The sequence below is a fragment of the Rosa rugosa genome, chromosome 6 (assembly GCF_958449725.1).
Source record: "Rosa rugosa chromosome 6, drRosRugo1.1, whole genome shotgun sequence".
Taxonomy (NCBI): Eukaryota; Viridiplantae; Streptophyta; class Magnoliopsida; order Rosales; family Rosaceae; genus Rosa; species Rosa rugosa.
Genome location: NC_084825.1, coordinates 22,119,510 through 22,191,598, shown reverse-complemented (window position 1 = coordinate 22,191,598; position 72,089 = coordinate 22,119,510). Strand labels below are relative to the sequence as shown.

Genomic DNA, 72,089 nt, shown 5'->3' with positions numbered 1-72,089 from the left:
TGATATTGTTCTTTGGTATTGGTTTTTCCGATTCATTCTTGAAGTAGTGGTACTGTGGTTGCTTGCCTTCTTAATGAGTTGTTTGTATGTAACTATTTGCTGTTCAACTGTTGCAGGTATGTATTTGGAACAACTCACATTCCTGTGTGTGTGTGTCTTGTTGGGAGTGCACTAGGTGGATTCTTAACTTGCTAAAGTTTAATGATGCGCATGTATACAAATGCAGCCTAGCTCATGGATTTTTGAACTGCTGTCACAATATCCCCCACCCTAGTGCAAGTCAATTGGATTCGAAAGACAATTAAGTAACACGAGTTGGTAATTACAAAGATTTGAAGAATAGATGTTAATCACTTCCAAAGGAGTGTTCCAGAAACAAGAGTAGTCAATGCTTCAAGGATAAAGAATGTACAAAAACACGTAGAATTGGTTTTTTAGTTTTGGTTTGGCAATAAACAACAACTGAATATATGTGAGTAGATTTACAATTTATGTGAGTACATCATAAAGTCAATTGCACAATGCTAACTAGATGATAAATCCAATGCGTGCTGGATTGCTTTACGGACAGGTCCATGTAGACAGTGAGTCAGACACATATCCAGCCGCACTAACCCACTAAAAGTACGACTGTCGTACTTATTGGTCTTGCGTAGCCGCCACTTGTTACCAACCCCGGTGCTCCTCCTCCGAACCACCTCCAACCCCTTCTCCATCTCCGCTCTGAAAGAGGAGGTGAGGAGCTTAGGATTGTTGTGCATCAAAAATGGCTGCAACGCGTATATTTTGCTGAGTATATTCGAAACCAGGAACCTAAACGACTGGTGCTCCTCCGCCTCTATCGACGCCGCAAACAGCCTCCGGAACACAGCCTCTTCCTCTTCACCACTTCCCCGCTCCGCCGTCAACCGCACCGCTCCGCCCTCCACGGCCTTCTTATAAGCGTCATATAACGGCCCATACAGAGTCGTATGCAGCAGATGAAATAAGTACCCATCCAATTGAAGAAGCCTCCAGATGTAGCCGTCCTCGTCGAGCCAGAAATAGTTCCATGATCGGAGCTTGGAGACTTTCGCAATTAGCTTCGCTCCCTCGTGCAATTGGACGACGATGGACTCGATCTTGTCGTTTTGATCGTCGAAAATCTGGTGGCCTTGATGAATGGGCTGGATGATTTCATCTTTCAAGGAATTGAGCGTGTCCTCTAACAAACCCAGGACGGATTTCAGCTTTTTATTTGTGTTTTTCTCCATCGCTTGGGTGACTTGATCGCAGATCTCTTGGAACGCCGCTCCCAGTGTCGCCAGTACTGCCATGATGATGATGATGATTCAGAAACTCTAGTCTTCTTTTCTCTTTTTGAGAATGAGAAACTCTAGTGATGATTCAGATTTCAGAGTCTAGTCTTCTTCTGTTTCTATCTCTCTGAATTCTTCTTATCAAAATCCAACTTTCCCCGATGTATATTTATAGGCTTAGTGTTCCTGTTACCTCAATCTAATAGGAATAGGAAATCCAAATACATTATTACCTTAATTTATTAGGAATAGGACTTTACTTAATCTATTAGGGAATCAAATACATTATTACCTTAATCTATTAGGAATAGGACTTTACTTAATCTATTAGGATTTTAGGAATAGGACTTTACTTCATCTATTAGGAATAGAAAATCCAAATAAATTATTACCTTAATCTAAAGATGGTTTTTTATACGATGTATGTACTGAAGAAATTTTTAACTCAAGGTTATATACCCACCCAGCAACCAAAATGGGTAATACCCATGATACCCATACCCGGTTTTAGTTTTCACGGGTATTTTCATATCCACCCATCGGCTAAATGGGTACCCAACTACCCATCGAAAAGAAAGAATAAAACAAAAAGAATCAGGTATAAGATTCATCAAAAATCTTACACGAACTACAGCCAATGTGATACTAGTCGCTCATACTAGTGATATTCATCTGTAAAATAAGGGTCAAAAATCTTGAATAGAGATTACCACTTTGCTTTAGAAGGGTGGAAGAATCAAAACGCAATCCAATGCCACAAAGTAATGCTGAATTCCGAAAGGGTTTTGATTACAACAAAATACTTTTTTGAGAGAGAATCCCTAAACTGCAGAGCCTTCTTAGGTCAATAAAAACGTCTTTCCTTTTTCTTTTCGACCAAGAAAAAGTATTTACCTTCAAGATTTTAATTTTACGAAAGTCTATTGAATTTGAATTAGGAAAGTCTTCTAATTTTGAATTAGGAAACTGTTCCCTTTTCCTTATAGGAAACACAAACAGAACCGATTACTGAAATGAAAATAGAAACACTGGTATATCTAGCCTCTCACACAATCCAATCCTAATAAGCTAGAAGAAACCAAATCAAATTTGTACTCCCTCTCAGCGATGTCATCGAGTTTCACCAGTTCAAGAAGCGGCAGCGGCGTGGTGGTACCCATGGAAGAGGTCAAGAAGGTCTTCAACAAGTTCGACAAGAACGGTAACGGACTCATCTCCAGCGAGTAGCTCAAGAATGTTTTTCGTGAGATGGGAGGAAGTGCAGACTGTGATGTCCTAGTTCGACAAGGACGGGGATGACCACATCGACCTGGAGGAGTTCACAGAAATCATGAATGGATCGGGGTCGAGCAAGGATCTCCGTGATGCCTTCGATGTCTACGATCTCGACAAGAACGGCCTGATCTCGGCGAGCGAACTTCATGAGGTGCTCAACCGCTTAGGACAGAAGTGCTCGGTCGGGGAATGTGCCACCATGATCACCAAATTTGACGTCGATGGTGATGGCTGCGTTAACTTTCACGAGTTCAAGAAGATGATGAACTGCTCTTGATCTATCAATTTCATCAAAAGCCGTTTGGATTAGGATTTCGAATTCTTTATTGGGATTTAGGGTTAGGTTTTGAGTTTGTAATTCAACCCCATCGTAGGGGAAGTTACGTTTCATCAAGATTTCAAGATTTTTCTTCTATTATTATTATAAACATCTTCAGCAACATTATTCAAGTTATCTTATCTTGTTTACACACACATACCGGATTAGCTTATCGTTTTTACTTGATTGCTAGCTCGATGATCCAGCTGTATAATTAGCCTTTTCTTGTGCTCTAGCTTTATTGATAATGCCCCAGAGCTCTATTCCAAAGAGGGTTTCTACATCGGAAGAAAAGGAACTAGTAATTCGGAGGAGAGACCAGAAGTTCTCCTGGAGCCACTGGGAGTCCTTAGCTTGCTGTCAAATGAGAGTTCCCCGGGTTTGCCTACCAAAGCTAGAAATACCTTCCATGCAAATGTATTAGACTTAAATGACAACATCCCAGGCAGAGCTGCACGTTGGGATAATTCTTGCAATTCTTGCATATAAATATCGAGTGTTGCTTGAAAGTGTTATTCATATTCCGTGGTTCTGCCCTCTAAAAATGGAAGACATGAATTACTTCTGGGCTGAAGATAAAGGACCATACTAAAAGAAATAAGCCCTAGCAGAGCATGCTTAATGTCACTTTTTGCTCCAGTAAATAAAATTATAAAACCTCATTTTGCCTTTACTCGACGTTTGCAGATGAATCATACGTGATTGAAATATTGAATATAGGTTCTGATATCAATAGCAGATTTAGAATACTCACCAGTGAAAATAAAGCACATGCTTGCTTAGATCCTTCCTACAAATTTACTGAAAGGACCATGAGATTAAGTGAGGAACCCACATGAACTTGTGACCGCTTTTTGCTCAGCGTAGAGAAGATTAAAAGTTCAAGACGGTGCATGGACGATTTGGAAAGGATTGCCCGATATTCATTATCGGGAATGCATTCGCCATTTCTTAATCATCTATATCTCTACATTCTCTAAAAGACTAGAGCCACTGTGTTTAGTGAAGCATAATACTACACCATCTTACTACTAGAGCTAAGATTATGGCATCTGTTGAAAACACTGTTAGGCTCCCATTTCACCAAAAAAACAAGCAAAACCCTACGAGGCACAGCTTGACCACAGCCTCGATAACGGAGTTGCTTGAAGAGTCCTACCTAACCAAACAGACCCGATTTCTTTTTCTTTGTATGACCACTTTTTAAGAACAGCATAGAGGCTTCGACCACACTAACCAAAAAAAAATACAACATACAGACGAGAAAGAGCTCTCTCCAATTACACAGAAGACTGAGAAGGGACATCAACTTTTTTCCATTTCTACAAAACCATTCCAAGTTATCTCTTACAAGGATTGCCTTAATCAACAACAGGTAATTTCACAAGAAAGGAAAAAAGTTACAAGTTCATAACTAAGAACAACAAAAACACACAGCTCGGTATTTCAATCACATTTCCTGTACAAGCACCGACACAATACAAGGTGTTGGGATAGTTTTAGACACCATGATTCATGAACATGGCACTGCTTCTGTGTCACCCTGTCTATTTTCTGGGAGTACAAGTCCTTCTGAGAAAATGAATTTAGAGCTCGCTCCGAAGATATCCGCTATCTGCAAAATAACAGTCTGGCATGCAGCTGTTGTTGGCAGGAAAGACGCTGGGAGGCATGGTACACACTTGGGAATAAATTCCTTCTTATTGAAGGTTGGAGCATAGAGTGATAGCACCGCCCGACAAAATATGAACCTAGAGAGGAAAAATGTAAGTGCATATGTATCACAAACAGAATGTAGGAAATAAAGTTCACTACTTTAGCAGGACTGAAGTACCGTGAGACGAGAGTATACAAGGAACAGCAATCAGCAAAATTTTGAAAAGATCAATCCATTTGAGAGCATCCAGTATAACATGGCCAATAAAAGTTCATTTTAACTATTTAATTGAAGTGGTCATGCCATCAAGGAAAGTAATATCATGAACAAGAGTATGCACATGAGCATGTGAGTGTTTAACTACTAATAAAACAAAGAGTCAAAAATGTCCAGTTGCAAAACTCCAACCACCTACCAGGACACCTTGCAGGCTCGCACAGTTTGTAATAAAGAGTCCCATAGATCAAAGAGTATTTAGATGTCTAATGCAGTAGCCAGAGCTTACCCAGAAAAGATGTACCATCTTTCGAACATCAACACTAGGCCCCTTTCCCCAATTCTAAAATTTGGTCTTTCTTGTCTAAATAGAAGTCGCCATGGTAACTAAAAAGTTTTAAGTCAAAAGGATAATAAAAAATGGATCACAGGTCAATCCAAGAGTTGATGTTAACTTATATCAGCAGTAATCTTACGGGCAAGTATATTTAAAGCAACTTAAGTTTCATTTGGGTCGAGTGGTAATAAGACTCTCCCTAGTGCTAATATTGCTCTTAATTTTACTTTTTATTGATGGAGTTCAGGGCTAAGGGCTGGAGCTTTATTCCCACTCCTGGTAGTCTGTCTACAGTAGTTCGCTTAGAAGCAGGAGTGTAGCGCTTCGCAGGTGAAGGTGCAGGATGTGCTTCTTCCCTTTTTGGGTTAAATTCCATTAATTGTTTTATCATGTTTAGGTGTACCTAACAATTAAAGCAACAAACTAATCCAACTTTCTATGTATGCAGCTGTAAGCATGCAGGTTCAAAATAGGACTTGCTTCAGAGTTCATCATTCCAGTACCAACTGATGGCCAAGTCAGATTATAAACATTAAATCCTCAACCTTGTACATATAGGTATAGCTAGCAAAACACTTGCAGGGATAAACAACAACAGTATCAAATCTTGAGAGAATTGCAGGCATGAAAAGCAAAAACATGTCATTATTCTCTCAGTACTACAAAACCAAAGAAGAAAAAATGTTCCTGTAATAGTCTCCATTAAGCTTTATAGGATAGTACCTCAATAGGAGTCGCCTCAGGAATGTATCAGTCAAAACCTGTGCCCAAACAGGGTCAATAGTATCTGATGTTGCCAAAGTAGACCCCCAGTCACTTAATGAACTAGAAAGCAGCTTCTCAGCCTTGTTATATATATCCTGATGCATTTGCCTTCCGTAAATGCTCTGGAAAAGTAAATAACTCATATAATTCAAATAAGAACAGAGAAAGTGTCAATCTTCTACTCACCATGTCAATGTCAGTGCCTGAAACACCAAGCAATAAACAGAAAGCCTGCATTGGAGCTGTAAGGAAAATAGTGAATAGGCTTCCACTTGGCTGACGAGAGGAACCAACATCAGAAGCTTGATATGAAGAGCTCGAAGATAGGAGCATTGCAGCTGTCTCTCCTTTTTGTACTCCATTTATAGCCTGAGCAAATTTTAGAATCAGTCACCTTCATAGGTTAGGGTAATAATTTCTACTCAGATTAAAACGAAATCAAGAAAACGAGAAGGGGGGATCTTGCTCATTCAGCTACCATAAATAATTCTGCTGAGAGAGAGAGAGAGAGAGAGAGAGAGAGCCTTCGTATTTCAGTTTTGATGAAAAGAAAAATAAGTCAAAATTGATTTCAAGCAATAGGAGCCATTAGATGTGGTTTGATACACATGACATCTTGTGATGAATAGGAAGTTTTTAGGGAGAGAGAGAGAGGGTAAATGTTATTTTAGAAGAAACAACAATCTTATCAGAATAGAATAACTATACACAAGGTGGGGCCATTTAATTTTTAGGGAGTATTCAGAACTGATTATGCAAGTCACTGAACTACTGTGTTCATTAATATTTTGATAGAGAAGCTATTGTGGGGTTCTACAGCTCTAATAACTGCCAACAAAAAGAAAACACTGCAATGTTCAAAATCATACTTATAGGCATAAAACAGTTCCAGCTAGTTTATAGACCATGGACTCTGTAAGATGTAACATTGCCAAGTACATTAATCGAAAAAAAAAATGCATAATAGAGTTGATAGACTTGCCTCAAAAGCTTCACTGCTGTCACAGTCAATAACTAGAAAGAGCGGCCTTCTTGTAAATGGAACCAAGTCACTGGGATAGATGCTATTTATTCCTGAAAAATGGATGATTTTGTTTGATATCAGAACAGTTTATCCTGAGGGACTCATGCAAAAACAAGGAAATGATATCAAAAGATAAGACGACATGTCGACATCAAACTTTGGATATTAATCTCATTGTCCAACATCATAAATTATCAATCAAGAACTCCATTAATGAATTATCCATTTTCTAACCACATGTGAATAAGTAAATGGCATGAAATATATCCCTTCCTCAAACCAAAAACTACAGATTCTAACAAAGGCACACTTTAGAAGTTGAATTTTCTTTCTTTTGTTAGGTCAACCTTTGAGGAACATGGATGGATTCTTACAGCATTTTTCCCCTTTAGAAGTTGAATTTTCTTTCTTTTGTTAGGGCAAAAAATTAGACAATTGGGGCATAAACCGGCAAGCTAAACCTTATGCGTGAAACTGAATTTAATTGTCTCAAGTAGCATGGAATCTATATATATATATATATATATATATATTATTTGAGTAGGTCTACGTCATTAACTATTCCTAATTTGTTTCGAAGAGTACCTCCATTTCCATGGCTACCAAAGTTTAAACAACTAGCATGTAAGCTTGAGTCATCTCCTTTACTTTGTCCACAAGAAGGATTTAGTCTATCAGATGTCGCATCAGCATAAATTCCAGAACCTGCTTGCAATTAAATGTCATGTCCTTTAACTGAGCCAATATAATGAGCAAAAGAAATGATGATCCTACATAACCTATAAAGAAAACAAAATCCTTGTATAACAAAATTATTCAAACCTGAAGCGGACAGATATATCAAGATAACTCCATCAGATGGAAGCTCCTCACAAACTGTTGCCAGAACCTGCCAGTCAAGTAAATATATTGATTCTTATCAATTGTGTAGTTCTCAACAAAAAAGAAAACACTAGATTGTTTGAGGGCAGATAAAGGATAACATTCTTGATATATGAGTAGCATTAACTATTCCAAAAGGGGAAAAATGCTGTAAGAATCCATCCAAACTAATCAATGTGTTTACTGAAACTTATAATAACATGCTTACTCAAAGGCACAATAAATAAAAGTCAGGAATGGTTCTAGACATTTGGTATCTGGTGGTTTAGGTTTTAGGGCCATGATCCCCATGTTCATAATCCAAACTCATCCAGGTGCTATACAAAGTCATGGTCCATATACCAAAAATTCATACTTAAAAATGTGCCTTTTAAGAGCATTCAAGAATTGATATCATTTGCAAAGCAACAAACTTTAGGTTAGGTGGGTGCATGAAACTTTAGTTTCAAGCATAATTACTACAAAAAGGGACACCAAACCAAACACAACATAAGCTAATCCACAAGGGGGGTCAGGGGTAGAGATGTAACAGAACCAAGAAAGACCAACCTTTTGGTTTCACTTATAAGTTCTGCTTCTACAAGGTTTTGGTCAAGCAGTAATAGCATAAGAGAAAGGAAAATGTAATTGGCATAGGCCCCTTAAATCCCGCATCAAAAACTTGCAAGAGGAAGGGACCTCCACATGCCTCTACAAGGAGGCCCTCACCTCACTAAAAGGGGGTTCCTACTCAACTCTCACTCCAAGCTATGAGCTTCGGCCTAGCAAATGCAATCTGTCACCGAAATTAGGCTTAGCAGATTAGCGAAAAACACCAAATTTCCCCTATGTACCCCAATTTTGGGTTGGGTTAACACTAAATCTCGTCTTCTTTTTTGGCAAAGTATACATCTCTCATCTACATGTGTGTTTTTTATCGATGGGGACAAAAAATCAGTATCAACAGGTTCCTTACTACAAAGATGCAGTTCAAATATTATCATATGCAAAGAAACCAATTTTAGTGTTCGGTTGAATCATGAAACTTTAGTTTGAAGCTTAAATCCTCCAAGAGACACCAAGTCATGACCGAAACTAAATCAGGTGAGTGGGTGATGGGGGAATAAATAAATATATAAAAGAATAAAAAATAAATAAAATAAAAAAGAGATGTTTTATTGTCATCACCATACAGGTGAATAGCAGGAAGATAGTTGATCAAATCAGCAAAAAATAAACATATGTTTTTCTGCAACTTGACTTCAACTCAAGGCGTATGTAGTATTTGACATTGAACATAAGTAGTTAAGTTCAAAATGTTATTTTTCGGGAATTCACGAAACCGATAACCCTTGACATGGAACTATGTAAGGAAGATTTTTAATATCATTGATTTACAACCTGACATGCCAAATGAAACATAGTAATTATAAGGGAAACAGGCAACCATTAATTCCTATCAGACTTACTGCCAGAAAATGTGTAACAGATGGACGATATAAGACAGCTTTCCGTGGGTTATGTGGCAGAGTAGGATCAGCAATATCTTGGGAGTAGTTAATGCGGCCGGACCCTGGCGCCCCGTTCTGACCGTTTCTAGCAACATTTGACTGGTAAAATGAGCCACTAGGTTCCCACTCCAGACATTGAAGCATCCTAAAAGTGTCTAGAGTGAGCTCTGAAAACTTTACCTGGTCGAGTTTTAACCAATGGAAAAACAGAAAATGTTAGTGTACAATTCAAGTTTATGTATTTGGAAGGCATAAATTACAACAGTATCAAAAACAAAAAACTGAAAACCCTCTAAATCAGTATTAAGCACATGCAGATTATACACAGAGGAGTGAAGGAGGAGGTGAGAGAGGAGGTGAACGTCTATGACATAAACTAAGGCTTTAAGCATCACTTTGGCTTCAATTTCTCAGAGTTCCGGGAAACTATTTCTGTCTATATTCTATGTTTTTGTCATATCCTAGCTATAGTTTTGCACATAGGCTGGTATTAGTTCCATACACAAGGATTACATGATCGGACTTCAGTAATTATTTTTTCTTGAAAATTAATTAAAAAAAATTTAAAAACCACAAAGAGGTGAAGGAAAAACCTCAATACCTAACCTCATTATGATGGTAGCTGCTTAGTATCGCATCTCGCAGTCTCAAAGACCTCCTTACAACCAATGTGGAAACAGGTGGTAAGGAATCGGGATGACATTCCAGGACAATACTATATCTCAATGGCCTGATATTCATAAAAGCTGTGTCAGCTTTCAAAAATCTAACTATTTCCTGAATCACCAGCTTCCATTCTTTAAAATCAGTTTCCTGGAAACAAGATAATTCAAATGTCACTATTAAAATTAGCTGCAAGAACACAAGACTTGGCGTATATAAGCACACAACTTTTTAAATGGAAACAAAACAGCATGACTTACAATATTACATTCAAATCTTTAGCACCTATTTGATAATACATAAAATCTCATCTTATTCTGAACTACTTCCTAGCCTTTTAATACTACTCTCTGTCCATGATAAACTCACCGCACTAGATTACATTGCAATGCACAAGCCCCAGATGTTCCTCATTTGCACAAATTCCCCACTTAGAGCCCAATAAGAAAGTGAACACAATTTCAAAATCTCATGGTCCAAAACTAGTCATCATGATCCCCACATTATAACAGATGTATGTCATTCTCAATTACCACTGATTATACTCTAATGTACATAAATCTATTTCGAGGTAATACTCCATGTTGTTTGTTATTTTCTTTTCTATCTTTTAACTCTTTGTCTATATGTATTGGGGTTGAACCCTCTTATCACATTTTCGATAAGTTCTATCCTTCTTTAAGCTTTACAATACCACAGAACTAAGTTTCCATTACACAAATTCGAAACCAGAGCACATAGAACAATTCAATGGCAAACTAACAACAAAAGTAATCAAATGGAATCCTAAAGAAAATAACCTGGAAGGTCCTCTTGCAGTCATCAACCAAGGCCTTGAGCTGATGAAGCAGCTGCTGCACCATCTCTCGGCGATTCAAAAGCAAGCACACCATGAGAAACCTAGAAATGAACCTGAGCTGCTTGCTGGCCAAGTTGAGGTCCTGCAACATGCCCTCCTTGAAGTACTCTCTGCTCAGAATCGCCTCGTAGAAAATGTACGCCTCGGACAGATAGCTAGCCTCGCTGGTCCTCATGTACTGCCCCAAGTAAAGCTGCGCGATCCGCGACGCGATCTCGCCGATCTCCGATCGCCGGAGACCGGCCTCGACGAGCTTTTGGCGGTTTTCTTGCTGGAATTTCCAGAGCTGCGTGTAGACCTTGAAGACCTTGTAGAAGTAGGCGTCGTACTCGTGCCTGAACAAACACGAAGATACGAGATTGAGTACCGATTGTGTTTGTGAATTGATTTTGAAGAAGAAGGAGAAATGAATGGGAGTAGTACCTGTTGCGGTGGTAATAGGGGAGCTCTCGGATTTTGGAGAATTTCTTATCGGCTTTGTGGAGAAGAGACCAGTAGACTTCGCTGACCGGGATGCTAGGGTTTTGCTGCACTTGCATTGTGGATTTCGGTTAGGGCTTCGTCTCCGGTTGGGTTTGACGGTGGTGGGAGCTGTGGAAGTCGGAGGGGCTTTGTATATTATTTCTCTAGTACAAGTTTTTGGTTATGCCAATTGGTCTAGGACCCGATGGGCATTGCTAATAAAACAAAACAAATTGACTTTGGTCAAATCCACCTAAATAAAAACAAAAAAACCTACCAGAGACGAGACAGATGAAGACTACGGTGACAAATAGTTACTCTCATCAGTTCAATTATCTCACAAATCACAATCATTGAGAATGTGTCTTGCTATCTTTACCCAAAAGAAACTGTTCAAAGTTTTGGGGCATACAATTTAAAACTCGTGTAGCTTTTTTTTTTGAACGCTGGGGTGTCAGTCCATTATAGTAAAGTAGGAAACATTACAAATATGACTCACCCGGACTCCGGGCAACGACAGAATAGAGTCATGAATGAATGATCTAAAGCAAGCCCTAGACTACTCAAACATAATGTAACCATAGGATGTGGCTCCAAAGATTCAAGTAACCTTGACACTACTAGGGAAGACTCCGAACGCAGCCAAAACCCATCCCTAATTTTATTCATGTTCCCAAAGAAGAACCATACGCAGAGGGGGCTTCTCCAGGCTCAATGAACAAGTAAAAAATAAAAATAAAAGCTCGAGGCCCAAAAGACCAATATTGACCCAAGCTACGAGCCCAAGCACCAACAAGCCCATGTTCCAGAACCAGCCTTTGATCCACTGCAGCCATACTGCCATCAGTCGCCGTACCTCCCGACGTCGCCGGAACCCTAGAGAAGCTCAGAAGGCCGTACATCCCATCGTCGCCTCCTTCGTGCCTACCACCGCCGTGGTCCCCACCACCCAGAAAAACACCGCCGCCGCTGGGAGCAAACGTGCCCCTTCCAGTGACCTCGACCCTAATCACACCTGAGCCATCATGCGTGCAACTGCAAATCTGCAACCCTCCATGAGAGGAATATGCATCAGATCTGTCAGCCCCCCCCCCCGTGAAATCCTTGCTGCCAAGCATCCATGGCCATCACCATCGTACCACCATCCAAGCAGGCCTTCACCATCTTACCACCATCCCCATCATCAAATGGAGCCGACCACAGAGCGAACCCATCGAGACCAGCCACCAAAGGAGGAGCATCACAGGCCAGGGGCTTGTTGATTGCGCCATCAGAAGCATCAGCAAATCTGACGAGGGGAGGGAAGCCGAAGCCACCCGGTGCTAGGAGGAGCCACCACACAAAGCCGTAGCCCACACCCCTATGAAAACCCAAAGAGGAGACCAAGCCTCCATCTCGGAGAAGACAACCCGCGCCGCTACAGGGAAACCCTAGGAGAGAGCTCGAGAGGGAACGCATATTTTTTTTAAACCAAGTGGATTTGATTTGACAAAAAACAAAAAAAAAACTCGTGTAGCTTAATTAGTCAAAAGTTTATACATCTAAAGTTGCGGGAGGTCTAAGACTTAGAAACCTTGCTTCAATTTAACTTCTTTAGGTAAATTGGGTTGGAAATCCCAAAATTTTGACTCAACTTGGGGTCTAATTGGTTTTTAAAAAGTACTTTAATCTTGAAGTGAATCATGATTAAAGCTTTAGATTTTTCAGCTTGTGTAGGGGCTCCGTACCGCCCGGTTACTTATGCTTGGTGACATCATGTGTATAACTCCCCAACCAAGAAGCTCCTCTTACTTGGGGACTTCGGGGACTTGTAGATACCTCTACTAGCATGACTAGTTTGCTATCTCACCAAGCATAAGTAACACCCTCTTTGGGACATCCACAAGCCATGGTGAGGCCCAACCGAGACTTGCATCTTGTAGCCTTATGTTCAAGCTACGCTACGGTATCCGGAAGTCGCAAATCCGTCGCCGGGAAGCCACCTTTCCGACCTTGCCAAGTTGCCTCCACAATAAGCTTTTTAGACTAGAAATGGTGGTTACTTGTCCCACATCGAAAACCATGTAAAGGAGATGGCTTCCTTCACCTATAAAAGGAATGCCTCCTCCCACTTAAACTCGATCCCATTACATCCTTTGTAATCCCTCTTGGGCCGCAAGGCTCAACACACTAGTATAAGCTTTCAAGTGGACGTAGTCTCCCGCTAAGGCGGAGACGAACCACTATACATCTCGTGTCAATCTCTCTCTCTCTCTCTCTCACTTAAGCTAACTAGAGACCCCTCGGTCACTAACGTTAACATTGGCGCCGTCTGTGGGAAGCCAACACATTGGCTTCGTCACCTTCCATGAGCTAAGTCTGCTTAGCGGAGCTTGATGAAATTTCTTCCTTCTTTGAGTTTATGTTTGAATTAATGCTTCTTGGCGGCAACTTTTGCCAAAACATGATCAACATTACTTCAGCGGTAAAACCAGAGCAGAAATTTGCATCTTAAAGGGCTAGTCAACACCGGTCAACTCCGAGAGGATGGTCAACGCTGGCAGGAGCTGATCAAAACACCAACATATGGGACGGTCAAGGCTTGGTCAACGCCCATTGAGGCTGATCAATGGTAATCAACGTGCGTTCAACGCCAGACAAGCAAAGGTCAACGCTGCACTAAAAAAAAAATGGAGCCTAATTTCTATGGACACCCAGAAATCTTCTCTGGGCACCCAACAACAAGGCATGAAGATGATGATCTGCTCCGCTGCACAGCTCGCTGCAAGCTCCGATCAACTTCACCGCTGGCACCTCCGATCAACTTCACCGCCGCTCCGCAGCTCCTCTTCCGAGCTCCGCCGAGTAGCTTCTTCCGCCAGCTTCAGCGCCGCTGAGATCCTCCGCCAATCTTTGGTGCGCCATCTGCAGCAGTCCACCGGCCATCTCCCGCTAGCAAATCCCAGCGGCAAAAACTTCAACGGCAAACTTCACCGACAAAGCTTTCTCCGCCAAGCACCACCGCTGACCCAAGCGAGAGCTCCGCTCCGCTGGACAGGGGCTCCGCCGGCCAGGAACTCCACCACTCGAGAGCTCCGCTTCCGCTGATAAGCAACACTCCGAGCTTCAGCTAGCCAACCTCAGCGGCCCCGCCAGTGCGCCGCCGGCTAGAAAGCATAGAACCTGCAACTGTGGACACCCATTTGCATATCAGTTTGCATCAGTCCGCCAGATGCAAACCAGCAACACCGCTAGCTGCCATGACTTCCGCCAGCTACTTGCCACCAGCGGCACCGCTAGCTCCCATCAGCGGCAAAGCAAGCACCAGCTTCTGACCATCACCGCTAGCAGCCATGACTTTCACCGCTAAGAACCATCAACGACACTCCGCCAAGAACCCATGTTCTTCGATCAAACCTCCGCCGGCAGGGCTCTGCCAGCCACAACGCTGCTAGGAGAAACCGCTAGATAAGGCTCCGCCGCGCCGGACTCCTCTAAGTTCCAGGACCACCGCCGGCCAACTCTCACACCGCTGGCCACCACCAGTGGCAAAGCTCCGTCGAGTGCTCTGCCAATCGCCGACGAACAAAGCTCGGTGCACTCCGCTGGCACCATCTCCCATCCGCCAACCACCATCTCCTCTCCACTAACCGGAAATGGCCTCTGCTGAGCTTCTCCTCCTTTGAGCACCGAGAACCTCCATAGCACGGCCCCTCCGCCAAGGGTCCTCCGCTCCGCCGGACAAAAGCTCCGCCAACCAGCACCACCGCTGGCATCTTCCTCTGGACAGCATCTCCGCCGGTCAACCACCGCGGAAAAAACTCCGCTGACCAAGGCCTAGCGGCCAATACCCGCCAACACCCCTCTGCAATTCCTCACCTGCATAGGCCATCAAGCATCTATCAACTACATCGACTTAACGAGGTCGTCGTCAGCGATATGGCTGAATGCCAGCGACAAACAAAAAAAAAAACCCAGCAGCAGCCTCCGCCCAGCGAGGCTAGCAGTAGGCCCAAGCAACCAGCGGTAACCCAGCGAAAGAAAGCCACCACCAGGCCTTATAATCCTCCGCTGCAATCCTTGACGACACACACCTTCGATAAGCAACAGCGATCACCGCAAAGCTCCAGCAGCAATCACCGGAGCGCTGAACACCAGCAGCGATCACTGCAGCGCCAAGCAATGTTTGCCAACAAACAGCCTTCAATTTTGGATCTCGGGTGTCAGACTTCAACTTTGTGGCAAAGCTAAGTTTCCCTTGATATTCAAAACCTTATTTCAGAATTCCCTTAAAAAAAGAGCGAGACCCTCTCTCTCTAAACTGTAGAGAAAGAAAGTAGATCTGGAAAAAACCCCCTCCCCCTTCTCTTTAGCCCAAATCTTAATCCCTTGGGATCTAGATTGAAGGCCTAAGAGTTGGGGGGAGGTCGATCTCTGTCAATAGGTGGTGGGTTTGGTTATCGGAGTTTGTGGCTAATAGGTTTGCTCTTGCCTGGGTTCCAGTTGAAAGTGGCGGAGGCACAGCAGGACGGTTCGTGGCTGAAGGAGGTGACCGGTTGCGTGGCCGGCGTTCGCATCCGATCTGGAGCTTGGGTTTGTGGGTGGATCCGGTCGGATCGTGTGGCTGTCGGCGACGATGAGAGGCTTGGTACTGGGTCTCTGCCGGTGATGGCAGTTCCTCGTATCAGACCCTCGTGGTTTGGGGTTGTGGTGGTGGAGGAGGTGATCTGCCGAAACTCTGACGGAGATGGTGGGTCGACGGCTGTCGGTGTCCGAATGAGGCGGCGGCGCGCTGGTCTGGGAGACGCTATGGTGGCTGCGCCGACTGTGCCCAAGTCGTATTGGGCTGGAATCAAAGCTTGGGCCGTATTGACCACTGTCCGATGGTGGGCCTATCAAGGCCTGTTAACTGTTTACTGCTTTTTTGTTTGTCTTTTTTCAGTTATTGCTTTGTCAGTAATAACCTCCAACTGTATTCCGGTAGGAGGCCGTGGCCTGTGTGCCGGTCATTGCACCTTGTGTGCCTGTTTTGCTCTAGGTATGCGGCGAGTTCCTTGCACGTGCAAATGGTCGCTGTCTCTTAGTAACAGAGGGAAATTATGTGTCACTGGATGTAGTGTCCAGTGGCATTATGATGGGAAAGCTATGCGTATGGTAATTATGCTTTGCTGCAGTCGGGTTGCAGATCAAGTTATCTTTCTGTTGTATCACCGCTGCGTTAATGCAGTTAAAGCAAATAGAGTCGCCAGTAGAGCGCTCTTTGCTAATTGGTGCTTTGTTGAGTACAAGCATTTAGTAGAGACTCAGGATAGTATTTCAGGATGTTCTACTTATTGTAATCAGGGGTTTAGGCTCATTGTCCCCCCCTTGTATTCGACAGTTTCTTTAATTAAGGCTATCAAGGCTTGAGGGCTGCCGCACCGCCCTTTTCTCAAAAAAAAAAAAAAAGTTTCCCTTGATATTCTTCTCTCCTTACTGACGCAAGCACCACGTGCTTCTGCTTTTTCATATACCACTATACAGTTGCCCACATATGCAGGTCACACATGCTCATGCTTCTTTATTGACCACATGCTCTCCAGCCAATTACAAACACATTTTGATTTAAATTATCAAACCAACAATCATGCATGCTTGACTTCTTTGCCAATAAGGTTACAGATGATTAAATTATGCGTACACATCAATATTGTGGCATCACTATCACAATCATGTCTTTCCAAATGACATAACTGCTAAAAGTACTTGGCCTTTTCATTGAATGCATGCTCTGCTGCACTCTAACTTAGTGCCACATATAAACACTTATCATACACTGGTCTGCTAAGCTTTTGTGCTCTCTTGATAGGCCCAACATCGGGCCGTATTGACCACTGTCCGATGGTGGGCCTATCAAGGCCTGTTAACTGTTTACTGCTTTTTTGTTTGTCTTTTTTCAGTTATTGCTTTGTCGGTAATAACCTCCAACCGTATTCCGGTAGGAGAGCATGCATACTCTTAAACCTCCAACCGTATGAGTGAAAAAATTAGTCTCGGCCTTTGTCAAGGTGATCAACCCTATATACTCTTAAACCTCAAGGGCATCCAAATAAGAAGGAGATAAATGTCCTAAATTTTTTACAAGGTGATCAACCTTATATACTTTTATAAAAAATTTAGCTAATTTCGTCATAATTTCGATTGTTTAGATCGCAAAAAATCGTTATATGTCTACTAATGTGGTATAACTTGTCTATTAGTTGTAACAAATACTATACCTTCCATGAGGAACAATGTGGAGGAAATAGACATTACCAAAATCGGCCGTTGGATATCATCATGATAAGAATATATAATTATAGTCAAAATTTCAGCTATTTTCGTCGTTGTTTGGGTCTCGATCTACTAGGTCAACTCTAAACCCTAAATGCCACATAAAACTAATATGCTCATAACCACTCACTCGCAACTTCTTTTTTTGATCTGTCAGCTCTCACACTCTCGTGGCTATGACCTATATCAATTAATATAAAAATTTTAGAAAGCTTATCTACTCGTGGTTAAGCTCCCCTTAGGGAGTTATAAGTGTGTAAGTGGTTGACCGCTTTATTTGACAACTAAATAATGGCGGATCGGGTTAATTTTTTTACACAATACCTACTAATACGCTATAAATAGATGGGTAATGTCAACTTTATCGATTTCCAGTTTCGATTGTTTAGATCGCACGAAATCTTTATATGCCTACTAATGCGGTTTAACTTGTTTATTAGTTGTATTGAAAAATATACCTTCTATGAGGAACAATGTGGAGGAAATAGACTTTATCAAAATCGTCCGTTGGATGTCATCATGATAAGAAGATATAATTATGGTCAAAATTTCAGCTATTTTCGAAGTTGTTTGGGTCTCGATCTACTAGGTCAACCCTAAACCCCAAATACCACATAAAACTAATATGCTCATAACCGATCACTCGCAACTTCTTTTTTCGATCTGTCAGCTCTTACACTCTCGTGGCTATGACCTATATCAATTAATGTAAAAATTTTAGAAAGTTTATCTACTCTTGGTTAAGCTCCCCTTAGGAAGTTAGAAGTGTATAAGTGGTTGACCGCTTTATTTGACATCTAAATGATGGCGGATCGGGTTAATTTTTTTACACAATACCTATTAATACGCTATAAATATATGGATAATGTCAAATTTATCGATTTTTAGTTTCGATTGCTTAGATCGCACGAAATCCTTATATGCCCACTAATGCGGTTCAACTGGTTTGTTAGTTGTATTGAAAAATATACCTTCTATGAGCAACAACGTGGAGGAAATAAACTTTATCAAAATTGACCGTTGGATGTTGTCATGATTAGAATAAATAGTTATGGTCAAAATTTCAGCTATTTTCGTCATCGTTTAGGTCTCGATCTACTAGATCAACCTTAAACCCTAAATACCACATAAAACTAATATGCTCATAACCGCTCATTCACAACTTATTTTTTTGATTTGTCAGCTATCATACTCTCATGGGTATGAGGTATATCAAATAATGTAAAAATTTTGAAAAGTTTATCTCCTAGTGGTTGAGCTCCCCTTAGGGAAGTATACGTGCATATAAGGTTGACCGCTTTATTTGATATCGAAATGATGGCAGATCGAGTTAATTTTTTTACAAAATACCTACTAATACGATATAAATAGATGGATAATATCAAATTTATCGATTTCTAATTTCGATTATTTGGACTGCGCAAAATCCGTAGATGTCTACTAATGTTGTCTAACTAGTTTATTAGCTGTTTCGAAAAGTATACCTTCAATGAGCAACAATCACTATGCCAAAAACTGCATCACACTACACTTTTTAGACAACGAAAAAAAAAATTCCGTTGTGTGATCACTGAAACTGCTTCACACAACAGGTTTAATGAGATTGGCGTTGTATAAGGAGGTCGTACATCAATTTTTTTGGGTCCAAGATTATTGTACAACAGTTTTAAGGATTTGTCTGTTGTTTGAATGTAAAAAAAATTTCCCCCTCACCTTGCTCAAATTTGGGTCGAAATTTTGACTCACCTTGCACAACAGTATTGTTGTATATGTTGTATGAGAGTAAGTTGCAAAATAACATACAACGCATTTTTTTGTTTCCGTTGTGCAAGTTTGGAAGAAAATCACATGTACCCCAAAATGTGAGTGAGTAGCCCCAAAAAGGCCAATATTTGAGTGAAATGCTGGTACACGATTGTAAGCTCCTACAACGGAATGACTTATTTTTGTTGTGTGAATGTGCGATGGTAATCCTAGGCGGGAAAAATGAGTTTGTCCCTTTGCACTAGGCGGGAGATTTGCTAGTAGGATCTCTAAGCTGAAATTTCATTGTATATTATCAAACAACCGAAATTATTTTGTGTGTTGTCTGAATTGGTTATACAAATCAAAAACTAAACTTAAGGCCCCTTTTCCCTCATCCCACTTAGCTGTTTCCAACATTTAGCCAGCTAGTCTTCGAGAGAAACAACAAAACCCATTTTCTTCTTCTCAAAGCAGAACCCCTCTTCTTCTCTTAAAGAATCAAACCCATCTTCTTCTTGAAACCCATCTTCTCCTCAAAACCCATCTTCTAAATACACTCGATTAGGGTTCGATATACTCAATTAGGGTTTTCAATTTGGAGATTTGAAGGACGAGGAAAAAGGGGGGGGGGGGTGGTTTCTCGGGCTTCTTCAATCATTGAAACCCTAACTCGCTGTCTCAAACTCATTCGCGACCCCCTCATAAACCACCGCACTACCCACCTCTCCGACCTCATCTTCGACTCCGTTCACTTCGATTCAGTGAGTGAGCTTTAAGAGATCGATTCATCAGACTCTCCACTATCTCTATTACTGAAGCCGAAGGTACTACAATCTCACTAATTAATCGACTTCGATTTTTTTTCTGTTTTTCCAGTTTTCAATTCTTGTTCTTCGAGCAGCGAAGAGAAACGACTTCTTGGGCTATGGAGTCTTACGTTGAGGGACGATTCCGATTTGGCTGGAAGAACAGCAGTGGATCCAAGCTGGCATGAATTGGTTTGCTTCTTGCTGCCTTTTATTCAAGTATAATCAATGGGTCTTGTAAGTTTTACTTGTTTCATCATTAGCTTTGGTGAAATTGCGTTTCTTTTTAAGAATCAAAGGTTGCTCTGCTTGAGTACTGAGGTAAATTTGGCTCCTTTTGTGAACACCCATCTCGACTGATTGAAATTGGATTCATTTTGATCTGTCTTCTTTTTGATTTGTACTGATAATTGTGGTGCAATTTCTCTTTCCAATGATTGTAAATATCTGAATATTTGAATGTACTATATTTTGTACAGTTGTGTTTAAATTTGGGTACTCTGTGCATGCCTGTATGATGGTTTGGATTTCTGGATGATGGAATTTGGATTAATGGGTGTGTTGAATGTTGGTTTTCTTTGGGCTTTTGCTTCAGATATACAAAGAGAATAGAAAAGCAATTGAAGATGTTGCCAAGAGAAATGACATGGGTTCTGCTAGGTGTTCTCTTTTTCCCCCAGAACTTTTTGTTCTGAGCTTAGGTTTTCTACTTACAATTTTCCAATTTTATGCTTTGTTTTCCCTTATTGGTTTCGAATGAGACTGCATTATAATGTTCATATTATACTTCATAGTAATGTATTTTTTGGTTAAATTTAACCAAATTGAAATAGGTAGTAAATGTCGAGCTATCATGATATTGTAAATTTCATAGGAGATATGAAGTTACCTAAATAAAGGCAATTTATTTTCCTATACTTCATGAAAGTTTAGTATCATTATCTACTTAGAACATATTTTAATCGTGGCCGGTCATAACAAAAGGATGTGGTTGGGCACCAAGGTTCTGGATACACTTGAAGCCATTAAATGTTTAAGATAGTGAGCTAAAGGGGGCTCTCCAGCTTGATTTTGATCCTTGCCATGTGGTTTTGTTTGGTACTGTATTTTATTTCACAGAATACTCTTATTTTATTTATGTCTTTTGTGTAAATTATTTCAATCACTTGATCTAGAAATTGTGAGATCAAGAAAGACAATGAATCTCTTTCGAACATGTCATCTCTTACTATGGTACTATTTTTCAAGTTGTTTAATTTCCAATTTGAGGGAGCCTTCCTGAGTTGTTGAAGCTAAATTGTTATGTCTATGCAAAAGGGTCTAGATTTTTCATTTTTAAATTTTTTGATTCACTTGCTGATGATTGTATTCTGGAACTAGGTAATCTGTCTTCCTTACTATATCATAGTAGAAAAGAAGTAAATATTAGAGGTGGACAATACAATGATGAATGGTGCCTTTTGTTTCGGAGTGGCTGATTGCCATAGAGACAACCCTTTAGATCTATAAGAATTCAATAAGGATTCATCTTTTCTAATAACATTGCCAAGATTGTTGTTCTGCATTTTCAGAATGTCGTCGTTCATGTTTGCTTATTACATAGTTGTAGCTTGAGGATTCAAATTCTTTTGTTCAGTCTATTCTAATAGAGTTGGTCTAAGTGTATAAATCATGAGGGTCTTTGTAATCCTGAGATGTTTGTGCTGCATCATTCTTATAAGCAAATTTCCATTACAGAGAAGTCGGGGTTATCTTGCAGTGATAGTATGTGGGCATTTCTTGATCTGATATTTTACTTTTCATGTTCCCTTGCCTTTTGACAGCGAACTGATAGTATATGATTATCAAGGCCCAGACACTTCCATTGGAGGTCCAAAGTCATGGTATGGCGCTTTCTTTTGTTTTTTGTTTTGTACTTTTTATTTTTACTCTTTTAAATTTGTTTGATTTTCTCAAGGTTTAGGCATTTTACATTAGTCGGTTTTTATTTTTTTTTATTATTATTATTTTTTATTATTATTTTTTTTTATCGGAAGGTTAAAACTTAAAAGCTATTAAACCTACATACAAAACATAACTACAAGAAGGTTTCTGTTGGCCCTTAAATTGCTTGGTAGTTCATATGCATTAGAAGATAATGACACTAAAGGATAGTAAACCATTTCCACTTGCTGCTCTCACAATGTTCTACTTAGTTAAAGGGCTGTGCCAAAAAAGAAATGTGGGTCTTGAGAAGACTAGAAACAAATGTGGATACATTACTCTGTTTTTCGAAGACCTAATTGAAATTGGTTACCATGTCATCTTTATTTTACTTTTAACGAAAAGAACATTGTTCTACTTTTCTTGTAGAATCAAGATTTATAAAGATTTCATACTCCTACTCAATCTTTAGATAATCTATATGGCACATGTCTTGTCTAGCTCTCTTTACTTGTCAAGCAAAACCACCTCACTTGTCAGAGAACATGGAGATTACCTTCGTGGCCGAGGTCGTACATCTCTCTCTTTCTCTCTGCAATTTTTAGGGACAGAAAGATTAAACCTTTAACACCAAGGGAAGATGGGTATGCAATTTTGCTATCTAAGTTCTAACAAAACCCTTCTTGATGTTAATTCTTCCCTCTACAGAACACAAAAAGGTAGACACAGCTTAATATAATATAATGTTTCCTTTCTATATTTGTTATTGTGACACCAATTGAAATTGCCCGAACACAACACGCTTCAATTAAGCATATTTAACTGCATCACCAACTCCATTGTATGCTTTATGTTTCTTTTCCAATGATCTGGACATTGGCTCTTGTCATTTTGCCATTTAATTCCCATTTCAAAATGAAGCTGCAGCATGCTATAGTTTATAGAGTAGGGCTTAATTATATATGAAGTTTTGTCTTCATGTGTCTTGATCACTTTCCACCGCCAAAACTTGTCAACAAAAGACATGACCAGAAGGAGATGACTTTGTTGCTGCAAGTTTGGAACACCACCACTTGGTCTGCTTGCTTTATTCCACCGCTTGTCTTTTTTTTTTTTTTTTAAAAGCTTATCCACCATGGAAGTAGTAAGACAACTGAGTTATATAATAAGTACTACATCAGTTCTCTTACATAACATGGAAGTGGTTGGATTGTTGATGGTATGCTGCAGTTTCTACCTCACTTGCATCTATAAATATGTATTTGCTTGAGACTTTGAGGGGAGATTTTTGATAACATGCCTTGACAGGGATCCTGGCTTCTTCTACTAGGTGGTTGTTTGTCATTTTTCGTGTTCCTATGTTCTTAAGTCATGATAGATATTTAGACATTGTTTAACTTTCTCACCTTTGTTTGGTCAGGTCACCAACACGTTTGACCACGTACTGGTACACATATGGTGTTTCTCAAGTAAGCTTATATGATGATTGTTCCTTCAGTTTCCTTACACGTATGAGCTAGGTTGTAATTTTAAGTCTGGGGTTGAATGTCTTCTTATAACACTTTAAATATGATATAACAAAGCTAGGTTGTGTGTGTTTTAAAAGATATAACACAGACGGTTTTGGTTATGTCTCTTTAATTAGGATCATTACCATGCCTTAAGAGTATAAGCCCTGTCAATCTGATAGTTTTTCTTTCTTTCTTATTTGCAGGTATTATATGGGTGAGTCTTTGACCACTGGAACTTGCATTGCCGTGTACCAGAGGTAGAAAATATATATTCAGTTCTTTATATATATGTGCTCTCCCCCCAATGCTTCGATAAGAAGTATAGTTGCTGAAACCCAATGACTTACTGTAAATTTTTGTTATTAGGTACCTCTATGATCAGTTGAAGGCATATGAAATGGTGGACATGGTTGCATTTGTTGATCCTTCACTTATTGGTGTTGTGGGCTGTGGGAATGGAACTGTCAAAAGATAGGCTTGTTGCTGGTCCTTTTTTGCTAAGGAAAGCATCCTTTTTTGTGCTTCTCTGTTGGTACATTGTCATGCACCATGTGTTGCATGTTTTGGAACAATAGATATATATGTATCAGCTTTTTGATGTGTTAAGTGGATGGGCATGCACTAGAATGCTTTTCTTGTTTAAAATGTTGGGTTCAATGATTAGTGGTTTGCAATGTTTATATTTGATGGTTTGCAATGTTTATATTTGGTGTGTAAATGGATCAAATGCACAATTTAATTCAGGAATGGGATATTCAAATAATTAGACAACAGAATAGATATAATGATAACTGCCCACTGTCTGAATGGCCAAAAATGGGGACAAATCACACTGCAATCATTCATATATAACATCGGTTTTTAACAAATCACTGTCTTCTAATCTGCACTCACACAATGGAAGCAATTAAACTCTGTTGTTGCAATTTTAATCAGACAACAGAAGAAATTGAATTATGTTGTCCCAATGTTAATCAGACAACAGATATAGTCCAAGAACTGAAGTTTGAATATCAGTCAGACAACACACAAAATAAAAGTCTGTTGTTTGAGAAGCTCAACATACAACAGCTTCAAAACTAGCACTGTTGTTTGAAGGCAGTGCCGCAACTGCCACGCAGCTGCGCCTGGCATCTGCCGAGCCACCTGCCGAGCCATCTGTCGAGTATCACACAACACGTTTAACACATACATGTTGTCTGTATGTTTCTCAGACAACTGTGTTCCACCGTTGTCTGAATTTTCATCAGACAGCGGCTTGGTCTACAACGGTGGCTCTCCATATCCCACAACGGTTTCCATCTGTCGTCTGATAATGTTTTTGGCATAGTGAATGTGGAGGAAATAGACTTTATCAAAATTGACCGTTGGATATTATCATGATAATAATAAATGGTTGTGGTCAAAATTTCAGCTATTTTCGTTGTCGTTTGGGTCTCGATCTACTAGGTCAACTCTAAATCCTAAAAGCCACATAAAACTAATATGTTCATATAAAAATTTTGTGTGATAAAAAAATTATTGAAAATTGATAGATTTGACATTAGTAAATACATGGACAGTGTCAAATCTATCGATTACTTAATAAAATTAAAATGCTTACTTATTTTAATCAAAATAAGATTTTCTTTTATCCAAAAAGTCTATCTCCACCATTAAAATTAAAATGAGTATTTATTTTTTTCTTATTATAAAAAGTAAAACTTTAGTATAATTTAATAAATCTGTTTATTATAATTTTTTACACTGTTACAACAAACTAAATAAAAACTAAAAAAAGTTAAACAAATTAAACTGCCCTTTGTCAAAAAACACCAATAAATTTGTAAATAAAAAAATATACCAAATAAGTGTAGCCCACGTGACTCGAACCTTCGCAGCCAGCTCAACAGCTACGTAGCTTCACCACCATGCCAACCAATCTTATTTCAACGCTTTTGTTCAATTGAAATATAACTAGTATCAGATTCTTCTTCCACCTTCCTTTTCTGTGTTCTTCGCAAATCGCAAGTTCACATCTTCAAATCTCTGTAACTTGTAGATGCGGCTGGCCTCATCTGGCCATGATTGGACGATCTGATTTGGAGCTCCGCCTTCAGGCCACTTCACAGCGGCGCCCCGGTGCTGTTAGATTTGTCTCTTCGCCGCGTTATGCCTCTAGTCTCGATTTGTCCAATCTTTGAGTGAGGGAGGACAATCAAAATCCTAAAGTTTCGGTGGCACCCAGCCTCCGACGGTTTCTCCAAGTTTCCGGCGAGTAGGGTCACTTTTCGCAGTGCATGGGGTATGAAATTTAGCTTTCTCATCGAACTCTACGTCTTGGTGAATTTGGTTTTCAATTTTATTGTAGTTTTGGACGAGTTGGTGTGTGGGGGGAGTCGACCTTCGCCAAGTTGGGTTTTTAATTTTACTGCTCATGGTAACTATTCTAAGTTTTGTTGGTTCGTTTCCAACTTTGGCTCTTGCCAGAGACAGGTGCTGGTGAGATTTGATGGGTTTAGGTGAGTTTTGATACACGATTGCCGGTGATGGATGATAGAAGAGTTGCCGCTACATGTAGCCGCTTCATTTGCCTGTGGTTGCGACGACCCTCTTCGAAGCGGTGGAGATTGCGTGTGGTCATAGCTGAAAGTGAGGTGGAGGAGGGTGGTCGGGGATTGGGTCGGGTTTGGCCCTGGGTTTGCGGTATATTAAACAATGAGGTCGATCGAGGTCGAGGACTCTAAGGTCCCAGCTGCATCGCATGGGTTTGATTGATCTTTTGATTTGGAATTCTGATATTTGGTAGATTTGGGCCATGAACCGGAATGAAAGTTCTTGCTCTCGATCTTGATCTAATGGAATTGGGGACCCTGAGTTTTTGTTAGTTATGAATTTCAGAATTTGGGGAGTGAATCTGTGGATGATAATCACGCAAAGCTACACTGGGTGTGTTGGTGTTGATGCTGATGATGGCACAGTGTTGAAAGAAAAAGAATGGAATAACAGGTCACCCGGTCAACATTTTCAACCGTTAGATTTCAGACTTGATATCCAACGGTCCATAATAAGCTGACGTGCCCAAGCATGGCAAGCTCGGAGCATGGAAGAATTTTCGACATATAAAGAGACATTTGAGGCTATGGCCACCACGTGTCCAGCGCCCCTAAGCAACGACCTAAAGCATCCTTTCTTTGCTTCTTGCATATCGTCATACGCATATATGTCTTTAACTTATGTACATGGTGACATCAAAATTGCTATGCATTTCTAGCGTTTGTTGTCTGAAGGATACTCATGCTTCTCACCGTATATATTTTATGGGCTTGGGCATATGTACATATACATAAGCTGCTGCATATGTATATCAATGCAACATGATTATCTCACTTGTGCCATATGCATTTACACACAAATGATGCTGTCATTGCAATGTTCCAATTATCATTGCACATAATGAGTTCGGTTAAACACAAATTCAAAAAAAAAAAATATATATATATATATATATATGCATGTTATTTGTCATCAAATACTACACTTGCTTATACACTCTGCTTAAAATTTTATCAAAGTACATATGCAAATTATTTATGTTGATTTTACAAATCTACATATTAATCATCTATTTTGTTGCAAGGAAATTCAACTATTTCTATTGAGCATGCAATCGCAACTACAAGTTGACGGACATTATCGGAATACTTTATCCGCCACAAGCAATGGACCACCATGCTCGGCCAACTCCGCTAGCCTCCAAATCGGCATAAGATAAGTAACTCTATCTTATCTTTTACGCTCTTGCAATTAGAGCTATTACCATGCCAATACCATACTTTTACTACTTCTAAGCATGCCTACAATATATCACACTTGGTATGCTTTTACATGCTTCCATAAACTTTTGAGCATGCCAACAACATTTCGTAGATTTGGCAACACTTTCTAGATCTCACATACTAGATATGCCATGCTTCACATACCGATCTCAATGATCCGTTAGCATATCTACAATAATGCAAAAATGTTATTAGCAACTTTACTACAAGTACATGCTATACACATATGTCATGCCACTACATAATTGCAACTCAATTAAATAAACATGCGACACTTAAACAAAATATTATTACTTGCTCTATGAGTTTATCATTTTTCATAGACCAACCGCCAAGCGGTAAGGCAACGCCTCATAATGACAATGACCGCTACGCGGCATTGCCGTCAAGTTTCTCCTCCGAGAAATAGTAAAGGGACTAGTTAACACAGCCTACGGCAGCCATTGATCCGGCAGTTAACCTCGACGCTTGGGTACCAAAGATTGGGCTCGCTACCCAACACCCTCTGCTCCGCGCAGCTCCCCTCATCAAACAATTTTCCGACCATCCGGAGGTCTATAGCCAGGAGTGGGGGACTCCTCGCAGGGCCTGGCAGGGGCCCACCCGAAAGGTCAAAAGCGTTCGCTCCAACCAATTCTAGATGGACCACGCACTCGCACTAATTATGCTTGATATACGGCACAAAGCTACGCTTTGGTATCAACCCGCAAGAACACCCTCCTTGACTGGGGACTTCGGGGACTTGTACATACAGCCCAACATAATTAGCAACGGTCACGCTCATGCCTTAGGGCATCACCTCGAGCTACCCGTTAATGCACCGCCGAGCTTTCGCGCTTGTGCCTCAGCGGCACCGCCGAGCTTTCACGATCTCTCCTCAGCGGCAACCGCCGAGCTTTCGCGCTTGTGCCTCAGCGGCACCGCCGAACTTTTCACGCTCGCTCAGCGGCAACCGCCGAGCTTTTGCACCACCGAACTTTTCGCGCTCGTGCCTCAGCGGCACCGCCAAGCTTTTCGCGCTCGTGCCTCAGCGGCACCGCCGAGCTTTCACGCTCAGCGGCAACCGCCAGGCTTTCGCGCTCGTGCCTCAGCGGCACCGCCGAGCTTTCGCGCTCGTACCTCAGCGGCACCGCCGACTTTCGCTCACGCCTTCCCGGCACCACGAGCTTCCGCTCACGAGCTTACCGCTCATGCCTTCCCGGCACCCCGAGCTTCCGCTCATGCCTTCCCGGCACCCACGAGCTTCCCGCTCATGCCTTGGCGGCACCCCGAGCTTCCGCTCATGCCTTCCCGGCACCCCGAGCTTCCGCTCATGCCTTCGCGGTACCCCGAGCTTCCGCTCATGCCTTCCCGGCAACCCTTGAGCTTCCCGCTCATGCCTTCCCGGCACCCCGAGCTTCCGCTCATGCCTTCCCGGCACCCACGAGCTTCCCTCTCATGCCTTCGCGGCACCCCGAGCTTCCGCTCATGCCTTCCCGTCACCCCGAGCTTCCGCTCATTCCTTCGCGGTACCCCGAGCTTCCGCTCATGCCTTCCCGGCACCCCGAGCTTCCGCTCATGCCTTCCCGGCAACCCTTGAGCTTCCCGCTCATGCCTTCCCGGCACCCCGAGCTTCCGCTCATGCCTTCCCGGCACCCCGAGCTTCCGCTCATGCCTTCCCGGCACCCCGAGCTTCCGCTCATGCCTTCCCGGCACCCCGAGCTTCCGCTCATGCCTTCCCGGCACCCACGAGCTTCCCTCTCATGCCTTCCCGGCACCCCGAGCTTCCCTCTCATGCCTTCCCGGCACCCCGAGCTTCCGCTCATGCCTTCCCGGCAACCCACGAGCTTCCGCTCATGCCTCCCCGACAACCCTTGAGCTTCCCGCTCATGCCTTCCCGGCAACCCCTAGTTTCCCGCTCACGAGCTTTCCGCTCATGCCTTCCCGGCAATCCTCGAGCTTTAAGCTCATGTCTACTCGACACACCACACGTTAATGGAACATTGAATTTTTCTACCATTTGTCGTTTACCGACCGCGACAAATCAAATTCTTTTCGCGTTCCATTAATACGAGCGAAAACCAAACAGACACAACCGTACGCGCGGTCATCGTTCATGAGTTACAAATGCATACCTTCGCGGCACTCATGCAACTTACATCTCACGAGCGTAACCCCGTCAAACTCGACCTCGTTCGTCTCCTTGCGCGCATAACACATTTATCATATGCAATCCATATGCATCAACATGTATCACGCACCCCATACGTTTATATATGCCAACGCATATCCATACAACTCACATTTGTTGCCCAATGCAACGAGCATTCTACGTATGCCTGTTTTTTGTCTTTGTTGTGCAGGTTAACGAGTCCCTTCTTGCTTACGGAGTTCGGGGACTTTTAGGGGCTCCGTACCGCCCGGTTACTTATGCTTGGTGACATCATGTGTATAACTCCCCAACCAAGAAGCTCCTCTTACTTGGGGACTTGTAGATACCTCTACTAGCATGACTAGTTTACTATCTCACCAAGCATAAGTAACACCCTCTTTGGGACATCCACAAGCCATGGTGAGACCCAACCGAGACTTGCATCTTGTAGCCTTATGTTCAAGCTACGCTACGGTATCCGGAAGTCGCAAATCCGTCGCCGGGAAGCCACCTTTCCGGCCTTGCCAAGTTGCCTCCACAATAAGCTTTTTAGACTAGAAATGGTGGTTACTTGTCCCACATCGAAAACCATGTAAAGGAGATGGCTTCCTTCACCTATAAAAGGAATGCCTCCTCCCACTTAAACTCGATCCCATTACATCCTTTGTAATCCCTCTTGGGCCGCAAGGCTCAACACACTAGTATAAGCTTTCAAGTGGACGTAGTCTCCCGCTAAGGCGGAGACGAACCACTATACATCTCGTGTCAATCTCTCTCTCTCTCTCTCTCACTTAAGCTAACTAGAGACCCCTCGGTCACTAACGTTAACAGCTTGGAAATGAATATTCTCTGCTAAACATATTTTGTTAAAAAGAACAGATGGATGATTGGAAATAAATGAATCGTTAATTTCTGGACATAAAATTGAGAATTCTCATTTTCATTGATAAATTTAGTGCCTCATGGCTCTGTTGATCCTTTTTTTGTTTTTTTGACAGAAAACAAACTTGCAATAAAAAAAAGAAATATACAGGGAAAGCTAACCAACATCAAACCCAAAAGGAACAACATCCTGAGGAGTAATGTGGGAAGCATCAAACAACAACAAATTAGAAAAAGAGGAAGGGGGATTGGTAAACCAATCACTGGGACACATCCTCCTGGAAGCCAAGGCAGCGATGTAATCTGCCGCCTGGTTGGCTTGTCTGCTGATCTGTTGATCTTAATCAAAAAGTTTCTATTTCATTTACCCCTGGCCTTCTCATACTTGGAATTTAATAACTTGGTCCTGTGCTGCCTTTGGATTTTTTTTTGAATCAATTAAAACTATTAACTTACCCTTTCAAAATACTGAGGATAGGTTTGCATGGGGACCATTCCCAAGTCCCAACTGGTCAGTGCGCGGTTGAGTTTGCTACAACTTACAATTGCCTACTTCAACTTCAAATAACCATAACTCTAAAGTTCTTCCTAAACTTTGAAAATTAAATGACCTTCCAAGTTGAAAATATTTAGTTGGTTATTTCTTCAACATAGGTTATCTACAACTAACCTATTGGCTAGATTTTCTCAAGTAACAGATAGTTGTTCCTCATGTTAATTGCATTCAAAAACCATAGTTAATATTTTTGTAAGTTGTCTTTATGCAGTGCAATTATGGAATTCTCTTGGTATAAGAATATCTCTGATTCTCTTTTACATTGGGTTACTGACTAGTGGCAATCACCTCGTACTTTTCTTATAGGAATATGGTGATAACAGTTTGTTGGAAAATTTGGGACCAAAAAAATAAGTTCATAACTTCATATTTCATAGTTAAATTTCAAAAATTCAAGATGATGGTTATCATATAAATCATTTCTTTTAGAATTTTGGGAAGCTAATAACGTCATCTAAAGGAAATTCAAATAAAGACGTAAAAATCTTATAGCATAGAATTCTCCATTAGCTAATACTTTTAAGCTAAATTTTGATCAATTTGATGTCATGTTTAATTCACAAGGGAAAGTTTCCGCAAGATTTATTATCATAGATCATAATGGCATTGCGATTATTGGTGGGTGTGTTCCAATTTGCTATGCCTTAGTTTTACAAGCTGAGACAATGAGCTTAATACATAATTTTATTAGTGTCTAAAGTTTCTTACTACTATATAGTCAGTGATAGGCAATAGGAATAATACAATAGACGAGGACCAAGAGGTCCAAGACAGAGATAGGTAGGGGGGAAAAAAAGGTCAAATTAACGGCTAGGATTCACACAAGCACAACTAATCCAACCCTACTGCCTTCCAATCTAGGATGATGTAAGAAAGATCGTAGTGTGATATATGCCATTGAAAGTTTGAAACAGATGCTCTTCGAAGAGCTTATCAGAATCTTACTTTCCCGCAGCTCCTCCAGCTCTGCATCTTTATTTTACAAACATCTTACTCACTGAAGCTGTTGCACATGGATCTAGTAGGTCCAAAGCAAACAGATAGCATTGGTGGCAAGATATACAATTGAGTAAGCAGATTCTTACGAAATAAAGTTGATGCATATAGATAGTTGATGGTGAGAGATTTTTTTTTTGTCTTTTCTAGGGATATGGCATTAGACTAAGTTTTCTATCACATTTTGACATCTCAACCGTTTAGTTTTTAAGTCCTAATGTGTAGATCACTTATGTAAATTTTTAGCCAAATTGATTATCGTTAAGGCCTTAAAAATGGCGATTTAAGATTATAAGTATGAACGGTTCAAGTTTGACAGATTTGATTCGTCCATTGATTTAATCTAGTTTGATACTTTAACAATCACCGATTTGGCTGAAATTTGGAGAAATGATCTACACATTAGGACCTAAAAACTAAACGGTTAAGATGCCGAAATGTGATCGAAAAGTTGGTCTAATGTCCTATCCCTACAAAAGACCAAAAAAAAGATTCCTCACTAGAAGAGCCGTGTGTGTGTGTGTGTGTATATATATATATATATATGCTTCAAAGTTAAAATAGAATTTATGATCCCTACAAAAGACCAAAAAAAAGATTCCTCACTAGAAGAGCCGTGTGTGTGTGTGTGTATATATATATATATATATATGCTTCAAAGTTAAAATAGAATTTATGATCCCTACAAAAGACCAAAAAAAAGATTCCTCACTAGAAGAGCCGTGTGTGTGTGTGTATATATATATATATATATATATATGCTTCAAAGTTAAAATAGAATTTATGATCTGCATATGCTTCAAAGTTAGATCTAATATCAGTACGGGTCTCACTGTATGAAGGAAAGTGGAGGAGAGAAATTAGGACGAAAATCTAGTAATAAAAAGGAACCACGACATCGAGGTTCCACCTTTGATTAATATACTAATGCATTTCCATTAACTTGATTCATTTCTCAAGTCTTATTTAAGAAAGATAACACAAAAGATACCTCCGCTATGGTTGTTCAGAATTCCAAGCTCAATTAATTTCCTTTGGGAAAAATCTCAACCATAACGAGTACCTACAATGACAACCTATCAAGAAATCGAGAGACTCACCCACCGAGGACCGCCGTTGACGCCTTTACTTCCATTGAAATTCTCAATGACATGCAAGTTATTCTCTAAGCTCAAGGGCATGGTTGTTTACTGGTTTTTAGTCAACGATAGGAAAAGCATGACTGAACCTATGAATAAGAATATTATCAAACACCCAGCAATCAATCATAGAAAAACACTAGAATTAGATGGGATAAAGAAAGTAATTCATTGAAAGAACAAGTTGAATCAAACTAATTAAACCACATAGTAATTGAAGGAATCGAATGAAGGTTTCCTTGCCTTAGCTAGAGAGCTATAGTCTCCAAGTGAAAGTAATTGAGCAAAAGCCCATATCTACAATTAACGTGCTAACTAGCTTTGCCAATTAACTGTGAAACCCTTGTTCTTTGAGTCTTTGCCTTGTCTCATGTTGAACAGCTTCAATCTTGAGCAATTCTTCCAAAACTAGTTCCGTTCTAGGCTCCACTCCAAGTAATGCGGGAGTGACATCTTCTATTTACCTCATAAATAAATTATAAATACAAGTTATACAACTTAACTAGCTAGGACCAAAAATAGATGATACAAGCAAGATATTATGCACTTGGAGCTCTTATCAGTTTTCTCTACTTGCCCTGATGAGGTCGTGCCTGACAATTCTGTTTCTTGACAAATTATATATTTTTCATCTTGTTATGTTTTATTCTTTTATTAGTTTTCTATGTATTATTCCCCGATTCCAGCAAATTCGTTTTTAAATTCGAACCTATTCAAGCCTACTTAAACGCATGACAGAGTTGAGACCGAAACGATCAGTAGGTTTCACACTTGTAGACAGCAGAAAAACTGGACCATCTTTGTGAGGTTGCATATGCATTTATGTGATTTTTCAATTTTGTTTTTGTTTTTTTGTTTAGATATTTATTTTATTTTGCTTTTTTCTACCTTGGAGTTGGCTAAGAGTCGAGTTTTCAATCGCAAAGCATGGAAGACCTCACATGGTTTCATGTGATTAGCTACATGCATGTCTCCAACTGAATATCATTATTATTGGGTTTGTAAGCAGTCTTTTTCATTATTAATTAACAAAATCTCACTGATCCATAATTTTATAATGGTACTGATATTATGCAAAACAGAAGTTAATTAGGATTAATGTGGCTTGGAATCTAGCTTAAACCAACTGTTTATACTAGGCGCCTCACAAGTCTCGAGGCCGGCCTCTGTTTTAAAAATTAACAAAATCTTCACTCATTTTCGAACAGTCTGAGTTTAGATAACTAGATATTGTTCAAATAAAATTTTTAACAATAATTCTAAGATGATTATTGGCTAGATGAGGCTTCTGGATATCCAATATATACTATATGAGGATTCTTGTATTAGTACTCAAAGTATAGGTAATATGTCCCCTCGCGTGCAGTACAATTATTATTATTCTATTAATAATAATATCGAGCGTGGGGCTGAGCCTCTCATTTAGAGCATCTTAGATTTTGGCTCCTTAGCTATTTTGGAGAGAATGTTTAGTTTTTTATCTATTTTAGCAGCTGTACCAGACTCCTAAGTGGCTCTCCATTATAACTTTTAGCTATCTCGCTCTTAAATATAGAGAGCGAGATGATGCTCTCTATAATTTAAAACATTCTTTTTAAGTTATTTTATGTAATTTATAAATACATTTAAACTATTTAATCTTCAATTAAAAAATTATATAAATTCAAAACTAGTTAAAATAGAGAGCATTAATGCAGAAATATTTCTAAAGTGGCTAGCTAAAATGACTTTTTAGCTACTTTAGCTTTGACTCAAAAATGGCTAGCATTGCTAAAGATGCTCTTAGAATGAGTTCCAAACTCCTTTCAAAAAGAAAAAAAAGAGGTAGAAAGCTCATACACCATGTTCATTTCCCTTTATTTTTAACAAATTAAATCTTATAAAATTAATGCATTTCTTGCACACCTAGTCTGACCAACCTGATCAGAAAAAAATTAAATTTCACGGTTTTGTTTTTAGTTCGATATTATTCACAAATTAAAATACCGATGTAACTCAAAGGTAATTGTGATTTTTGACTTCGGTGAATTGTTAAGCGTCCCCGGTTCCCCTCAATGTCAATCTATGTTCTTTTTATAGTTGTTGTGAGTATAATACGTACATTCTTAATTAATTCAGAACATACACAAACATTGGAATTAATCAACGAGTTTGTTACTTTGTCATTATAAGATTTCTGCGAATAATAATATATTTAAATGTGTGAGCATGACCTTTCTATAAGGTGGCATTGCAAAAATGGAGTTAGTTGGAAGTATGGTAGAAGAAGTTACACAGAAAATGCAAAGAGTCCAGTCTCACCTATACTGATCACCGACTAAACGATGACTTGGTTTTTGATGGTTTCTTAAGCTATTATATATTAGTCACTTGGCTCACAATACAGTACAACCACCAATTTTCCAACTTAAAATAGACAAGAAAAGCAACCACCACCTCTCTTGAATAATGCCAACGATATATAAAGAAAATAACACAAAGAAAAAGTAGAATATAAGGCACATAACACATCAATTTCGACCTTCCCTTTGCTTCTCTTTGCATCTAAGCCCCTCGTTTTGCTTGGCTTTTCCTTTTACACTTTCCAAGCTTCTCTCTCTTTCAGTACCTTCTTTGAGGAAAATGTTATCACCATAAATCAAGCCAATCAAAGTGAGGAAATTAAACCAAAGAGATCGAGTTGTTGAGTTTTTTTTTGGTCATATCACTCATATGGGCTCTGCAAGCAATAATAACCAATATCCATGGCCACCATATGAGACTTTCAAAGACTGTTCTCAAGGAATTTGCAGCATCTACTGCCCACAATGGTGTTACATGATCTTTGCTCCTCCGCCACCTTTCGAGTTCGGCGACAGCTCCGAGGAGAGCACCGGTATAAACTTCTCTCCTCTTATTATAGCCCTAATAGGCATTGTTGCAAGTGCTTGTATCCTTGTCACGTACTACTCCATCATATCCAAGTATTGCCGGCGACGAGCCGGTGCTTCTGCTAGGGATATTGACAGGGAGGCGAATCCGGCTAGTGAATCGTGGCAGGGCTCTGACACTGGTATGGAAGAGTCACTGATCAAGTCCATCAAGGTTCACAAGTATAAGAAGAATGATGGGGTGGTAGAAGGCACAGACTGTTCTGTTTGTTTGAGTGAGTTCCAAGAAAATGAAAACTTAAGGCTATTGCCAAAGTGCAGCCATGCTTTTCATGTTCCTTGTATTGATGCTTGGCTCAAGTCTCACTCTAGTTGTCCGCTTTGTCGGTCCAATATTGCTGCTTCTGCTATTGCTTTGGTGCCTCAACACCATAATCATCAGCAAGTATTGCCTTCTGTTGAAGAAAATCCACAGCAGGAGCTGATCAATCAATACCAGCATACAAGTGGTGGAAGTGTCTTGGTGGTTCAAGATAGGGAAGAAGAGGATTTTCGTGTTCAAAATAATGAGATCCATAGATTAAGGAGATCAGTTTCTTTGATTGAGGTGGTGAATTTACATGATGGTGAAGATGATGAGGACTTGGAAAACCAGATGGAGCATTTCCAGTTTTCTATGGATCAAAGCGAGCAATTTTCTATGCAGAATTTCGAGTTTTCTATGGAAACAGGGTCCTCAAAAGAAGCTGTGTTTGGGGAACAGAATTCAAAATTCAATAATATTAGAAGTGGAGTTTTCAGCATGGTAAAGGGTCCTCTTGGGCTGAAGAGATCTATTTCAACAGGGAGATTTGGGTTCACAAGGTATGCAAAGGAAAAGAGCTCTGTTATTCCCAATTAACTAAAACCATTATTGGATTTAATTGTTTCCCTTGTCCATATTATGTATACAAAAAGATAGACCCTGGATGTTAATCCGAGACTACTTGACTATGAACTCGTAGCTTTGTGGTTTACTTGAAAAGGTATAGACTGTAGAAACTCTTCTGCAAAATACTAGTGCCTTGGCTAAAATGATGTCTATTGTCCAATCTCATTTGTTTTTCTATGTTGCACTGCCAAATATTGTATCTAATTTGTTATCTTTTGTCCAATACAACCAAAAATAGCACTATAGTCCAAATCAAGCAAGCCAATTCAGGTTCTAGTAGATAGGGAAATCTTTTCAAATTAATGTGGATTAGTAATCTTTTGGTTTTGGGGCTCTTAGAAATCAGGATGTTGAGTGGCTATACAGTTACTTCACCTTTGTTTACTTTATCGATCCAGTTAGCCTTCCCCAGCACATTAATTAAGGTGTTGTTCATAACTACATCAAGATAAAGCATTGTAGGATTTGTAGCTTATCCAGATCGAACACTATTTACTGGCTAAACCTGCTCTGCCTCTCTTCCCCAAGCCTTGAATTATCGATCACCTTCTGTGGTGCTATATATATTTGAGGATTGTTTAGACAATTTCAGCTGCAACTTCTTTCCGAATAATGGGAACTGGAAATTAAAAGTACATACTCCTTGGGATTAAAAGTAAAACAACTTGTAAAGAGAACAACCCAAGAAAACAAAAGCCAAGGTGATAACAAGTTCCCAAAATACATAATTTTCTGATTTAATACAGTTTGGAGTAATGTTAGGTTCCATGCCACGCACTTCTGTTGTGGTATGCTTTCCTTGCTCTCTCCTCAGTTTGGCAACTCAGCTGCAAGTGAAATCAGCTCTAAGACTTGGAATATATGCCTATTCTGACGAAAAAGAACGAAAAATGATATAGAATTGAAACCTGCAAACCAAATCAGCCAGAATGGTCTTCTGACTGAGATGTGTTTCTATATTTTCCTGTCAAAGAATGCAAAATTATAAAGACAAAGCTATACAAAGCAACTAAAAGCTAGCAATGTACTGAAACAGAGTCACTAGAGATGGCTGAAAATTATGATCGAAACTGCCAAGTGCCCAATGCCAAGATAAACTTGGTTCACACACTCTCCTCTTCATACTCTCCCTTCTTCCCAGTGTTTGTTTTAGTTCATGGGAAACCATCGATCACTATGTCTAGCTCCAAAACAAGAGCAACTATTGCAATAGAGGAGAAATCAATGATTTTAATCAGCACACTTATTAGAAGACTATTTGACGTACGTGCAGGACCAGTGTTTTTCCAGACTGAAAACACTTTAGCATCAACTGCTTTTTCGCCAGAGTGCCTACAAACTCTACGGTCATCAAGTAATATATTTGAGCCAGAGTGCCTATCTATATATTATTACCATTTACTTCCTATACATTTCACAGTGCAACAGCTACAGCTTTGATGAATTTCACTCACTGATACGTCAACATTATGCTGCTTTGCAATGTAGGAACACATGAATGATAATGCTTTGAGTGTCAACAATATTAAGAAGTAATGTTCTGAAGTACTTCTTACTTCTTACCTTCAACATCCTTTCTAAGAGAGAGAAGAGGATCCAGGGGAATAGATGGTTTGCAGTAACATGTCATGTATAGTCTACAGGCTAGGGGAATCTCCCAGCCAAAATGTTTGAAGAATTAGACAATGCGCGCATACAGCTCATAATCAAAAAATAATGCAATTGTGCCGGATTCGGTAATCACATGTCGAACAACCAAAGCTTTCTTTACTCAAAAAAAGGTATCCATAATGACACAATGTTTACTTATATAATATATATTTGTTTTGGCATTTACTAAGCTGTACAAGTATAACACCTGTGAGTAGTCCAAATGGATTAAGAACTGTCAGCCTTTAGATAAAGAAGCTTTTGAACATCCTATTCCTCACTTGATTACAGTAAAACATCTCCCCGTCATCAGTAGTGTGCTACGAGCACCCGATGCCTTCAATGCCGATGTATCCAATCCATATTCAGTGTAATTAGCAACTTTCCTGCGGGACTGACCCTTGAACAATAATTTATTTTGCTTCAATGTATACCATGTCTAGCAGTAACCTGATGGGATGCTTTTTCCTCTGACAGCTGAACCACAAAGAGAGCGTTACGATCTCCAAATCAGCTGCATAAAGTGCCAAAACAAGGAAAAATAGCGTTCCTAGAGATTAGGATGAGAATTAGTTTACACTTGTTTCTTGAGTGAGGCTATGATTTGCTGGCTAAATGGAGAATCTGATGGCTTTCCACATTAGTTTATTCCCAAGGCTGATAAGTGAGATCAATAGGAAATGAGATCAGTTTGAGCGCCCAAAACAAAGGTTAGATGGGAAGCACACAAGAAAAACAAAGTTATATAACGGACATATGTTAACCCGGCAGGCTTGCTGGAGGTTGATCGAGAAACTATAGGTTTAACCAAGGATTAAAATATATGCACAATCTCTGAGATATATATATATATATATACGGAGCCGTTCCAAAGAGGACGTCCGCACTTTCGCTAAAGTGCGGACGGCGACGCTGCAGCTCGACTCGCTGCGCGACGGAGCGGCGGGGGTTGCCAGAAGGACGCTAGGGGTCGGGCGGAGAGGTCTGCAGTCGGTGGAGTCGCCGGCGACGTCATTGCAGGGCTGCCCAGAAAACCTGCAGTTGCAGGTCGGGTTGCTGCCGAGAACCTGCAACCCCGACCTCCTCCGACCTCGAACGCTGACCAGAACCGTCCGAGATGCCTCTGGTCTCCCTCCTGCAAGCCATGCGCCGCCGTCGCCGCCTGGAACGCCTCCGCTGCGTCGCCGTCCACACTTTAGCGAAGTGCGGACGGCCGCTTCAGAACGGGCATGTATATATATATATATATATATATATATGTATGGGTCCTGATCAAGGGACACATTATTTAACACAATTTTTTACACTTAATTTTATCCCTTAGATCTTAGTTGATCAAATGATTGTTATTAATTGTGAGTATGATTTGGCAAGTGACATGGCAATAATATTATTTTTCAACCAAAAAGATAAATAAATTTAGTTAAACAATTTTTTTTATAAAGAAAATCAAAAAAAGCTTTACATGGTCCAACTCGATCCAAAAGAACATGGGTGTTCTTCAACGAAAAAAAGAAAAATTCAGGTTCATGGCAAAGAGGAGTGCTCATCTTCAAATAAAAACTCCAATCTGGGGTTATATCATATTCAAAATCCTCATCTAATCTTTCTTTTTAAACAACCAAATCAATCTTCTTAATTGAATGCCTTTAACTAAAGCAATCTAATTGATCAAGTTAATACCTTTGCAGTGAGATTAGAGACCTGAGCAAATCCTAATTCTTAGGTTTTAGAATATATAGGAAGGAATCAAATACTATGATTTGTAATGAACTACATCCATATCTAAACTCTTCTTTTCCCTTTCTTCAAGAAGAAGATGGTCCTGGGTTTTTTTTTTTTTTTTTTTTTTCTTGGGTAAAGAGATGTGGATTTTTAATTTGATATGACCTCAGATTTGGTGTTTTTATTTGAAGAGGTGGTGTTTTTATTTGAAGGGGGAACACACCTCTTTGACATGAACCTGGATCTTTTGCCTGGGTGTTTTGAAATTGATGGTTTTTTGAATTTCTATTTCTACTGCATGCATTTGTGTTGGTTGGCGGTGTTCATATATGGAATTAATAGAGTATTGACAGTATAGTGTTCGGGAATTTACTTCTTCTTTTTTTACTGTGCAATTTTGATTTAAGATTTCTGCTATTTCTGTTTTGAATTTGCTTCGAAGTGAATTCTGGGATTCTTGCTATTCTCTGTTATTCTTCTTCTACAGTTCAATCATGTAAAAATTTTTCTTTGATTTTCTTTATAAAAAGAATTTTGTTTAACTAAATTTATTTATCTTTTTAATTGGAAAATAATATTATTGCCATGTCACTTGCCAAATTATACTCACAATTAATAACAACCATTTGATCAACCAAGATCTAAGGAATAAAATTAAGTGAAAAAAATTGTGTCAAATAATGTGTCCCTTGATCCGGACCCGATATGTATAAACTGATATTTTAATCCATAAGTTTAAGTTAACAAAGAATGTTAAATCGATAAATTCTATGAAATAGAAATATGAAAACCCTTGAGAGCGAAAGCTCTCGCTACCCTAGCGCCGCCAACGACAGACGGCAGAGATGGGAACCTTCCAAGCCTTCCAGCCAGCGGTTGTATCATCGACCGAGCATAGCGGCGACTCCTGCGACCGCACCTACCGGTTTTCAGCCGAGATTTCTCAAACGCGGGGAGTCCTTGTGGGGATGGTTGATGGTGATTATTGGGCTGGGTGGCTTCTGGCCACGGCCTAGGCGTGGCCGTCTCCGACATCGATGTTTGGCCGGCCTTTGGCTCCTCCTGTGGTGGCTGTGGGAGTTGCGCTGGGTTGTGATGGGTCCTGAACTGCAGGTTACTGTGGCGACGACTATGAAGACAGGTGGTTATGGCTAGGTGTCCAGATCCACTAGAACATGGTTGTTACCGCTGGGATCCATTTGGCTCTGTCTTGAAGAAGGCTGCAGAAGTTTTTTCTGGTGGCGGTGCTGGGTGCAGATGGCACAGGGGTTGGAGGAAGGACGACGGTCAACCAGACTTTGGGTGTCCAAAACAAGCCGAGCTTTTAGGTGTTTGGGCCGATGTGGGGTCCAAACCACTATCCTGTTGGGCCAAATCTCCTTAAGGGTCTGGATTTGGGATCCAGGAGGCCTTCTGTATATTTTGTTCAATTTTGATGCTTTCTCTTGCTCGGGTGTCCTGATTTCACCATCAGGTAGCCAACTCAATTCTACATTCTATGAGGATTCCCAATATAATCACGCTATGAGTACCACAATTGCGTGCCTTGGCGAGCAATGTTCCTTATGTTGGGACGAGTTTAGTTTTGGGTGGTCTGCCATTTCTTTGCATGCCCTAGTAGCAGGTTCTGACGGTTGGATCTACAAATCTCAAGGTCGTGACAATGGTTTTATTGTTGGTAATTATCTTGAGGAGTTTGAGGATTTGGTTTCGGTTCTTGCTAGTTTTTCTTCTAGTTTTATTGTTACTTCTTCTATTAGTGTTCATGAGCAGCGCCTTATTGTAAAAGGACAACTGATTGGTGTAGTACTCCTTCCAATTTGTTCTTCTTTAGCTCTTGGGTCAACTTACCTTTGGCCTCTGTATGCTCCCCGTTGGGATGCCCCTATAAGCGATTTCTATCGCTGATTCAATGAAAGTTCCATTTTCAAAAAGAAAAAATATATATCCATAAGTTTAACATCGTAATATTTTGGAGAATTGGGCACAATGCTTCATGGAACTGATGTGTTTCAAGGAATATAAATTTGGCCCAAAAGAATTACAGTAAGAAGGAACGTACACAACCCTTACAAGAAGCTCCCTCCCTAACTAAGAATTAAAAGCTGAAAAAGGAGAGAGAGGACAGAAAGTGATCCAAATCAGAATCGAAGCCCTGATGACCCAAGGAAACGTACTGAAATTTTTTTGGTTCAGGCCTCTACTAGCTGGACCATTGTATATGCGAATGTCTTTAAAACAATGGGACAGGGGGGACATATTCTTCGGCGGTACCACCACTATGCGTATATTTTTTAGTCTGAAACAAGAGATGTCACATACATCTTTGCTACTGAAAGTACAGAACACTAGCTCTAACTGACCAAGATACATCTATGTTATACCAGCACACCCTATCATGTCCAGCCTTTTCAAACAGCACATGAAGATTCAGGAAACCCTTCAAGCGAGCCATTATAAGATATGTCAAGAAAGTTTTATTTTTGAGGTTCCCAGGCCAATTGAGTCTGCCAATAAACACCGAAGATAATTGAACATGCAAATTTCTAAGTGTACATTATGTATATGAGGGCCCTTCCACTAACGGATCTTTTTTTCCGGCAATTTTAAGAGATCTCTTGTGGGACCCACTTTTTTATTATATTTCAGCATCTCGACCGCTCAGTTTTTAGGTTCTAATTTATAGATCATTTCTGCAAAATTTCAATCAAATTGATGATCGTTAAGGTATCAAACTAGATTAAATCAATGGACAAACCGAATCGATCTATCCAACCTGAACCGTTCGTGTTCATAATGGTGAATCGCAGTTATGAATGCCTTAATGATTTTCAATTTGGCTAAAAATTTGCAGGGATGATCTACTCATATATACCTAAAAATTGAACGGTTAAGTTGTGAATATGTGATCGCAAAATTGGTCTAATGACCGATCCCTTAAAATGGCCAAAAAAAGGGATCCCTCACTAGAAGGGCCCTCTGTGTGTGTATGTGTGTCATATACACATTTACACATATGACACTTACAAATTTGTTGTCATTGTGACAACATGAGTTCTTTTTGTGCAATAATAGTTCTATTGAGATAATTACTCTACTTATGACATTATTACAAGTTTGTAAACAAATTTATTTTCGGTGGTATGACTTTGTTTTTTGAAATGGTGCCCAAAAGCTTTTTATTAAGTAACAAGATGAGTAGACCATGAGGAGGACATAAAACCATTTCCTCTGGTCAAATTACACACATCTTCAAAAAGCACATCCTGAATAATTGCAAGAGACTCCCCAATTCAATACTCATCTAACATAGCATAGCTAGCAAGGTGGGCTAATCTATCCGCCACACCATTTGCTTTTCGGCCTACATGGAGTACTCGAACGTTTTTTTTTTTTTTTTTTTTTAAGTTAAAGAGAGAGATAGAATAGGAGAATCCTCTCTATCACTCCATGAGATTAAAGGAAAAAAGAATACAAAGGAGGGGGACCAAAAACCAAAACCTCCCAATCCAAAAAACAAGCATAATGAAATTCTAGCTAGTTAACGAAAATGAAATTGAGGAAGACCCAACCTATCATTCTCATAGAGCGAAAGGATAAATGAAGGAGGTGAATCCCACCACACCATTTCAGAAGAAGATGAACCATAGTTTGCTAAAGCATCAGCAACTTTATTCCCTTCACGGAAGATGTGAGAAGACCAAAATGTCATCATAGAGATCTTGAACAAACAATTATTCCACCTAAATCGAAGATTCCAAGGCACAAGAGAAGGATTACGAAAATAATCAAGTACCAGGGAGGAGTCAACTTCTAGCCAAATATGCTTCCAATCACGTACCCAAGTTATCTCAATTGCCTTGATAACTGCCATAACCTTTGCCGCCATGGAGCTAGGAATGTCAATATTAGCTGCAAAAGCTCCAAGAAAATGGAGTATTTGAACGTCACTTATAGCATTCAAATACTCCCTGCAGTCCTCTAAAATACGTCCCACCTCAGAGCAGATCGCTAGAAAGTGCTGCCACCACTAATGCACTATCACTCTCAAGCTCCACAGCAGACCACCCTTGATGAATAGCAAAGAGCAGCCCCGCACGATACGCCTCTACTTCAACATAAAGAGCAGAAGCCACCAGTGGTAAATGACGTGCAAAAGCAGACACACAGCCTCTATTCTCATCCCGGACGATTACACCAACCCCGCCTACAGACCGGTCCACCACAAAAGACCCATCAACATTGATCTTCAGTCTACCACTTGGAGGACACACCCAACCAGCAACTAGCCTCCTACTCGGACTCTTCGGACCAGGATTGTATTTCTGGTATTCTCCCAACTAAATTATACACCAGTTCACTGCATTCTCAGGAATAAATGACCCCTCCTTCCACACCACATTATTTCTCTCATGCCATATCGCCCAAAGTCCCATAAAGAACATATCACGCTGTTGTGTGCTTAAAGATTCCAACAATTCCAACAACCAAGACTTCAAAGTTGGCGTTGGGTGCTCCTTAGTACGCAAAAGAAATGGACTTTGTTTCCAGAAACTTGTCACCACATTACACTCTTTAAAGAGATGTAAGCTGGTCTTTGGTGCATTTTCACATAAATGACACATGTAGGTGGAAAAACTAACCTTCTTCTGAGCCAACGCTGTTCTTGTTGGCAGAATACCCCGTAATAACCTCCAGACAAAAGCCCTCACCTTCAAGGGCACTCTCGCCTTCCAAACACACTGCTATAGACCACCACCCGAACCACCAGACCCTGAAGAGGCCAAGGGGGTACCCACTCTCAATCTCTCACAAGCTCTTGCTGTATGATAAGTACTCTGAACACTAAACTGCCTATTCTTATCAAAGTGCCATAGAATTTTATCCTCCGCAGGCCGAAGACTCAAAGCAATCCGTTTAACCAAATCAGCTTCAAAACGTGAGAATAACTCATCAACAATATCCCCAATCCATTCCTTCTCCACATCATCAATTAGATTGGCTACCAACATCTCTTCAGTATCCTCCATGATGGGGGAGAAGGGTTTGAAATCATATGGTAGCGGCATCCAAGGGTCACTCCACACTGACACTCTCCGATCATCCCCAATCTGGTACGGTGGTACCTCAAGTACCCCCTCATAAGCAGCTCCTTCCCATCCATCATACGCTGCCATGTAAACGAGGCACCACCATGAAGCTTCGCCTTAAAGAAATCCGACTGAGGGAAGTAACGTACGAGCTTTAAACAGCCTTGCTACCAAAGAATCAGGCCTCTTTAACATCCTCCACCCTTGTTTTGCTAGGAGCACTATGTCAAAAAGGCCTTCAGACGACAGAACTGTTCTGTCGTCTGAACGAACAAAAATGTGTCGTCTAGTACGATGTCGTCTCTTGGGCGTATCGAACGACAGAAGAGTTCTGTCGTCTGAATTTTCAGACGACATAAAAAATGTGTCGTCTGATGAGTTTTGCATTTTGGGAACATTGTGATCTGTTTCTTAAAAGCATTCAAACAACGGTTTTGTATTGTCTGATAAACAAAACAATGACAGTATTTTTTAAATACTATTCTGTGAAGCATATTACAAGACTTATTTGTGTGGTCTGAATGCCCTTAAATAAGAAATATGAAGACTCATATGTAGTGTCTTCTCTCATACAACAACAATTAAAGGTTGTGCTAATTTACTTTAAACGACAATTATATGTGGTCGTAAAGAGCATCAGAGGACAATTAAGTGTCGCTCTAGGGTAGGTTTGTATGACATTTAAGTGTTGTGTGAAAGGTCTTTTATTATGTCTTTTATATTGTCTGTGAGTAATTCCAACCACACTTATTTGTTATTATTATACGCTTTAGCCAACACTTTCGTCTAACTTACGTTGTTGTTTTGCCATTTAGACTACAATTTTCTGTCGTCCCAATGCCAAAAAGACAATAGACTTCTAATTGTTTTTTGTGTTGTTTTTGTTCAGCTGTAACCACACATTTTAGTGTGCTTTGTTGTAGCTTGCAATTTGAGATAACACATATTAGTAGTCCCCTGTTACACTTGGTATGCATTCATCTAAACATTAAAATTGTCCATTCATAAAACCATAAAATACACATCCAAAATCATTCATTGCAATTTTCTCCAATCCACCATTGTCTCATGTACACAAACCTAATCATGAGCATTAGTTCAAAATGGCCCATATCTACTAATCTGAATTTGCAGACAAGTCCAAATACTTAATGAAGAAAGAATTTCTACTAGACACAAGTTAAATATAGGAACTAGCTAGTTGTACTACTGCATTACACCTGGTGGCTTCCCCTGGGGATCACGTAAGCTCCATAATTGTCCCTTGACAGCTTCCTACACAGAAGCATGCATGATTATCACCAAAATGGAGGAGAAACAAACATAACATGTTAATAGGAAATCTCAATTAAGATGCCAGTCCTGTAGAAATGAACTAATATAACATGACCAATCATACTTGGGGCACTCATATCCAATGGTCAAAACAAGAACAAATGCAGCTGTCTACTCAAGAGAAAGATTTTATGTGTGCATATGTGGGTGTAGCAGTCAGCTGGGAGTTGAACATCTCAGTCCTATTGAAAATGGATGATACCTGAAGAACTCCCTTGGTTGTGAAGTCAAATGCAGTTGAGAGAGAGAGAGAGAGAGAGAGAGAGAGCCAAAGTAACGTCATTACTACTAAATTCAAGCTAGCCTTTCTATATTAACTAATACTATCAACCTTGAGGTATTTTAGTTATTCAGACTAGAGCTTCATCACGCCTATATAACTTTATTCATATAGAATAACTGAAGTGACTGGTTTGTTGATCTGATTTGTTGAATTGGTGCTCAATAAACATCAATATATTATACCTTGGTTGTAGTCCAAACCATGACCATTGTAGTTGCAAGAATCTCAATACTCCCCAGCGGAAAAAATTGGTTTTGCTCCTTCAATATACTCCTTCACATATTTAGTTGCATAACTAATTGAATATTCGGAAACACAAAACAGAGTAAGCTGTAAATAAATAAACCCAATTCGATGGAATATATGTTCTGAGGGAGGTAACCCAATTTTTTTTAGTAAACCTCTTAATTGGCGCTCAGATCCATATTTAGAATTGAGGGAATATATGTTCTGAAGGAGGTAACCTACAATATGAGGAAAGCAAAGTGGACACAATGATCTGGTCATCTATATGTAGAAAGAATAAAAATCAACTTGATGAATTTCATGCACCAACCTTCCGGGGCAAAGGAATGAGTTGATGGCGGCAACCATGCCGATGTAAATCCAGATTTTGCAATATCTGGAACTTTACTTTCTAAATTTTTCCTCCAGTGATATCAGCATGCTTGCAATCTCTGCATATATACAATATACAAGTTTAAACACCCACACATTCAGAAGTTTCAGAGTATGATTAATTACACTCTCTGTTTAACAAAATCAACATACAGTTGGTAGCTTCTTTTGGTAAGACTTTCACCTGGTACAAAATAGGTCCTCTAACCACAAAATAGGTCCTTCAAAACACAGAAAAGTACCCAACCTTAGAACTCTTTAATTGAATAGTTATTCATGACTTAGTAAGATAAACAACCAAAAGTAATGAATAAAAATACTCCAAGACTACGTGGTAACCAGAGTAAAGCAATTTAGAATCATTTTGTCAAACACCTTGTGTGCATGAAAAATTGATGTTGAACAACAAAAGAAAACCAACAAAATCACACTACAAATAACAAGGTTCCAGCTCCTCTTTCAAGAGTCAAAACAAAATGAAGAAAGAAGGAAAATAACCTTCAAAATCCGTTGAGAAACCGAAAATATTGATCTCCCCATAGTTTCGTCAATACCCAAACCAAACTCAATTCTTATCGTTTATTCTCTTCTCCGACCTAATTTCCTGTCCAAAGCAAGTTCTCTACCCACTCCTAAAAGCTCCAGCACCCTCCCTTTACAAGTTCAAATAAGAACAATGTTTGAATAGCCAAAAGGTAAACTAGTTTGGTGTCTTTCTAAACTCTAGCCACGTCAAGCAATTATAAGAGCAAACTTTAAAGAAAAAGAAAAAAAAAAAAGAAGCCTTGTTTCAGTCCACACAATAGCAAGCACAATAGAACAAAGATAATACAATAAAGAAGAAAAAGAAAACAATAAGCACAACAGTGGGACAATACCAAGTTACTAGTCTAGGTAACAAGCACTCATTAAAAAAAATTACGGATATCACAAGAAGACAACTCTCTCTTCCTATGCAGTATAATCAGGCAAAACTGCCATCTTATAGTTATGTTGATTGAAACTTACTACAGAGAATGCATTCTGCAAGAAGAGAAGTCTTTATCATAAATCAAGAGATTGACTAACAAATTGCTATTCATTGTTTCCTTTATTATTACAGCAAAGGATGATCTGAACTAAAAGTTTTGCTAACTTAAAAGGAAGAGAAAAAATGACCATGGTTATGTGTTAGAATGACTAAAATCTCAAATGACATCCTACATTATGTCAGCAACAATGGAAACTTAAGAGTTTATAAGTTCTTCGTAATATGATAACAGAAGGGAGACCACTGCCACTTACAGGAAAGAAGTCAGTTCAGAGGCTACCTAGAAGAATATGAGAGTCATTAGTGACAAGTAACTACCCAGAGCAACCCCAGTTACAAGAATTTCAGTGAGCCTCCACCTGTCGGGAACTGGAGATGGCTAGACCCTGCCTTTAGGTATTGTCATGATAGAACCTGCATCAATACCAGCCTCTCAATCTCCAAAGTAATATCAGTGGGGAAATTGATATAATGAAAGGAAAATATCAAAGCAGAGAAGTCCTTTGCATCAATCCTATGCAGAAGCAAAACAGGAACAACTAAGAACAATCCATAAAGCTCTATACTTCTAGAGACCTGCAAATTTCAGAAACTTTACCCTGCACTAAAACCCCCCCAAAAAATCCTCCTTCAAACACACTTGCCTCCCAAACCTCACAGTTTACCAACCCCAACCAAACTTTAGAGATTTAACTGAAAGACAAACCATGATACCAAAGAGGAAAACAAGTTTCTCATGTAAACAAGTTTCTCATCTAGAAAAATAGATTTTTAAAACTATCCGATTATACGACCAAAAAAAAAACTATCCGATTAAAAATCAAACCTCCACAAGCAAAGAAACCACATCACCGTTCATATAGTCGATCGTCACAAATGAAATACTAAGAGACCACATCGTTGTTCATATGATCAATCATCACAAATGAACTACTGAGAGAACCAATACTTGACAAATTATCGTTTCTCAAGACCATGATTTCAACTCAAAGCAGAGACCAAAAGAGCAATATAGAAATCAAGTAAAATCGTAAAGTAAAGAAGTCACTCACAATTGGAGAACTGACATTTAAACAAATTGAAAGTCTCTAACCATCTCTAAAACACAAGGTAGAAATCAAAATACATAAACAAAAGGTCTATTAGCATTCTGTCATTGTAAAGGCTAGAACAACCTATAATAAGAAAAAGATCAACTAAACAACAGCAGCCTCCCAAATTCTCAAAACGATAAAAGAGAAAACAAAACAAATAAGTATAGAGGTCACACAGCTCAAAACAACCGATAATCATTAGGCCACCACAAGCACACCAAACCCACACCCTTCTCATTTACTCAAACATCACAATACTTTACTTGACTCTGAAAAGTGATAGACGACACAAACCACTTCACAAGACCAAGATTAAAATCCAAGCAATCCAAGCAAGACCAATAGAGAAATAGAAATTGAAGAAAGATTGAAATCAGAAGAGTCACTCACAATTGGAAAACAACCATAGATACTGAACAGGCCGAATGGAAACCCTTCACTTCTGAAATCTTCCTCCCTTTGCCTTCCCACAGTTCAGTTTCAAGAGCAGCAAAATCAAACTCCCATTCTCCTTCATTCATCTCCTTCTTCTTCTTCTAACACCCAAATCGAAACTCACACCATTCTATAGCTTTACTCTCCTCCAATCTAGAAATACCCAATCGCAGCCTTTGAGGAAAGCCCCAAACTCTCCAATTCTCTCTTCTCATTCCCTGTCCGTCTCCCTCTTTCTACTTCTCGTTCTTCTTTCTTTTTTAACTAGTCGTGCTCCCCTCCCTTCTATTTTCCTTCTTTTTCCTCTTTTCATCTCTCTCTTCTTCCTTTTCTTTTCCCTATTTTCTTTCTCTTCCCCGTACTCCCTCTTTTCCCTTCTTCTTCTTTCTTTCTCCCTGATTGCCTTGCTTTTCTCCTCCTCCCCTTCTTCTTCTTCTTCTTCTTCTTCTTCTTCTTCTTCTTCTTCTTCTTCTTTTCTTTCTTCCCTTCTTCTCCCTGTTTCTCTTTTCTTTCTTTTTTCTTTCCCGTCTCCTTGCCTCACTTTAGTTGGCAACCATCATTCTTATCACCCCAAATTTAAAAGAAAGTAATATAACAAAAGTGATAAACTAAAAACCATTATCTAATAACCAAATATATATATATATATATATATAACAGAACTAACTAAAGAAACTACCACAAAAGGAAGAAAAGGATAAGAATTAAGAATATAAAAAGGTCTAACTCACAGATAGAAAATCAAATAGGCTCCAAAATCAAGTACGGGATGCCTTCTTGTTTCCTTGCCAACTGCAAGTTGGTTCCCTGCAGCGAAGACCATGTGTGAAAGTTGAAGGAGGTGAACAATTGCAGAGCCTAATCTATGCCTACTAAAACTGGTAAACTTAAGGTCCAGATATATGCTTTAATACAAAACTTGCCCATTTAGATCTTGGATTAGTCTCTAAGATTAATGTACCATCAGGTGAAAGAAACATACCAATATCAGTCTGCTGATTATGTTTCCCTATCAAGGCCAACAAAACAGAAGAAACATGTTACAAAATAGAAGAACAATTATCCAAACTCAAAACCCCAAAACCCAAATCAGTTTTAATTGAAAGAAGAAAGAGTTCTTGTCAAACAACATGGAAACCAAAACCCCAACACATATCCATTTCAATCGAAGGAAAACCACATCACTAAATCGAAGAAAAATCCCCAAGAAAAAATCCCAATATAGCTATATCCATTTCAATCACCCCATCCCCAAATAGAAGAAAAACCTAATCGAAATCAAACCCCAAAATCGAAATTTTGGATAATAAGCAAACCCAAAATCTGCAGATAAAACCCTAAAATCTATCGAAGATTGAACCCAGTCGAAAAACTAAACTAAAAAACAATTGAAACCCTAAATTGCTTACCAATATCGGAATCGAAAATAGCTCTATTTGTTGCTGGAGAGCTCCATTAATCCAGATGCAAAAGATGAAGTAGAGACTGAGAAGAAGAAGGAGAAACAAAGAAGAAGAATCCAGAGAGTGAGAAGATGAAAGAGAGAGTGAGAATCGAGATCTTGGAGAGTTGAGAGAGAAGGAGAGAGGCTGGTGTTTGAGTTTTTCGTTTTCGCGCTAACTAGGTCGAGCTGAGAGAGTTGAAGGACAAGAGAAAATGACTTTAATTAGGTGTTGAGGTCTATCTCTATGTAAAAAAGCACAAGTCAAAATAACTTCAAAAATTTTAAAACAAGCTCCACACTCAGACGACATTTAAATGTTGTCTAAATGTCACAACATTTTCTTGTCAACTAGAGTTCGGCTATTTGAGAGGGAAAAGTACCTGATCAAATTTTGGATATCCCTCCACATTTGAGATAGGAAATCATCATCTTTTACAACTACACAAATGTGTCGTCTGAATGCTCACCATTTTTTCAAATTGAACGAGTATGGTTTTAGTGTATATTCAGACAACACAAAAAAAAATTATGTCGTCTGAAAAACTCAGACGACATAAAACAAAACTTATGTCGTCTGATGTGTGTCGTCTGAAGCACATTTTGGCATAGTGGAGGGCATGGTTAAATTGGACCAAATTACGAAACCCCGCTCCAACTTCCTCTTTTGGTTCACACAGTCTTTCCCAAGACACCCAATGTATCTTACGCTCCTCCTCCGACGCTCCCCACCAAAACCGGACCATAAGCTGATGAATATCTTCACATAGCTGTTTTGGCAACTCAAAACAACTGATCATTACATATGTAGGAATTGAATGTGGTAAATTTGTTGTCAGTATATACACTAGGCCAATAATGTCAATATACAACACTTTTTACACAACGAAAAAAAAAAAGTTGTTGTGTGATGATGAAAAGTCAATCATGCAACACGTTTAAGAACCTTCCGTTGTATAAGGCCATAAAAATTTTGAAGTTTTTATCTAGAAGGTGATTGCACAACACTGACAAGAATATTTTGTTGTGTGAATGATAAAAAAAAGAGCGGCAGATTTCTCCCCTAACTCGACACAAATTTGGGTCCAAATATGTACTACATTACACAACAGAATAATTATATTTGTTGTATGAGAGTAGCTTGCAGAATGTCATACAACAGTTTTTTTACTTTGTGTTGTATGATCAAGGAATATATATTGGGAAGGTGTGGATGCACCCCCAAATGCCACTTATTCCCCCCAAAATGAACAAATTTTAATTGACATGTAGGTTACATATATCTGTACTCCTACAACGAAATTACTTATTTATGTTGTTCTGAATGACAAATGCCTATCTCTCACACCAAAACTAATACTTTGATTACATATAGGTGGGAACTTTCCCTCCTTACTCCATTCACTCAAATTTAATCCCTACATGTTCAGACAACACAACTCCATGCATTTATATGTTGTCTGATTCATGAATACAAAATAAAAAGAGCCAAATGCCTGCTTTTCATAACTTAATTAGCACTAGCGACTTTTTTTTTTTGTGAGAATGAGCACTAGCGACTTTGTGTCCCGCTTAGACAAAATAGCTATTTCCAATACTTGGGCAGTCTTTTCTTCGCATCTCATCAAAACCATCGATTTCTCCTTTTCAACACCATCAATGAGAGAGAAAACAGATCTGAGATTTCTCTCTCCCCGTCTCCATGGCTGCAAGCTCCAGACCGGGTATTTCTTCCGCCCCACAACACTCATCATGGCCACCGATCTTCCACTATCGACTCCGTCTCCACCGCCTTATAGAAGTCACCACCACCTCCTGTAATTTTCGAAATTTCTCCCTTCTCAAATTCTCCATCTCCATCTCCTTTCAATCTCCAATTTAGGATTTCTGATTTGATCCACCCTTTCCCCCAATTCTCAGAAACAAACTCTCATCAAACCTAGGGTTTTATTTCAATTAACCTAGTGTCGCTCTGAAGAAGTCTCCGGCGAGGCACCCCCATTTCTCTCCGGCAAGGCACCCCCCTTTCTCTGAAGTGGAGCAAGTATAGAGCAAAGCAAGCGTTTCCGATCCAGAAAAAGTGAAATCGAGAGCTTCTTCAATTCTCTACCAGCTTCTTCTTCAATCTCTCTCTCTCTCTCTGAGTCGCAGTCAATGAAGCTGTTGCGGTTAGCGTTCGTCATCGCTTTACTGTTTGGATTGGTCGCCATCCTCATCTACATCACCGGAATCTCCGATCTCTGTAAGCATCTCTCTCTCTCTCTCTATGTCACTATATAAATATATATGCATGATGTGTATAATGGTTTGAATTATGTGATGCAGATGAGATCAATCGGCTCACCGATGATGATTTGGAAGCGCTGCAAAATCTGCAGAGCCGTTTCCAGAAATGTATGGTGAGTCTCATCTTCTTCATTCTTTTTAGTCTAAATTGTGTGTGTGTGTGTGTGTGTGCTTTGGTAAAATTTAGTAATGTATATGCGGAATTTGAAGTGATTGAAAATCGGTGTTGTTACTCTTGTGCGTGGTCTACCTATGCAGGCTGCGAATGGATTAGGTTTACAAGCTGAGACTAGTTAAGATTACTGCGGAGTCACCATGAAATTTCCTAGTGACACCATTCCTAAATGGGTGAGCATTTCTGAATTACACTTTATCTGAAAATCAGTGTAGCTGCTTAATGATTTAGTTTAAAGACAAGAGCCAATGTTAAGCGCATTTTTGTATTGACTTACAATCTCATCAAGCAATACTCTGGAAATATTTGTGTTTGCTTGTTTATTGTGTGCTATTTGTGGTTGATGATTTACGTAAGTTGAAGACTCATATATTGTCTGAATTTTTATGTACAAACAGAAAGGTCCCAAAACCAATGAGCTTGAAGGTTTATTGTATGAGTTTAATCTGTGTGAAGCTTTGGCTACTTGGGAACAGGTGAGTACTGTGTTACGTCTGCTAGCTGATGCATGTATCATTCTTAGATATGTGCACAAGACTTGAGAACTAATATCTGTTGTAACTGTGTCGTCAAATCAAACATCCAGCCATGCATGTCAAATGTATTTTATTCTGTCTGCTCTGATCTCTCTTTCAGCTGTCAAATTTGATTTTGTTTTATGCTTTACAATTGATTTGTTATTCAGTGAGTTGATTGCTCAGGTGCAGAATAGTACCACCATTCTCACTCGGGAGTTCATTGATTCTTTACCAAATGGATGGGAGGATTATGCATGGCGTAGGATTAATAAAGGAGTACTACTGTGAGTAACACACATGAAAACCTTTTTCAGAATAAAGCAGTCTTGGACAACTATTGATATAGGGTATTTCTGTACTGCGGTGACCGCTGTAAGAATAAAACTTTGTGTGCGGAGAAACTTTCTCTGGTACTCCCTTTCACACCACCATATGTCCCTCGCATGTTTGGCCGTTGTGCTGTTATCGAAAACTCGGGCGATCTTTTAAAAACAAAGTTTGGGAGAGAAAATGGTGCACTAATTCAGGTCAAGCTGACTGCTTATTAAGAGTTAAAATAGTAATGTTTATGACTTAAAAAGAAGTCTTCTGACCTTTTTTGTTCTATTACAGAACTATACTGATCATGTAGGCAAGAAATGTACGTTTCGGCTTCTTAATAGAGGATCCGCTAAAGCTCTTGATAAAGTTGTGGAGTTAGATGGTATAAGAACTGGTCCATTTTTTTATAGATATGGCATTTTTATTACAAGAGCGCTAAGTATATACAAATTTTGCAGACCAGGAAGGAGGTCTTGATCATCAAAACAACAATTCATGACACTATGAACAAGATGATTCGGGTTTGTATATTCTTTTTCTGTAGCTTATATGCGTGTCCTTGACCTTAACACCCAACCAACTTGTTGACCTCAATTCTCATAGTGATAAAGTTCTCAACTTCTTTATTTATTAGTTTAGTTTGATCATTCTCTTTTCAGTTTGTGCAAGTTGTGTGTGGGTGATTAGTTTTCAAGTCTTTATCTCTGAAGACAACATAAGAACCTGTTAAGAGTTAGTTTTTGCTTGATTTGAATTGGTTGTGAGTTTGAAGTTGAGCTTATGAAGTAACATTAATTTCACTAGAAAAATATAGCAAATCAGTTTTTCATTTATGTCTTATTTTAGTTGCAGCAACAACAGCTAAATCTTATAAACTAGATAATAATAACTTTGACTGACATTTAAGTGAGGTTCTTGCTGAGATCTGGAAGGGAATATGAACAATCTTTCATAGCTAGTTGCATTTGTGAAAGTCGCTAAGTTTTATTTACTGGCATAACACCAAAAGCCAGATTCTCCTTCTGATATTTCACTCATACAGGTTGTGTGCATTCTGTGTTTGGTAAATTTTGTAGCCAGATGCATTCCTTTGTTTCGTTAATGATGTTAAAGTCAGTAATACAGTTGACCAAAGGGCTCGTAATATTATTCCTGGTGCAGAGGTAAGATACTGGGTGTTTCAGAAATATTTCATTTTTTTTTTCCTGACCATGCTTCTACCATTAATTAATTTCTTTTGTTTTTTTCTATTTTGTTTCCTTCATTTGTTTTCAAAGTTCCATGTCTTTTCTTTGTTTATCTGATTGCAATGTTAATGTACTGTAGGGTTTTCTAAGACAGAAGTTATCTGGCCAAGGGCTTGCATTTATAATTGCAGGTGGATCTGGTAAGCATTTCTTGACACATTCTGCCACAGATTCTACAAATATGTTCAGTCGGTTCTTAGTTGTTAGATGTCAATTTAAATGTGTGGTTTTATCTATTTGCTAAATCAAACCACCTCTCTTGTTTTCTTCTTTTCTTCTCTCCCTTTTTGCTCTAAATTTAACCTCAGATCCTAAACTAAAAGTATTTGTAGTTTCTTTTGTTGCATGACAAAATAAACTTCTTACATTGTCTCTTGAACAAAACTAGCAAAATCTTAACCTCTCTTTTCAAGAATACTCTTTCATAAAACTTTTCAGTGATAGTAAAAATGGAGATGCATAGGACATTCAGAAAAGTGGGAGATACAAAAGGCTCTTTGCAGCATCATTCTTTGCAGTTCGTAAAATGTTCTATTAGAAATGCTAAAAAAAAGGACAAACTTCTGCTACTTTTGTTGAAAACTCTTGGAATAATGTTTCTTTCTTGGTCAATCTAGCTAGTGATCCCTTAGTTGGACTTGGACTAATCTTAGAATTTTTTTGGCTTTCTCCATTGATGCTAGTTGTACAGAAAAATCTTGAGGTGGGCAGGGTACTATCTGTTGATGTTTCTTGTATAGCAGTTGTGACTAGCTACAACAGTCAACGTCCAAATCAAATACAATGGGCCCATGAGAAGAGCAGTGTTTGATGTAAGTTGCTTCAATTTCTGGAAATTTGCAGTCTCCTTGTGTTATTACTGCTATATTGATAATGTACAGTCTCCTTACACATAACTCATGAGTTAGTATAAGGACATGAAAGCAAGTATTATGAGGAGATTGTATTATATCTCTGCTTGCAATATAAAGAGGTCGTTTTAGAGCCCTTTATTGTTTTCCCTTAGTGTCTTCAGCTCTAAAATGACCACATGAATTGAGTTCCACTTTAAATTGTTCCAGCATATTGTATTATGAATTCTACTTGCTGCATTTTTAGATTAACATGAGATTAGATATTTTGCAATGTGATAATCATCTGCTCACATTCTGTGAGATCTCCAATACCAGGATATAAAGGGTCAAATTTCTGGTAAGTTTTTGCAGAATGTATAAAATTTTGCTAGGATGCATCTTAAAGTTGTTTTTGGACATTTGTATTTTCTTTTGCTTCAGCTAATAACATAGGTTGTGGACTTAACTAACATAGTAGTATCACTTTGAAAGTCTCAATTGTGCGTACATGTACAGATTAAAGTTCTATATTAATCCAGCCTATCCTCTTGCTTTTGCAGATAACTGAGATCCTCAAGCTAGTAAGAAGGCTTTACAGACTCATTCTAGATTCTGCAAAAGAGAGGGAAAATATTGATGGGCGCACCATTTTCTGCGTTTGCTGGCATATAATATTCACATGCAGCAGCTGCTCATATTTTTGTCAATAATCATATTAATTTTTGATGGTTTATTGATATTGATAATGGCATGGCACTAGAATGCTATCTTGTTTTGGAATAATTTGTATCAGTTTTGGATATCCCAAGTAGATGGGCATGTATTAGAATACTTTTTTTCTTTTAATGTTGGCTCAGATGATTGAGAAATGCTCCCTTTTAACATTTGATGTATATAGAATGGGTTGGATTACTCATTTGATGGTTTGTAATGTGATTTCTTTCCAATTGATTGCGTTCATTAGGTAAAATGGAGCATTATTGTGCACAAAATATAGAAAATGAAAATGATTGTACAACAGTTTTATAGTGCAGCAATTCAACATTGTTTGAATACACAAAATTAGGCCATTCACACAATGCATTCATTACAATCACACAACGGTAAAAACTAAACTCTATTGTCCAAAACCAATTCACACAACAAGCATACTGCACAACTGAAGTGTGATGGTATATCAGACGACGGTGAAATTAAAAAAACTGTTGTCTGACTAGGCTTTCCAACAACAACTTTGGAACAAGTTTTGTTGTCTAAAGGATGCACATGCCACGCACAGCATGACTGCGCGGCAACTGTGGCTGCCATCTGCCGAGAGAAGGCACAACACTTTTAACAAATAAGTGTTGACTGTTTGTGTTTCACACAACGGATTTCCACCGTTGTGCCATTTTTCATCACACAACGCTCCGATACACAACGGAGATCGTCCAAATCACACAACGAATTTGGTCCGTTGTCTGTTAGCTTTTTTGGCCTAGTGATAGTAAATTAATTTGGTTCAATTAAATTATAATTTTCATTCAATTATATGTAAAATGAGTATATGATAAACATCTCAATACCATAGACAACCCCATTGTAACACCTTATCCTCAACATTTCTAATTCCCAAATTCTTCCCGCATAAAAACTAGGTTTGACAATTTGTTTATACTAAGCTTCTTTAAATGAATCAGTTTGCAACTGTTGACTAAAGGTTATCATAGTTAGGTCACAAATCACAATTGTCGATGCTAGATTTGAAACTGCATTGAAAAATTTAAAAGCACCTTAATTGGATACAAGTGTTGGGGTCATTGGAAGTGTCGATGAAGTGGAACTAACAACGGAAGGAAATATATTTTCTGTAGACTGTTCGATTGTATCATTGTATGTGGTTCTTGGTTACGTAAGGAATTACGAAGAAGCCTGTTAATCTAAATAATTCTCCTCAGATACGATAACGAACCCGGTACTACTTCAAAGTCAATCATTAATGGACTACCCCGGGAGGAAATTTTTTAGACCAATGATACGAGAAACGCCGGCCCGTTTGGTCCACTAGTACCTTTAATTTGTCCATGTTCCTCACAAATTCCGGTATTTTATAGCGTCTGGACTTACAACTCAAGAAGAGAACCTGTGCCTCTAGTAGTTGTATGGTGGGCCATTTCATCAAGAACTCTTTATCTGCGACCCCATGCATGCGCTTTAGCTAGCTATTTATTGATACACAAGTGAAGAAAGAAACTAAACGAAAACCGCAGAGCAGTTATTTTACAAGCAATTGCTAGTGATAGAAGATATGTATAACAGTGTACGTACCAGTAGAGATAGATAAGAGGCGAGCCTTTTTTTTTTTTTTTTGGTCAAAGAGGCGAGCCTTGAGGTGCTAAACTTTTGTTCAACAGTGTACGTACCAGTAGAGAACTAGAGATAGATAAGAGGCCAGCGGTAGTGCTGATACTTTTGTTCGCTCCACCAGTTGGGAAATTTGTTTTTACATAGAGTGTTGCTATTGGGACCTCCAAATCTGCTCATTTGACCTCACTCTATTATGAATTATTAAATGACATATATAACCTACTATAAAATGACTATTAAGGACAATAATTATACCAAAAAAATATTATATTGATTTTCTCTAGACTTTCCAATTCAATAATATTAGATTGCATTTTTTATTATTTTCCTTATCTATTTTCATTTTCCAATTTCACTACATACTAAATAAAGCATTCAGGGTGTGTGTGTTTGGTGGGGTGGTAAGGCTTTGGTCTCATATATAAGAGGTCAGGAGTTCGAGCCCCATAAAATTAAAATAAAAATAAAAATAAAGCATTCATATATATACAGTCCGGCTACACTAAGGACGTCCTTACCTAGCCTTAGGTACTGATTTCCGGTTTTCACCCACTTTCCGATCACTTTTTCACATGATCGGAAAGTGGGTGAAAACACCAAATCCGTACCTAAACCTTAGGTAAGGACATCCTTACCTGAGAAAAATCCTATATATATATATATATATATATATATATATATATATATATATATATATATATATATAATAAGAATTAAAACTATGATTAAGATCATGTGACATAAAAATATATGATATACATGTTGAACACTTTTTTTTTTTTTTTGAAAAATATCATGTCGATATATATTAATACTCAGGCCAGAAAGGACCATTACATATCCTCCCTCTACCATCTCTGGGTAGATAAAGAGTTTGTGGAAAACCACAGCGATACATAGATTAGGTCCGATCATTTGACGGTACCCATGCTCACTTATTTAAGCAAGCCTACAAACTATGAAATAACATAGTAAATAAGCAAGCCTAAAGATAAAACTTATAGTAACCTAAAAACAAAGGAAATAGAGTTCCCTAAACAAAGGGAATTATTGAAAAAGACCAACAACAACCCAAAATAGCAGCTCAACAGCCTTAAGAAAGAAGCCCAACTCAGGCCCAAACAAAGAATGGCTTGACCCAAGCCCACAGACCATCTGCAGCCTCACTGGTCGATCACAGCAACCGACGCCAGACGCGGCGGCGGCGAAACTGATGCCAGCCCTCGCCTCTGCCACCTAATGCCAGATCTCGCCACCTCAATTCACCTCCCGACCTTGCTGCCTCAAAACAATGGCGAAACCCGACCGAGCCATGCCGAAACCAGTCCGATCCAGCACGCCGCCACCACCGTCCCGCCCCACCATCACGTCCCCGATCATGGAGATGCTTCGACGACGCGACCTGCGTTGCACCGCTGCCCACCGAGCCCGCCGACCCGCGTCTGCTGCTTGTCGCCAAATCCATCCCATCCAAAGCCCGAGTCAAAAACCCCTCTCCAAGCAGCTCTCAAGCCTCTAGTATTTCAGTTCCCGTCCGGCAGCAGCCTCTAGCCGGCGAGGCAAGCCACCACCGCCCATGACCGCCACCGGACAAGAAGAAAATTTGCAAACCCTAGACCAAGAACCGTCCGAGTTTTTAGAGAGAGATCATGTTGAACACATATTGGTGAAGGAAAAACAAAGTAAATCATATTATACCTAAATCTAAGTCTATCCATTATATTTGCAAAAAAAAAAAAAAAAATTTGAGCTAGCAATTAAAAAAAAACTAAACAAATATTTAAATAATTAATCATGAGGTACAAAAAATAGAGAAAATAAAATAAACAATAAGAAAAAATGATTAATCTTCATTTTTTTTTTGCATAGCTAAAAAAAAAACACAGAATAGTTCATGTTATTTTCTTGTTGATTAGAAATTTTAAAAAAATATATTAGAAATTAAATTTTAAAATTCAATACCTTGTATTTTATTTTATTTTTATTGAAAAAAGATATTTATGTTGTCTGATTAAGGAATGTATATGTGATTAAGATTTATAGAGTAATTAAATCATTGAAATAACTAAGTTTTTTATTTTAAAGGGAAATGATGGAAAAGGTCACTTTAGAGAGTGAAATGATAATAAGGTCACCTAGTTTCCCACTTGATAAAAATGTCCACTGTGAATTGTTATTAATATTAGTTTAGTCCTTATGAATAATGAGGTCATGTTAAAAAAGGTCAGTTTTTAATTTTTATCATTCCGATTCTGCCCCTAAGGTAATAAACCTTTATAACCTTCCATTTCAAAATCTGGGAGCTCAAATTTTCTCTCTCCTTTGATCAGAAAGCTTCCGATTCGATTTGATCGGAGATCTCTTTCCGAGATTCTTTCTTCGCCGCCCTCTCCATCGGAAGCTTCCGATTTCGATTTGCGCCTCTGTGACGATCTGAAATCTCAGTTTTTATTGGTTTTGGAGCTTCCGCGGCTCTTTTATCTTTTTCTGGATCTCTGGCTTCATCGGTGTTCGTCTTGATCATGTTATTGTGTTCTTCTTCTTTGTCGACTCAGTGCTTAGTTACAGTCTCTCTATTTCTTCCTCTCTCTGGTTTTCTCTGATTTGATCGGTAAGCCTTCTCTCTGTGAATTTGTTCGTTTTGGATTTTGCAGTGTATTTTTGTTGTTTGTGTTAAATTGTTGACTTGTTCGTTTTGGATTACTATGTTCTTCTCCTTCGTCGACTCATTGCTATGTTGAATTGTTGATGATGTTTTGTGCTATTGCGGTACTATATTTGTTCTATACTGTGATTTTTTTATCAGTGACATGGCCAGTTACATTTTTAATACTGCTGTTTTGTTCAGGAATTATCATTTATTTTGTGAGTATGATGTTGTTCTTCTGTTCAGGCATTAATAGTGACTTTGGCAGTGATCTGTTTGTGTTATTCTGTTGATTCCTTAGTAGTGACATGGCCAGTTACATTTATAATATTGTTCTTCTGTTCAGGCATCAACAGTTACTTTGGCAGTGACTTGTTTGTGTTGATTCTGTTGATTTCCTTAGTAGTGACATGGATAGTGATTTTTTTAATTCTTGTGCAGTTGTTATGGATACTAGCTATGTTGTCAAGTTTATTTATTCTGGTGAAGCAGCAACAGTTCCATTGTTGCATAATTGGTCGTTTGTTTACCTATACAATTCCATACGCTCTCGTTTTCCGGATTTGATTCAAGGCAATTTCATGTTGAGGTACATTATTTCTCCGGATTCTACTTCATGTTTTCTAGAGAGTGAAGTTGATATGAGAATGATTTTTAGGAATTTGGTTCGTTACAATTCTGATTTTTTTGAAGTGTTTGTGACTGATTTGCCTTCTATTAGTGAAAGCGTGGTGAGTAATACAGTGTGTGAGGATTCTAGTACCATGCTTGAGGAGAATGATTATTTGGGGTGTTATAGGGCAGAGGCACCGAAGAGTTATATGACGAAAGGTTGGGAGAGTTATATTCATTCTGAAGGCCAAAAGTTTGAGGGTGGGGTTGTTGAGTTTAGGGATAAGCTGCGTAAGTATGCCATAGAAATTGGCTTTTCATATGAGTTTGTTAGAAATGACAAGGTTCGTGTTATTGCTCAGTGTTCTAAGAAACATTCTCAAGGCTGCAATTGGCTTGTGAAGGCTCATTTATGCAGGGCTAATGGTTTCTTTATGATTAAAAGGTTGGTTAATGTTCACACTTGTCATGGTGTGATTCGTTTGCAGAAGAGTAAGATGATGGGATCCAAGGTTGTCAAGTCTATTGTGCTTGATAAGATTCGTGCCAATCCAAACAAAAAGCCAATTGATATAGCTGATGAGATCAAGAGTGATTATGGTTTGGATGTTCCTTATCGTACAGTTTGGTATGGTACGGAGTTGGCAAAAACAGCCCTACATGGTGATGAAGCTGAGTCTTATGCTCAGCTACTTTGGTTCAGTGAGTCTGTTATGAAGTCAAACCCCGACTCAAGGATAGTGGTTGAGTTTCATCGACAAACACACAGGTTTCAGCGTATGTTTGTGACCTATGGTGCATGGATGAAGGGTTTTCAATCTTGTAGACCTATTCTTTTCATTGATGCTACATTCATTACCAACAAGTACAAGGGGCAGATTATTGCTGCATCGGCAAAGGATGCCAATCAATGTTGAATCTCCTTCATTATTTCTAGTTTTTTATTTTTCTTGTTTTCTATTTCCTGCAATGTTCTGTTTTTTTGTAATGTAAGTGACATGGTTAGTTACATAGCTACTGACATGGTCAGTTACATGTCCAATGACTTGAATGTTCTGTGATTTGAATGACATGTCTCTGGCTATGTCACTGTCAAGTAATATGCAGTTATGTCAGCGACATGGTCAGTGACACTAACAGTTACATGACAGTGACATAATTTTGTTTTTCTCTTCAGGCTTGTATCTAGTTGCTTATGCTATTGTGGATTCTGAAAATGAGAGTAATTGGAGATTTTTTCTTGAGGTTTTGGCTGAAGAGTTTGCAAAACACTCTATGTGGAGGGTGACGTTCATTTCTGATCGTCATGTTGGGCTTGTTAGTGCTTTCCCTAGGGTGTTTCCCAATAATCCACATGGGTTTTGTTTTAGACATCTGATGGCTAACCTTTCTGACAAATTTCCAGCTGGTTCTTACCTTAAGGATCGTATTCCTCACTTGTTTATGTGTTGTGCTTATTCTCGCACACCGGAGATGTATGAGTTCAACATGGAAATCTTGAGGAGTGAAGGCGGCGACGTAGTTGCTCAATTTCTGGAGGATCTCCCCAAGGAGAACTGGTGTATGGCTTACTTTAACGGCGAAAGATTTGGTGAAATGACAAATAACTTGGCTGAGTCTTTCAATAATTGGGTGTTGCCTCTGAAGAGTCTTCATGTTCTTGATATTAATGATGGGATTAGAGTGAAGTCCATGGCTTCAATTGCTGCTCGGAAGCAGGATGCTCAGGAATGGTTGTCTGAGTTGTGCCCGGCGATTGAAAAGAAGCTGAAGGAGAATTTGGAAGTCGGAAGGCATTGGAGAGTGAGCAGATCTCTTACCTATGTGTATGAAGTTCACTGCCAGAAGTATAATAGCATGGTAAATTTGGAAACTCGCTTTTGTTCGTGTGGAGAATGGCAGCTGTATGGCTTCCCATGTTCCCATGCCCTTGTAGTGATCCAACAACATGGTTCTTCCCCGTATTTGTATGTCAATGAGCTGTACAAGGTGGAGAAATATCGAGAAACTTATTATTTCTTAATTAATCCTCTTCCCTCTATTTCGAAGCAAGTGCATGATTTTGGTAGAGCACTATGTCAAACAATGCTTCATACCATACCCCTCAGACGACAGAAGACGTTTTTTCTATTGTCTGATTTTTTTGAACGTCTTCAGACAACAGATTTAACTATTTATGTCGTCTAAATGGTATCAAAATCAACACCAATTCAACATTTTCAAGTTTGTTATAATTTAGAGAATTCAGACAACAGATTCTGTTGTCTGAGTAAAGGGAAAAGTTTATCGGGACAAAAAATTTTTTTGGTTGAACGTACTAAAACTTAATGTGAACTATTTGCAAAAAAAAAAAAAAAAAAAAAAAAAAAAAACAGCAGATGCCTAGCCTATACCCGAGTTTTCTCAACACTTGGTCAAAAAAACATAAAGTTTCTTTCTCAACCCTAACCACACAACAGCCGACCTCCTCTTCATCACCCTCATCCTCCGCCTCCGCTCCCATCCTCGTTCTCCGGCTCTGACGCCGGAGCTCCGCGGAACTCCACACTCCCGATCCAGCTTCTCTCTCTCCTTGGAACTTCCAACCCGTCTCGGCGTGAGGCATCTCTGCCTCTCCGGTCTTTCAAGCCCCACCTAGCCCCCACCGCCGAGCTCCTTGCCCAGCAACCTGCAACTAGCAAACCCGTCTCCCGGTCTCCGGTCTCCGATCTCAACCTCCAGCCCTCCATACTCCACTACAAAAAAGAATTGCAATGGCTACCCCTAGCTAGCGTCGGCACTGATTTGCCGTCGCTATTGGTTCAATTTTTGCTTCGGCAAGTCATGCAGTGGCCAAAATTACTACGGCAAAGCATGTCGTTGTCAAAGATCCGATATTTGCTTCGGAAAACTGTGCCGACCAACCACTTTAGGCACAATCTTTTTCTCTCGCTCTCTCTCTCAATCTCGCCATCGACACCGGTACTCTTGAGAAGCTGCCATCGCCACAGGGGCGGATCTAGCCAGTGCTGGGTAGGGCTTAAGCCCCACTGGGATTTATGGGCCGGAAAAAAAAAAAAAAAAAGGGTATTTTTTAGACTAGTTCTCTCCTTGGAGCCCCACCGAACTCAATCCTTCAGCACTCCCGGCCGACTGCATAGCCTGATAGCCAGAGTCTTCTTCTTCAGAGTTCAGACTACCGATTCTTCAGATTGAGTTCTAGTCTTCTGCTTCTTCAGTTCTTCCTCTTTTAACTATGTAAGTATCATGTTGGGTTGCAATTTCAGATTACCAAATTGCTGGTTATTGATTTAATGATTTCAAATCAGGTGAATAAATTGCTGGGTTGCCGGCAGTGTGTGGGTTGACGAATTTCCTAGGTGAGTTACTGAGTTTGATGAAATTGCTGGGTGAATTGGGTATCAAGCAGTTGAGTAAAAGATTGGAGCTTTTGGTTCTTTGACGTTTTTGGGGAGGTGGGTTTGAATTGGTTTTTGTTGTTTGGATCAGTGAGAGGTTTCTGTAATCATTTGAACTTTGAAAACGTCTTGAAGATTTCTTCTAGTGTAATCATGAATCGAGGTTCAAAATTGATCGTATTGAGTGAATGGTTTTGTATTAGTTTTGGAGAAAGGATGGAGCAAAGCTGGGATGGAGCAAAGCTGGGTTGGTGCTTGTTTGGGGAAAACAATCATGGGTTGGTGCTTTTTCTGCAATTTTTCTTTTGTTTTGAAATGTTAGGGCTTTTACTGCAAAGAAATGTTAGGGTTATTATGAATTACTTTTTACAAGCTTGATTTGTAGATATCATTGTGTGGCTGTGAATTTGTACTATTAAGTTGTTGCATTTCTCTATCAGCATTTACTCACTGCAAACGCAAACTTAATTATTAGAACTGTGGCAATTGCATAAATTGCATTGCCCGTACAATTTGTTCGAGCTATAGACCTTCAAAATTCAGCTGCACCCCAAAAAGCTTGGTAGTCTGTTAACTTTGATATCTCCTGAGAATTCTTTGAGTAGGTGTTGTATATTTTAGAACATCATCCACATGGATTTGTAGAGGTTAGGTATTGATATCTCTCCTTGCAATTCTCTGTTTTACCCCCATTGCCCAGACAGTCAAACCTCTGCTTGTGCCCAGACAGTCAAACCTCTGCTTGTGCCCAGACAGTCAAACCTCTGCTACCTTTGTTTACTTGAGCAGAGATGTGTTCATTTGAGTTTTGTATCAGTCATGCTAGTGTGTATTTCAATAAGTAGCTTTGTTTAATATTAGATGGCTGACAAGTATCATCATTCCAATGGTATGGTCTTGTTTATCGTAGATTGATTCTAATGCTCTATTTTGTGTACTGTCATTGTTGATGACATGTAAGTTCTTTCAAGTAGTTTTAGTTTACTTGTCAAGAGTCTTGGCAAAAGCATGTCTTTGATTGGAATCATGATGTTGTTAGATCTGAGCTTCTGACTTCTTATTAATCTGAGCTTCTGATTCTGATTGGTTTCGTGATATGTAAATTGTGTTCGATTTGTCATTTGTGGCTTTCGATTTGATATTGTATTCTTGTTGGTTTTGAACTAAGGTAATGGTATGGATGGATGGACCGTATGGTCAATTTGTTGAAAATTGAAATGGTTGAAAACTTGAAATGGGTTCGATACTTCAATTTCCTTTTGAGTTTTGACTCAGGGGTGGATTACAAATGGGTTTGAGAGTGTTTGACACTGACTGTTTGATAACTTGATTAGTTGATTTCCATTTTAATGATTTAATTAAGATAACTTCTTCTTGAATTGCAGACTTGCAGTTTGTAACTCGGTCACTATCTCACTCAGGTTAGTGAGGAGAAGCTCTCAGAAGCAGAGGCCACAAGCCCACAACTTCATTGAGAAACAATGAAAAAAAAAAAGGTAAATACTTCATTAAATATTTAAATTTTGCTATTTTGATAATTGTATCGGCATTATTGTCATAATTGTAATTTTAGGTGTTACATATATGTGAATTATAATTGTATTGGCATAAATCATAATAGATTAATGGCATTCCAAGACAACAACTTTAGTCCATTTTTTGTAAGTGAGAAACCTGGGTAGTCTATGACATCAAATATGTACACATGGTTGTTTATTTTCCTAAACCAATTTGATTGAGATCTGTAGTAGCATGATCGATGTTTTTGGACTTCAAATGGTTGAAGGTCTGTTGTAGAGATTTTTAAAGTTTCTTTGAAGGGGGAATGTAATGTTTGTCTTACTCTTAACATGGATCATACTTATATGTGAGCAGAGAAGATTATACTAGTTTGATGAGTTTTTAACTTTTGATTAGTTGTTAATCTTGGTTTCTGTTTTGATCACTGCTGTTCTGCTGCAGATTTTGAAAATTAACAAGCACTCTGCTGCACTCCTCAATGGAAGACAAAGTTAGTTTGGCCGGGTTATGGGATCTCATGTTAAGGACGAATTGAAAAACTCAAATTGGTTTTGAACAGCAAACTAAATAGAAAATGTAATTGGGAAATCCATATTTAGAGTTATGTGTTGTTGGTTAATTGTCCAGATTGTGATTTTGTTAATGATTTTGTGTTGTAAATTGCATATTGATACTTGGTCGTACTCAAAATCACATAATTGGTGTAGTTGAGGAGTTGACAATGCTCTTCTTGCAGGTTTGGATTCAAGCTGAATTGGTTTAGTGCTGATTGTTTTTTCTGGCTCAAGAGACAGGTATCATCGATCGTTTTTCTTTGCCTATTTCTTCCTATTTGATTCTCATCTTTTTCGTTTTCTTCTATTGCATCCCTTGATCTGTGTATATACTCATGGCATCAATCTTGTGAAAATATATACATGATATAGATTTTGATTCTTTTTTTTTTCCTTCTATTGTTTCCTCTGTTCATATACTCATGGCATCGATCTTGTGAATATGAAGATCACGGGGATTATTGATTAATTTTGATTCTGACTTTTATGTTTATATTTGTTGAAATATATGCCCTTTTTGCTGTCCATTTTTAAGATTCCATTACTTCTGCTAGGTTCACTCATCTATCCTTCATAGTTGTCTTTAACTCCGAAAGAATAGAGTACAAAGGACATTTTGTGGTTTGGTCATTTACTCATGTGGGTCTTCTTTTAAGGTGCTTTTGATACTTGTTTAATATATGCATATATCTATTGTTACGTTATGCGTTATATGAAAGAAATTGTGGAGGACAAGAACTTGGAGTTTGCTACCAAGGTAAGAATGATCAACTGCATATATGCATATTTCAGTTACTGAAAGTTACTGATCGAACCTTATTATGTCCAGTAAATTTGAGAAGCAAATGCAGCAAGTCCAGTATAGGCATAATAAGGTTGATTTACTGGACTTGCTGCAAGTAACTTTGAGAAGCAAATGCAACATAATAAGGTACTGGACTTGCTGCAAGTAACTTTGAGAAGCATATGCAACATGATAAGGTTCATATTATAGGCATATTTCAGGTTTGCTACCAAGTTATAATGGACTTGCTGCATTTGCATCATAATAACTTGCTGCATTTGCTTGTTTCAGTGGGAAAGGAAATCAAATCTTGCTTACACACAGAAGGATATTGATGTGGTTCGAGCTGAATGGGCAAATCATGTTATGAAGTTCTAACTTTGGTTCTGTTTAAGGTAGATGAGTAGCACCAGGAACTGCTTTTGTGCATTTATATATAACTGATGGAAAGTGTTGATGAACCTAAATTATGCATGCAGTTGCTTTACCTAGCTACTCTTTCTTTACCTTATAGGTTTTTGACTTAGTCCAATATTAGGTAAATGATCGAGATTGATGAGATGGTTTTTTGGTTCTCTTGATCATTATGTAACTGTTGGCTAGGTTTAGAGTTGGAACTATGGATTGTATTTTGGATGATGTTGATGCAATTAATGAAACGTAGCCATCATTTTCAATGCATATTTTAGTCCAATTTTATGGTTTTGATGATTGTAAATGACTGATGTTGAAATGGTTGAAAGGCAACAGATATATGCAGGTTTATGTTGTATCAAGAAAATAGAAACAACAGAAACAAATGATCATCTGTTGTTTCTATCAAGTTCAAACAACAGAAAAGTAGAGTTCAAAGAGCTCTCAGACAACAGAAGTAGGTGATTGATATGTTGTTTCTATCACGTTCAAACAACAGAAAAGTAGAGTTCAAATAGCTCTCAGACAACAGAAGTAGGTGTTGATATGTTGTTTCTACCAACTTCAAACAACAGAACATAACTAAAACAATGGTTGAAAGTGCAAACAAACAACAGAAAAATGAGATTGAATACTACTTCAGACAACAGAAATTTGAGTAAGACTATACTCTAAATGACATTCAAACAACATAAAAAAACTAAAATTGTAGTTGGAAACCAAATCTAACCACAAGAATCAAAATTATATGTAGTCCAAACAAATCTCAAACAACATAACTCATGGTATAAATGTTGTTGTTGCATACAAAATCAGTCAACATATAACTGTCATTGTTCTTCAAATCAGACGACAGAAGCATCAACTAAGCTTAATATTGGTTCAATCAAACGACAGAAACAACAAAAACTCCGTCATCTTACATTAACTACATCGACAGTTATTTTTTGAATCCGTTGATGAAGTGAATTTCCAACAACATTAATATGTAGTGGTATGGTGTTTCAGACGACAGATAGACTCCGATTCTTCAATACTAGGTACTTCAGACGACAGAACTTAAACTAAATATGTCGTCTGAGTATCTTAGAAACGACGGAGAATATCTGTCGTCTAAATGGCTTAGAGACGGCAGCTAGACAACAGATTTTTACTTCATCAGACGACAGATATGGTCTGTCGTCTGAAGCATTTTTTGGCATAGTAGAGATGCGGTGATATTGCAGGCGCCTTTGACTAGAAGACCACCGGGAAGGCCTAGAAAGAAGAGGTTCAGAAAAAGGAGAGAGAAAACCAGGGTGATCAAGTGTGGTAGGTACGGAAAATGTGATGGTCACAACAGAAAGAGTTGTACAGCTCCGATATAGGTTCAATTCTGCCTAGATGCCTTTAACAGTGACATGGCAAGTGACTCCAATACAGTTTGAAATTTTGTTTTAATTTTTCATTTTTTTCAATAAATGATAAGAAGTGCTTGTAAGGTGCTTACTCATTGGAATTTTTTTTTTGACTATGAGACAGTGTATCTGCTTTCTTCCTTTATAAATCCTTCAGTATTCTTTGTGTCTACAGGTTTTTAATAGTTACATGTACAGTGACATAACCATTTTCTTTAGATTTACATTGACTTGTCCATTGACATTAGTTTTTAGTTTGAGTAATGCTAGGTGAACCACCTTTTGGGAAACCACCTAGAGCCCAGGTTAGGTGGCAACTTATGTGTCGTATCCATATCATTAAAGCATAATTTCTTATTTTTATATTTCTATGTTTTCTTAATTACAAAAATTCCTTTTTTTTTCTTTTTTACTTTCATGATTTTGTCTAAACCCTTTTTTTTTTTTTTGTGATATTATATGGGCAACGTCTTCTCTATCAGACGTTGTTTTCTTTTCTCCTCCTCTCACCCCTCCTCAACCCTCTCACCTCTTCTTCAATTGATCAACGCCTTCTCAATTTGATCTCGGTTTCCTGACAAGTATCGTCAACAAACCCTCTGCCTAAACGTGGTTAGTTCATTTTTTTTTTTTCTTCCTAAGTATGAAACACGAATAGCATAGCTTGTTCAAAATTAGGGTTTAGGGGGAAGTGGATTTGAATTAGGATTTGATCAACACATTCTCAGTCTGATTTTAGTTTCCTCACAAGCATTGTTAATAGAGCCTTTGCCCATTCTAATCGTGTTTCATACTCAGGAAAAAAAAAAAAAAAAGAACTAACCACGTTTAGGCAGAGTGTTTGTTGACGATACTTGCGAGGAAACCGAGATCAAATTGAGAAGGCTTTGATCAATTGAAGAAGAGGTGAGAGGGTTGAGGAGGGGTGAGAGGAGGAGAAAAGAAAACAACGTCTGATAGAGAAGACGTTTGCCCAAATAATATCACAAAGAAAAAAAAAAGGTTTAAGAGATAAAATCAAGAAAGTAAAAAAGAAAAAAGAAAAAAAGAAGGAATTTTTGTAATTAAGAAAACATAGAAATATAAAAATAAAAAATTATGCTTTAATGATATGGATACGTCACATAAGCTGCCACCTAAGGTGGGCTCTAGGTGGTTTCTCAAAAAGTGGTTCACCTAGCATTACTCTTTTAGTTTATCTTGGCAGTGACTTGTTCAATGACTTTTAGTTGGATCACTGCATATAGATTTGGTCATTGGCAGCGGCACGGTGCAAATGTTAATGACAAATTAAAAAATTAGCTGTAAAAACGTTGTTTTGGTTGTTGTGGTGTAGCGGCACGCTGCAAATATTAATGAAAATTAAAAAATGAAGTAGCTACAACAACTTTGGTTTGTTAATAGGCAGCGGAACGCTGCCGTTGAGGGGTGCAGCGGCACGCTGCAAACTGAAATAGAAATATCATTTTGGCTGTGACTTCTCTAGTG

At 39.0% G+C, this 72,089-nt stretch overlaps 3 protein-coding genes, 3 long non-coding RNA genes and 1 pseudogene across 7 annotated transcripts; 5 read left to right on the top strand and 2 right to left on the bottom strand.

The window, feature by feature from the left end:
• Positions 1 to 4,185: 4,185 nt before the first annotated feature.
• On the bottom strand, positions 4,186 to 11,451 carry LOC133713826 (uncharacterized). Its single transcript, XM_062139858.1, has 10 exons — positions 11,209 to 11,451; positions 10,727 to 11,120; positions 9,870 to 10,076; positions 9,222 to 9,443; positions 7,714 to 7,780; positions 7,477 to 7,596; positions 6,850 to 6,941; positions 6,054 to 6,236; positions 5,826 to 5,962; positions 4,186 to 4,643 (listed from the first exon to the last, which is right to left on the bottom strand). Exons 1-10 carry the CDS (start codon positions 11,322 to 11,324, stop codon positions 4,406 to 4,408), a joined length of 1,776 nt encoding a protein of 591 aa, XP_061995842.1. The 5' UTR covers positions 11,325 to 11,451; the 3' UTR covers positions 4,186 to 4,405.
• A 12,284-nt stretch (positions 11,452 to 23,735) lies between these two features.
• LOC133713901 (uncharacterized) lies at positions 23,736 to 24,204 on the top strand. The gene is made up of 2 exons (XR_009848315.1): positions 23,736 to 23,781; positions 23,891 to 24,204. It is a non-coding gene; the product is annotated as an uncharacterized LOC133713901 (long non-coding RNA).
• Positions 24,205 to 35,545: 11,341 nt separating this feature from the next.
• LOC133717893 (RING-H2 finger protein ATL52-like) lies at positions 35,546 to 37,058 on the top strand. The gene has a single exon (XM_062144646.1). The coding sequence runs from the start codon at positions 35,759 to 35,761 to the stop codon at positions 36,815 to 36,817; it is 1,059 nt and encodes a 352-aa protein (XP_062000630.1). The 5' UTR covers positions 35,546 to 35,758; the 3' UTR covers positions 36,818 to 37,058.
• Positions 37,059 to 46,471: 9,413 nt separating this feature from the next.
• LOC133713517 (uncharacterized) lies at positions 46,472 to 47,780 on the bottom strand. 2 transcript variants are annotated; one of them, XR_009848053.1, is made up of 4 exons: positions 47,702 to 47,780; positions 47,487 to 47,607; positions 47,113 to 47,394; positions 46,472 to 46,587 (listed from the first exon to the last, which is right to left on the bottom strand). It is a non-coding gene; the product is annotated as an uncharacterized LOC133713517 (long non-coding RNA). The 2 variants fall into 2 exon arrangements; XR_009848052.1 differs by having other exon boundaries at positions 47,733 to 47,777.
• A 5,451-nt stretch (positions 47,781 to 53,231) lies between these two features.
• On the top strand, positions 53,232 to 55,698 carry LOC133713333 (sialyltransferase-like protein 2; annotated as a pseudogene).
• Positions 55,699 to 55,904: 206 nt separating this feature from the next.
• Positions 55,905 to 57,767, top strand: LOC133714187 (uncharacterized). Its single transcript, XR_009848487.1, has 4 exons — positions 55,905 to 56,011; positions 56,175 to 56,235; positions 56,779 to 56,907; positions 57,489 to 57,767. It is a non-coding gene; the product is annotated as an uncharacterized LOC133714187 (long non-coding RNA).
• A 5,837-nt stretch (positions 57,768 to 63,604) lies between these two features.
• On the top strand, positions 63,605 to 66,425 carry LOC133716388 (uncharacterized). Its single transcript, XM_062143102.1, has 4 exons — positions 63,605 to 63,629; positions 63,711 to 64,393; positions 65,800 to 65,841; positions 66,372 to 66,425. Exons 1-4 carry the CDS (start codon positions 63,605 to 63,607, stop codon positions 66,423 to 66,425), a joined length of 804 nt encoding a protein of 267 aa, XP_061999086.1.
• The last annotated feature ends 5,664 nt before the right edge of the window (positions 66,426 to 72,089 follow it).

Coding starts and splice junctions, on each gene's coding strand:
- LOC133713826 (XM_062139858.1), bottom strand. CDS start 11,324: ATGCAAGTGCAGCAAAACCCTAGCATCCCGGTCAGCGAAGTCTACTGG. Junction 6,942..7,476: donor TGGTAGCCATGGAAATGGAG/GTACTCTTCGAA, acceptor TCCATTTTTCAG/GAATAAATAGCATCTATCCC. Junction 5,963..6,053: donor CAGGCACTGACATTGACATG/GTGAGTAGAAGA, acceptor CAAATGCATCAG/GATATATATAACAAGGCTGA.
- LOC133717893 (XM_062144646.1), top strand. CDS start 35,759: ATGGGCTCTGCAAGCAATAATAACCAATATCCATGGCCACCATATGAG.
- LOC133716388 (XM_062143102.1), top strand. CDS start 63,605: ATGTCTCTGGCTATGTCACTGTCAA. Junction 64,394..65,799: donor GCCAGAAGTATAATAGCATG/GTAAATTTGGAA, acceptor TTGCAATTTCAG/ATTACCAAATTGCTGGTTAT. Junction 65,842..66,371: donor ATTTAATGATTTCAAATCAG/GTGAATAAATTG, acceptor TTTCTCTATCAG/CATTTACTCACTGCAAACGC.